General features: G+C 34.9%; 3 protein-coding genes and 1 non-coding gene across 7 annotated transcripts; 3 read left to right on the top strand and 1 right to left on the bottom strand.

The window, feature by feature from the left end:
* The first annotated feature begins 22143 nt into the window (after positions 1–22143).
* Positions 22144–23923, top strand: LOC133834710 (large ribosomal subunit protein eL36y-like). Of its 2 annotated transcripts, none has more exons than XM_062264410.1 (4): positions 22144–22283; positions 22937–23041; positions 23193–23392; positions 23653–23923. In XM_062264410.1, exons 2-4 carry the CDS (start codon positions 22940–22942, stop codon positions 23681–23683), a joined length of 333 nt encoding a protein of 110 aa, XP_062120394.1. In that variant the 5' UTR covers positions 22144–22283; positions 22937–22939; the 3' UTR covers positions 23684–23923. The 2 variants fall into 2 exon arrangements, with proteins under 2 accessions (XP_062120394.1, XP_062120393.1); XM_062264409.1 differs by having other exon boundaries at positions 22166–22276.
* Positions 23924–24240: 317 nt separating this feature from the next.
* Positions 24241–26688, top strand: LOC133834709 (uncharacterized protein At3g49055-like). 2 transcript variants are annotated; one of them, XM_062264408.1, is made up of 5 exons: positions 24241–25414; positions 25571–25647; positions 25785–25896; positions 26006–26162; positions 26249–26688. In XM_062264408.1, exons 1-5 carry the CDS (start codon positions 24455–24457, stop codon positions 26386–26388), a joined length of 1446 nt encoding a protein of 481 aa, XP_062120392.1. In that variant the 5' UTR covers positions 24241–24454; the 3' UTR covers positions 26389–26688. The 2 variants fall into 2 exon arrangements, with proteins under 2 accessions (XP_062120392.1, XP_062120391.1); XM_062264407.1 differs by having other exon boundaries at positions 24339–25414; positions 26006–26122.
* A 107-nt stretch (positions 26689–26795) lies between these two features.
* Positions 26796–31030, bottom strand: LOC133834708 (kinesin-like protein KIN-10C). Of its 2 annotated transcripts, XM_062264405.1 has the most exons (18): positions 30645–31030; positions 30261–30426; positions 29961–30161; positions 29675–29861; positions 29360–29565; positions 28992–29239; positions 28849–28891; positions 28711–28764; positions 28584–28631; positions 28444–28500; positions 28280–28330; positions 28101–28194; positions 27733–28013; positions 27595–27641; positions 27447–27468; positions 27272–27340; positions 27133–27171; positions 26796–27015 (listed from the first exon to the last, which is right to left on the bottom strand). In XM_062264405.1, the coding sequence occupies exons 1-18, from the start codon at positions 30806–30808 to the stop codon at positions 26971–26973; spliced, it is 2022 nt and encodes a 673-aa protein (XP_062120389.1). In that variant the 5' UTR covers positions 30809–31030; the 3' UTR covers positions 26796–26970. The 2 variants fall into 2 exon arrangements, with proteins under 2 accessions (XP_062120389.1, XP_062120390.1); XM_062264406.1 differs by lacking the exon at positions 28584–28631.
* An 8871-nt stretch (positions 31031–39901) lies between these two features.
* On the top strand, positions 39902–40008 carry LOC133780902 (small nucleolar RNA R71). Its single transcript, XR_009869709.1, has one exon. It is a non-coding gene; the product is annotated as a small nucleolar RNA R71 (small nucleolar RNA).
* The last annotated feature ends 32081 nt before the right edge of the window (positions 40009–72089 follow it).

The raw sequence follows: 72089 nt of genomic DNA on the forward strand, positions 1-72089 counted from the left end.
GGGCCGCGACCCAAAAAAGGCCAAGTTACGGCCCGCATAAGGAAAAAACTCAGCTTTTAATTTTTTACTATAAATTCGTGTTTAGGGTTAAATTAAGTCATGAGATCAATTTTTAATTACGTTTTTAGAGACTAATTGTGGTTCTTAGGTTAAAAATTCTGCAGTTTCATATTTTTATTTCTTCTTCAAGTTTATGAATCTTATGTTTTTGAATAATTATTTTGTTGATTTAGTCATGTTTGATATGAACTAAATAATTTTTATCTAGGGTTTAATGTAGTCACTTGAATTTCTATCTAATTGAATTAGAATGTTCTTTTGATTTTTCTTCTCTATTCTAATCTATATAATGTGTGTTTAATGCTAGTAAATACTTTATCACTATTTTGCTTGATTTAATGATTTTGATTCAAAATTCAAAAGAAGATAATTGAATATGCTATCATTATATACACATAGGTTGCATATTGGACGAAAGTACATGTATGACTTGTGTAGTAATTAGGTTTCCATGTTTAATGCATTCTATATGTTTAAGTTTATCACAGAGATGTAGAAAACCTGCATATAGACTGAGATCTTATATCTTGAAAAAGAATAGGAATCGATTTATGTATTTGACCCCGTTATGACTAAACTGCTAGCTTGCTCCGTAGGATCGCCTTGTGCTGAATAACTCAAATATATTCACATAATAATGTGGTCTCAATCAATATACAGACAAATATACAAATATGCCAACAACAGGCCAAAATTACTAAAATGTCATTCTATTAAGAAACGAGCCCACATGCATGCAAATACAGTTATATAATAATATAACTCACATAATCATGCATACAACTACATAATAATGTAATTAATCAGTTATTGCTCTCCTGGCCCTCTAATCAAGGCACTAAGCCTCATTAGGGAATTTGAGACGTTACACCGAATCTCACCAAGATCATCACTCACTCAGAATCTATCTCTTGTACAAACAAACATACACATACATATATTTATACTAGATAAACGCAATATACAAGGCATGTTTGCTTGGTTTTATTTAGAAAATGTATTAATTTATTTAATTATATTTTAAATAAATAAACAATGTCATATATTATAAAGGAATAACATAAATATATTAAAAAAAATTAAGCCAAAACATATTGTCTATAGTTTTAAAAAATGATAATTTTTAATTTATTTTTAAAAAATTTGTTAACCAAGAATCCAGTAGATAAACATTTTTTACATATAAAGATATGGTGCAATCTAATTTTAAAGTTAATTATTTGATGTTGTTTATTAGTTTAAAATTTAGTGTTCATAATAATTTAAATTTTGGTATTTTTTATGCTTTGATTTATATATTATATATGGTGATTCTAGTTTTAAAATTAGATACTTTTTTTTATTTTTTATTTTTTGAAAAAATATTCAGTTGAATAAAATATTCAAAAATTCTAAATTAAAACTATGAATATAAAAAATTTATTTGATCAAATTTTAATTATTTAATTTAAAAAAAAATTAAAGCCCACAAAAAACTATATATAAGTATATATTATTTAATTAATGGATAAAGCACTTAAAATAAGTAATTTCTCATAAAAAAAATTAAATGACAAAAATAAGAAATATGTGTATTTATGTCTTATGTCACTATTACATATATGTTTGGATAACAAAAAATACATTAAATGAGAAAATAAATAATTAAAAAAGAAAGAAAATAATAAATTTAATCACATAAATATTTTTTCTTTTATAGTTTTGAAAATATAATTGATATAGTAATTTAAATACTTTAATATGAAGTTTTAAAATATGTGATGAGAAATAATTATAGCTCATTTATCACCTTTTATTTTTATTTTTAATTGGTTTACCTAATTTAGATTATTTTATTAGTTGTTAAAATTTATTTACCTTATTTAGATGACTTTGAAACTAACAGTGTTAGAAAACAATAAAAAAATGTTAAATCTAACGGAAACCAACAATTTTCGTTAAACTCACATTTATAATATATTAAGATATACTCTCTACTAATAGTAAAATAAGACATATATATATATATTTTTCTTATTTTGTCATTTAGATTTTTTAATGATAATTTACTTATTTTAATTGCTCTAGCCATGAATTAATTATTATACATTTATATATAACTTTTTGTTGGCTTTAAAAAAATTTTAATTAAAAAAAATAAAATTTGATCAAATAAACTTTTTAAATTCATAGTTTTAATCTAGAATTTTTCTAATATTTTATTAGAATGAAATTCATAAGTATTTTTTCTAAATAAAAATTATAAAAAAAATATATAATTTTAAAACTAAAATACATCATATTCGTAAATATAAAAAGTGTGTATATAACAGATCCTTGGTTTAACAATTTTTTATTTAAAAAAATGATCTTATTTTTTATTTTTCTAAAACTATAGACAATATCTTGATTTAATTTTTATATATATCTCTTTTATATAATAAGTGTGTAGATAACAGAAATTCTTGCTTTTAATGGTTTTTTTATTTTTTTAATGTTAATTTAAAAAGAATATTCTTATATTTAACAGAATATTCTTATATTTAACGGTAGTTTCTAAACACTTAAACTTAAATAAAATAAAATAAAAAATTAAAATATGATATTGTTGAGATATTTTATAATGATAATTATTTAAAAATAATAAATAAGTAAACAAATTAAAATAGGATATTTTTCAGATATTTTACAATTATTTTATTTTAAAATAATAAATAATTAAACAAAATATGATATTTTTGAGATATTTTACAATGATAATTATTTAAAAATAATAAAATCATACGTTTTATAGTTTAATTGAACTTAAACTCATTTATTAGAACAATATCATATTAAACATATAAAATAATCTACTGTGATTTAGCAACAAAATATTTTTTTATAAAAAACTAGCAAGAAACTTAAATTTAAAATCCACATATAATATTTAATATTATATTAAACATATAATATATAATCTCTTGTTGTCACTCCCAAATTCAAAAACTATAACAAACATCTTAAACAAAAATAAATAAATTATTTAATTAAAATAGGATATTTATTTCAAAATTTATATGACATTAATATAAATTTAATAAGAATAATTAATAAATTCTACAAATAAAACTAAGCAAACGTGCATACGCTGCTTGTATCTAGTATATATATATATTTGTCATTATTTTATAATGTATGACATTGTTTATTTAATAAAAAATTATATGTCAATTAAAAAAATATAAATTAATGCATTTTCTATAAATAAAACTAAGTAAATGTGCATTACACATTGCTCTTACCTAGTATATATATATATATGTGTGTGTGTGTGTGTGTGTGCGCGCGTGTTTGTTAGAAAAAAAAAAAAAAATACAAAGGCACAACATAGGCACGAGAAGTCAATAATGAAATATTTCTTCTCAAGATATAAGATAAAATAAACCAAAGAGAGAAAACACTTACTTGAGGTCAAGATGCATACATATCAGCGAAAAATCGCATTCCTTACAAGAGAAACAAAGAGGAAGTCTCAAATTTGTTACTATGGCTCCGCGAATGGGGGTAAAGGAATCATCGACCGATTGAGTCCCGAGAGAGCGACGGATAGACGAGTTGCTAGAGAGACACAAAGACATGGAAGAGGGAAGGGAACATATGAGAAGACGAGAGGGAAGGGATATGGAGTGGGGGGTGATGCGGCTGAGCGAGAGAATCACATATTTAGGTTTAGGTTTAAAGGTTAATATTTTTATATATAATTTATTTTTTAATTTAAATAACTTTATTTCAAATTTTATCAGGTTTTCGGGTTTAAACCTGAAATCTGAAAATACAAATATTAAAACCCAAACCCGATTTTTATTGAGTCGGATTTGGATTTGGCCTATCAGATGCGGGTTTTCTAAATTTTTAGATTTTTCGGGTTTGGATCGGGCGGGCTTGACGGGTTTTCAGGCTAAATGTTCACCCCTAGCCACTAACTCTTCTTTAGTTGAATTAACCCTTGCCTCATTTTTGTGGTTCCTTTTGAACCTACAATCCCTTGCAAAATGGTCACTCTTGCCACACACAAAGCAAGATCCTTTGGAACTCTTGAATTGACATTCATTCTTCTTAGCCCCCAAGAGTTTGTAACCCTATAGAGTCCAAGAACTTTACTTAGCTAGTTAGATAGTAGTATTATAGTATTTATAGTATTATCTTTGTAACTGTGGATTTTTGGTTCAGACCGGGTATTATTTGGACACTCATAGTAGTACTTATAGATTTTCTAAGTTTAACCTATAGTTTAAGAATATTAATGTTAACCTAAGGTTTGATTATATGACTGATATTAAGGATAATATTTATTATACTATAAGGTTTAGATAAGGACCAATAGGATTTTAAGCACATGTTATGTATGGATGATTAAGGATTAAGTATTTTGAGGATTAAATTTAATAAGGGTTAAAGTTTGAATGCTATAAGGTCAGTCAGCAGCTTTGAATACGTTGAGGGCTTAGTCAAGGCTGTTTACTCCATTCAAACTTAGCTAAAAATGTGTAATTTCGTGTTTAATTAATCAGCGTGTGCCGATATATCGCAGCTATAGGGGGCGATATATCGCAGCACGTAGATACGAAAAACACGAGACGATGCATGACAGCCTCGGGCATACTGGCCCAGGAGATATATCGCCTACAGGGGGCGATATATCGCCTCCTTCAGCATATTTCAAAAGTTTTTGAATTCTTTTTCCTTTCAGCCATTCAACCTCTTGATAAGTCCAGCATCTTTTTGAACGAGTCTTCAGCCTCTGCTGAACGATTATTCAAATTATTTTCACCTAAAAAGCTATTATTTTTATTCAAGTAAAACTTAGATCTTTTCATTCCTAAACTCTATAAATAGGACCTAGTACCCAGCCATTATTCATCTTTTGCTCTAAGTTCAGAGGCTGCAAGTGCTAAGTGAGTGTGAGAGTGTAAACACCCGGGTTGGGGAATCATAAGCTTGATCACCATAAGCTTATCAAACACTTTGGGAAGTAAGGTTCTATAGCATTTCGGTTCGAGGTTTAGATTGGTCTACAAGTCCTCAAGGTATTTCCACACTCTAGTTCATTGGTTTTATGTTATTTTCTTTCTCATAGTCTTCTATTCAGTCTTCTAACCTCATTCTTATTTTGGTTAGGAAATCTAAGAACTTGCACATAAGTTTTTGGTAGGTATGTTTCTCAAAGGTTTACTCATTCCATTCCTTCCATTCTTTTCATTACTTTTTCTTTAATCAACTCACCCTGTTATATATGGTTTTAGGAGTGTTCCAAAAGTCCCAACGCTGTCCTCTTATCCCGGTAACTTTGGTAAGGAAAATAGGATAGAAATGCATATGTTATATGTTATATATGTTATCTTATGTTTCTTATGTTATGATAAGTGTTATGATATGTACGTTTGTAGGCTTGGGCATATGACCCATATGACTAACAAGACCCCAAATAGATTATGGGCATATGACCTACTTAGCTAGTAGGACCCCACTAATCTCATGGGCATATGACTTGTTTAGTCTATGGGACCCCAAGTAATAATGGCCATTATAGTATGTGTATGATAAAGTGTTATGTTAAGTTTTTATGTTTCTTATGAAATTATGTATATGAACTATGTGTTAGATTTTTCCTTGCTGGGCATTAGGCTCATTCCTTTTTGTTTTATGTGCAGGAAAATAGCTTTAGTGGCGGTAAGGTTCGTGGATGCTTGGGATTGTGTATCGGTGGTGAATGGATTCAAGGAGTCGAGAGTTCAATTTTTGAGGATGTAGTCTTTTTTTTTTTTTTTATGATCTTTACATGTATTTTCCGCACTTCTTATGTAATTCCTTTCATTTTTAAATCATGTTTTGTTTTTAAAGACAATGGGATCCCATATCCTACTTATTTTATGAGAGTAACTTTTATTTCTACAAGTTTCTAATAAATTTATGGTATTTTTGCAAATGTAAGTTTTATTAAGGATTTGTATGTATAGTTTCGTTAATGGTCCAAAAGTCTAGAGTAGTGGGTCATTACAAACCCTTACCTTTATTCTTCTCAATTCCTTGGCCTTTGTTGTTGTTGGGAAGATTAGTCACCACATTAGCTTTAGAAGTCTCTCCATTAGACTCTTCCACGTTCTTATCTCTTGAATGAGATTCCTCATAAATCCTCAAGTGTTTGAGAATTTCCTCCAAGGAAATCTCCTCATTCTTATGGAGGATTTTTCTATCTATAGCCCCTCCAATATGGAGGCAACTTGGATATTATGACACCAACAATGAATTGCTCCAGCAATACAATATTTAGGGTAGATAGCTTATTTGCAATAATTTATGATTCATGAATTTCTGGTAAAAGGTGCTTCACATCATAAAACTTAAATTCCATATATTGAGTAATAAAGAGCTTCTTTGTTCTTTCTTCTATCACTTTGTACTTATTCTCTAATGCTTCCCAAATCTCTTTAGCGGTCTTTGTGTTGGTGTAGAGATCATACAACTGATTTGATAGAGCATTAAGAATGTGACATCTACATATGAGTTCAACTTCTTCACGTTTCTTGCTTTCTTTGATGACTTCTTGAGTGTCATCCTCCTTAGCAGGTTATATGGCCTTTAGAGCCTTGTCCAAGATGTAGAACACCTTGAGAGTGTTTAGAAAAAACCTAATATTGGCTTGCCAACAAACAAAGTTAGTTCCGTCAAATCTATCCAATCTAACGAAGTCTTGTGTCATGAATTTCAAAGCCGAAATCAAAGATGATTCTTCTATGATGATGTATCTCAGATAATAGAGAATTTGAATGTTGCGAGAGAGTGAGATTACACCATTACAATAGCAGGAATCTACACACAATTATCTTTGATAGAGACCAATAAAAGATTGAGATAGAGAATGCAAACTTGGATCTTCTTGAAAGCTTCAAACCCTTGTTAGAACACCATTTGAAATTTCTTCTTCTTTGACATGAATCAAAATCAAGACTTATACATGAGGAGTATCGTTGTCCAAATTCTCTATTTCCTAGCCCTTAATGGATACTTGAGGCTTTTCTAGTAGGATATGTGAATTGGGATTGAACAAGTTTTTAAATTCACAATGACAAACACTTTTTTTTTATGAATTTCTTGGAGAAAACTTGTGATCTTAAGAGCTAGAAAGATAGAGGTTAGAGAGAGATTTAAGAGTGTGATCAAGATATCAAAAATCTAAGAGAACCTTTTTAATTTTTATAGTGTAGGAACCATCATCATGTTTAACCAATAAGATTACATCTTTTAAACATACAATTTTAAGCTTAACATACATGTCTGTACAGACACGTCATGCGACGCATCACCTGCCTATAGGTGATGCATCGCCTACCAAGTGATGCGTTGCCTATCCGTTGCCTGCTAGACATCACCAAAACCCTATGGTTTTAAGCGATGCAACACCTTCTAGGTGGCGACGCAACGCCACCTAGGCAGGTCAAAACTCTCAAAATTGACCTTAAACACCTTTAAATGTTCCCAAACTTTTTAGGCATCCTTAGATAGCTCAATGTATCACTTTAGACCCAAAAAAACACAATTTATAAATGCCTGCAATGGAAACTCAAATTTTACATCTTCACTATGTGAAACCATTTAGTGTTTTATACCTAGCTTGTGTAAAAACACTTAATTTTGTATTTTAATCAATCCTAAATGTATAAGCAAAAATAATAAAATATCTAAATACATGTAGAAAACAACTATTAAGCTAAAATTTCATTCAAATAGATGCTTATCTAAATATTTGGATGATTTTAGAAGGAAAATAATTTATGTGTATATATAAACAAAAACAAAGACGAAATTAGACAATAAAAAAATTTAGAGTTACCTTGCTGAAACATAAAGAATTCTCTTAACACTAGGACAATGGTATTAGAAGGAGTGATTATAGAATCCAGCTAGTGTAACATTGATCTTTCAATGTAGCATCCAAAGATAGTTAATGTAGCATTCCATTGAAAACAATGGGTGGATCATTCCATGGCAAACAAGGCATTTCTTGCGACTATGGTGAATAAGAATGTACTTAGAAGGATGAAGGATCTTACTGCTGGGAATTATTTATATAGGATCTTATTTATTTTTATGTAAATCATATATTAAACAAATTAATATAAGAGAAACTAGAATATGTTTCTATAATTGAATTAAACAGATATAATGATAAGAACACTTACATTATATGCAGCGGAATTAATAAGTCATTCATTTAGTTTTTCTAACCCTTGTATCCTTTTTCTCGCAGGGTATTACCAAGAAACTGAATCGATCTTCAAATTTCTTCACAGTCTTCCATAGTATCCTTAGAATCACCTAGACTAGAGTGAGCAATTCTCAACACATGAGATAGATACACAGAGAAGAAGAGAAGGAAATATAGAGGCATAGAAAATGACATTTGTTGTAGAGAGAGTCTAAAACCCTAAAGTATCAAAACTAGATGTTGTGTTCACTCGTTTTCAACTCTCGCTTAGCATTCTTTTTATAGGCTCAATCAAGTCACTTATTTAATTAAAAAATCAATAAAATAATAGGTAAATTCAGCCATTAGGTCAAAATTCTCATGGGGTATAGACCCATGAAATTTCTCATTTAATTATATGCCTACTGGACTTAAATTTAAGGCCTACATTATTTTCTATTGATTAATTAATTAAATAATTATTTAAATCCTTTATCAAATTAATTATTTCTAATTTGAACCTTGATTTAAATTTATTTATTAATATAGACACCATTTTGTCTTAATTAATACATTTGCCCTAAAATCTCGTTTCTTCTCTAAATTGCATAACTCTGTGAAATTATCCAAAAATGACCTGGTCAACTTTGATAATTTTAATTGATAATTAATTCAATTAATTGAGAATATCTAGATGATTTTATCCAAGGCACTGTGGGGACCATGTGCTTATAAAATCAAGCTATAATAATTTATCATAAATTTAACAAATAAATTTACTAACTTATTAATTCCTCGTGACTCCACTAAAGACTCAGAATTGCACTCTTGAATTCATAGAACGCTCTATAAGCAATATAGATACATTATTAGTTATCCATTGTTACAACCATAATTATCACTCAATCCTCTATAGACGGTCTACAATGAAATGAGACTAAAATACTGTTTTACCCCTCATTGTATTTTTTCCTGAAAACACTTAGTTCCTTGTAAATGATATTTCAGTAAACTAATATTAATTACTGAAATGAGATCTCTATCATTTAGCACCTCGAACTAAGCTAAAAGGAAACCATCGTTTTACTTCTTCATCAAGAGCTATAAATGTTCAGATCTATGATTAACAATCTCACTCAATTATATTACTGAGTTCCCAAGATGTAATTATGGGGTAGTCCGTAGGGTAAGCTGGTAACAAACAAGTCAAAGAACTCAAATAATATAACCAGTTAGAATACTAACCACTCAGAATTAAGATTGAATTGACATATGATTAACTATATAATATGACTAGAATATATCATAACTGTAACGACCCAAATTTCCTAATAAGGGTTAGGACCTTGATTAGGAGGTCGGGAGGGCCATAATTGATTTACTGTGCTATTATATGATTATATGCATGATTATGTGGGTCATATTATTATATGATGATAAAGGCATGCATGGGGCTATATACTCTGCTATGAGGGTATTTTGGTAATTTGGCTCATTGAGAGCGTAATTGTGTACCTATGTGTATATTGGTAGGATAATGTTGAGACCACATTATTATGTGGAAATATATATATATATGTGTGTGTGATCTGTGACTCGAGACGATCCTAGTGAGCAGATTAGCGAAAAAAGTCATGGCGGGGATTTATACCCGGCTCGGGGTGAGCCTAGGGGTATAAATGGGAATTTAGTGAGTATATTGGGGTCTATTTTGATATCGAGGAATATAATTGGAGATTAGTTAGGTATCGGGAATTAAGCGGGTAAATATTAGAGACACTCGAGGAGTTAGCGGGAATTGGGTAAAATGACTAAAATGCCCCTAAGTGGATTAGAGGGTTTAGACTTAATAGGGAGGGAATTACGGTCATTTGGCTTGCAAGGGATAGATATGCTGAGGCTTTATGTTAGTGGGAATTGTAGAAAGTAATAGAAGTCTGGAAAGAAAGAAAAGAAAGAAAAGAGAAAAGGAAGGGAAAACAGAGTTGTATTCTCTTGGGTCGGTTTGTGGTTCTCTCACCACTTTCCTGGGGTTTTCTTGGAGCAAAGCTCAGAGGAGAGCTGGTTTGGGCTAAGCATCAAGAATCCTAAGCTAGGATTGGAGAATTGGCAGAGGTTTAGCAGGAACACCCTAACACTTGAGGTAAGGTTCTATAGTTTCTTCAGTTTCTGGTTTTGGTTTTTTGAACTATGGTGCATAAGCTGAGTTTGGTGGGAACTTTAGGGAATTCAGGTCAAAGGGTGAGGAAGAGCAAGCTAGGGAGGTGTAGAGGCTGTCTTGAAATCGAAACTCCATTAAAGGTATGAATTCTAAGCCTCCAACTCTGATGTTTTGACTGGTTTTGCTGAGTTTTTGAGCTTAGGGACAGCTATGGTGAATTCTGGGATTAGAGATGCATGTGATTGGGTTTTGAGTTTTTGGGGTGCTTGGGATGAGTGGAGTATGTTTATAAGGTTCTTTTTTAAGTTGGCAAAGGTTTGGAGAAGTTTTGGTTGAGTTTGGTTCGAGGAAATCGCAGGAAGAGAAATTTGGAATTGGCCCGTCTGTGACTAGCGCTACAGCGCTAGCCTTTGGGCGCTGTAGCGCTAACCAAGCTTTCTGGGGGAATTTGGTTCTACTTGTAGCGCTGTAGCACCCTCCTAAGAGCGCTGTAGTGCTGCCCTGTTTTCAGAAAGGGATTTTAGGGTTATTTGCAAGGGTTTTTGACCAAGGGTTTGGGGTTTGGTTCCATCACCTTGTTTGGTGGAACTATAACTTCCCGGGGGCTCGGGATTGGTCCCGAGGCTAGGTTTTGGACTTGAGGTTTGGTGATGACTTTGACCTATGATTGTGTTTAGGTGTGCGCTAAGGCTCGAGAGGGATCGTGCTCAAGGAGTCAAGTGATCAAAGCTAGCGAATTGAAAGGTAAGAAAGCTGCACCTGAGTATGTGGTTAGGTTGGGACTAAGTGTTCCCTATGTATGTATGCATTGTTATGTGAATGTGAATAACCATGTGGACACGATGGGACTAAGAGCTCCCTATATTTGTATATCATGTCATGAGATGGTATTATTATGCCATGGGACATGCGATAACCGGCCTAAGGGTGTCTGAATCAATATTTGCGCACAGGGCGTGGCTCAGCCACTGGTAGTTGAGGCAGCTTATTTATCACTGAGCTTGGTTAAGCTGGCCGGAGTCAGTGAGCATTCCACTGGGGGCGGCCCAAGTGAGCCGAAGACAGTGTGTTAAATGGAGGGTGCGACTAAGGGCGCTGACCCTGAATATTATTTGATGAATGTGATAAATTGTTGATTATGATCGTGAATATTGTGTTATGAACATGATTTGGTGGCTGTCTGGATGACAAACTGTAATGCCCCAAATTTCCTAATAGGGTTTAGGACCTTGACTAGGAGGCCGGGAGGGCCATAATTGATTTATTATAGTATTTAATGATTATATGCATGTTTACGTGAATTATATTATTATATGATGGTGGATGCATGCATATGGGAGAATTTATTATTGTCAGGGTATTTTGGTAATTTGGCCACTGTGGGCGTAATTGTATATTTTGGGTGCATGATTGTGATTAATTAATATAGCCACATTATAAGGTGGATTGGTTCGAGCTTATCGACATGAGACGATCATGGGGTGTAAGTGTTCGGTCTAGTCATAACGGGTTTAAGCTCGGGGCTCGGGGTGAGTCTTGGGGTGATACTAATTGTTTACCGAGTTTTTCGGAAACGAATACAAACAGAATAATAAAAAGATAAGAACTGTAAAAGTGCTGAAATGTAACTAAACAAACAGTGTTTTTACGTGGTTCAGGCGTTAACGAGCCCTAGTCCACGAGTCGATGTTATTATACTTGGAAAGGATTACAGTAAGATGGCTGGTGTACAAGAACTTCACACACTCACAGTGTTTCTCTCGGGTTCTCTTGAAGAAGATGAAGCTAGAGAGATTTTTGTAGAGTTTTTGCTATGTGATCTGTTGGCCGTCCCTCTTCTTGTAAAATGAAGGGGTCTTTATAGCTAGGGTTTCAGATTAGGGTTTTTCTCTACGTACATGAGTCTTAATTACACCAGCCATAAATAGGGGATACAATTACTGTAGTAGCATGGCTACAAGACTCTATATGGGTATATTTACGTGAAAGTATGGGGAACACACAAAGTCAGCCGTCCTTTCCAAGTTGTCAGCGGAACAGTAGGCGAAAAGGTACCCTTAAGCGTGCTGGGATGTGTGTGGCTTTGACCTGACGGGCGTGTCAGGCAGGATCCTGTGTCAGGTGGATATCATTCCAAATACGCCTCCTCCATGACTCGACTGCTTGGTTTTGTTCCGTGCGAGGCACGGAACTGTTTCCGCGGAGACCACTCGAAGAGCTTCTCCTGGAAGGGGCTTCCCCGAAGGATACCCCCTCGGGAGTCCGGGAGAGTTGACGAGTTTTCCGTGTCGTGTTTGCCTGGAAGAGTAACCCGGACACTAAACGGGAGAGGCGAAGCCTTTTTGTCCATCCGCGAGCTCTGGTCACCTACCGTGAAAGACATCGATAATTCTGCTTCCCCGAGGACATCAATCTAAACGCCATCCGGAAATCTGGATAACACTAATGATTATAGCGTTACCGGGGATTTTAGGGTAACGGGATATGAATTATTGGTTTGAGGATATTGAGAATAGCGGGAATTGGAGAGCGTTAATTATAATTAACGAGATAGGCGGGAAATGACGATTTTACCCTTGGAAGCCTTTAAAGGGGTTTATTTGTCTTAGGGGCATTATGGTCTTTTGACCCTAAGGATATATATGACATGAAGGCTGTAGAAAATACAGAGTTAAAACAGAGCCATCCTCATCCTCTCTTCCTCTCTCTCCCGTACAAACTCTCCTCCATCTCTCTTCCAAATTTTGAGAGCCACTTTGGGGCTTTGAGCTAGGAAATCAAAGGTGGCAGCTAGGGGACTTGTTTCAACCATTAAAGGGGATTCAAAACAGGTTCCAAGGTGAGTTTTAGACTTTGATTTCAGGTGTTGCTCTGTTTTCGTTTTAGTTTTCAGCTCATGATTTTTGATGTAGAAAGTGGGAATCAAAGGGGGTTTTTGTGTTGGTTTGATTGGGGTTTGATGAGGGTGAGCTATGGGTGTTATTTGGGAGTTTAATTGTATGATTGGAGGAGGTTTGGAGTTGATTTGAGAGGCTGGTTTGAGAGGGAAAATGTAGGGTTGAATTTCTGGTGCGTGTGGCCGTGTTGCTGGTCTGGGCTGGGCGCTGCGGCGCAGCAGGGGTGCGCCGCGGCCCTTGGCATCTGGCAGAGGGAGAGCCCTCTCTGTTTGAGGGCGCGCCGCGGCGCAGTAGGGGAGGGCCGCGGCCCTTAAGGTCAATTTTTCCAAAAACATGTTTTTAGCTTGGGGATTCAAGCTTTAGGCCTCGGGGTTGTACCTAGTACCCGGTTAAGTGGGGGATTGATGTCCCGGAGGCTAGATATTGGTTTGGGAACCTGTGTTGATCATTTTTATTGATGATACCTTATATTTGGTTATGACTAGGTGACCGCTAAAGGATTAAAAGTTGATCGTTCTTAAGGGTCGTTCTTTTAATCGTTCTAGCTCGACATTGAGGTAAGAAAACTGCACCCTGTGTATATGTGACATGCGTGGTTATTATTGATGCATGTCAGTTGATTATTATGTATGACATGCATGGCTATTATGTCGCATGTCGGTTGATTATTGAGTATGACATGCGTGGTTATTATTGATGCATGTCGGTTGATTATTATAGATGACATGCATGGCTATTCTTGATGCATGTTGATTGACTATTAAACGTGACATGCATGACTGTTATTGGTGCATGTTGGATTGCTGGATATATTGCATATGATGTATGAGAAACATGTGATTGGGACATGCTTTATATACTGAGTATGATATCGTTCAGAGCTTGAGTCTCTGTGTTGATGCATGGCCTAATAGTACTAATACCTGTTTAGTAAGCATGCTAAATACCTCGTTTGTGGATATGGAATATGTGATACGTGATTGGTGGCATGTCTTACTAGTGAAAGACACTGACTAGTCAGGGACCGACTCTAAAGTCGAGAATCACTCATTGAATGGCTCTATGGCATTAATGCTAGACCGACCCTAAAGTCGAAGAACTTATAAGCGCTTGCCTGGTCTACGACCAGATGACTATAGCCAAGGTATATGACCCCGGTGACCGTTTGTCACATGGCTAAGGGACGTTGTCCATAGTTTCGACTCTAGAGTCGTGAGGAAGGTTATGTTCGTGACTAATCACCTTGCACCTGTCCTAATCAAATTTAAGGAAGAATCACTTATCGGTTAAGCCCTGGTGACCCTATCGTCACATGGCTAGAGAGAGCGATGCTCATTATTGTGACTTTTGGCTATTGTCACCTATTTGCTTGGACTGATAGTCCTGAATGGTTATTATGATCGTTGTTGATATTATATCATGCTTTACTGTGTTTTCTTGCTGGGCTTCGGCTCACGGGTGCTACGTGGTGCAGGTAAAGGCAAGAGGAAGCTGGGCCATCCTTGAGTTGGAGAGCTTGGGTGATGACGTGTACATATGCAGCTGCTCGTCCGCCACGGCCGAGGTTTAAAGTGGAACAAGGGTTGAACCCTGTTTTTCCGCTTAGAACAGCCTGTTGTAAATATTTTCTGTAATAAACTCTGAAATTATATTTTCGGGATCCCAGTGTATATATTAAACGTTCTAGTGAAACGTTACGTCTTAACCAAAATGTTTAATCCCTAAACCGCTAATCATACTTAGTTCACGATTTTGGCCAAATGACTCGATTAGCGAGTTTAGCACTGTTTACAAGGCACACCGTAACGGTCCCTGGAGTTGGGGTGTTACACAAACTGTTAATCTATCGTGTGTTGTCACTGATTGGATAAATGCCATGAAATGCTGAATTCCTGGTTGTGCATTGTGGAATATTTGATAAATGATGTTGAACTTGCTATGTTATCATGCTTTCTTGCTGGGCCTCGGCTCACGGGTGCTACATGGTGCAGGTAAAGGCAAGGGTAGGCTGAGTCAACCATGAGTTGGAGAGCTCTAGGGGCGAGATGTCCATTGTCAGCTGCTCGGTCGCCACGGTTGAGGAATTGTACAGGGACGGAAACCTAAAATGTATATTTTTCCATTAGAGTGGCTTGAATTATTTGTAACTCTTGGAATTGGTTGTAACTAAGACGTCTAAACCCTGTTTTGAGTTTCCATGTATTAAACTGTCATTTTTAATGAAAATAGCCTGTTTGTGACCAAAATCTTTTATTCCTAATCCGTTGATGACATTGAATTCACACTTTGTTTAAATGACTTGATTGGCAAGTCTTGCACTATTTTAAATACACAGTGTAACGGTCTTGGTTATCCAGGGCGTTACAATAACGGTATGTCTTCTTATCTTATCTACTGTCAATATCGGTCTAGTCCGATGTAACAAATATATCTGATCTTATCTACTTTGCTAATGTTCTGGAAAGAACATAACACTGTAATGTGTAAGTAGATCTTATCATAGATTGGCAAGTCAGTGTAAATCTTGTGCACTGACTAATCTTAGGACAACTTATTTTTTAACATATAATCATATTTATATTTCACTGTGATTACGTCACTATAAATATGATTAGCTATATGCTCGGGATTTAATAGAAGTTTATATTAAACAAATAATCATGAAAATAAAACATATGAGCAAAGTGATTGACTAAGACAAAAATAATTTCTATTCTTTTATTGATAATAAAATGAAATTACAATGAAATTGGGTTTTAATTAGGGCATAAAACCTCAACACTTACAAGCTCTGCTCAAATATGATTTTGTAACATTCTTATTGCAATCCATTTGAGGAAATAGAGCAAAAAAAAAAATCAAGTCAGACTCTAAATAACCTCACAGAATTGATCCAATCGATTGAGCTGAGTAAGTTGTATATTTATTTATATATAGATATATTATATGTAATGGACTAATTTTTATAACTATAAATATTAATTAATATTCATATAAATAGCTTAAAACATGCTTTGGACATCATTCATTTTATAATAGACTTTATTGAAAACGTGCATAGTATTCAGATTTGAGTTTAAAACTAAAATAATAATTTGCATGAATTATAAAATTGTCTTACAACCGAAAAACATAACTTAAAACATAAACATCAATCCTTAAAATATATATGGCGTTCCTTGATTGCTTCTCGTCCATGAGTCGCTCACATGATACACACACTTTTCTAGAAAATATCTCAGTTCACTATGCCACCAAAACACATTCATTTTTTGCCTGCATAGGAAAAAGTAAGGGTGATCTAAATGCTCAACAAGGAAGCAGACAACAACATAGCAACATTTCACAATCTCAGAACACATTAAAATCATAAACCATAGCATGAAACTTTCACCATCATATCCATAAACATACAACCACACATCAACTGCCAAATATCTTATCTTCTCAAATACTTGTGCCTGAAAACATTAGCATACGACATTCAACATAAACTCGGGAAAACAAAGCCCAACTTCCCTACCTTGGTGTGAGTGACCATGAGAGAAAAATGGAGCGAGAACTTTACGTCCAAAACCTTATAAACACCAAATAACCTCTATGAATATCCATCAAATAGTTAAACTCGACTCTTAAAATAACATCCAAAACCCTAGATCAAAAGTAGAAACATCTCTCAAAATACCATTTTTTGTATTCTAGCATAAATATAAAAATAATAAACAAAAAAACCCCCAAATAGTTACCTTTCTTATGGTGGCCGAAACCTCAATAAGGCCTCCTCTCTTGGTGTATTTCAAAAACCTTAACCACCAATGTTACCTCTTGAAACCCATAAAGATGAAAAGAATGAAAACCACTAATGGAGAAAGTTTACCTCTAAACCTTGCTTCTCCTTTCTCCTTTCCCATTTCTCTTTCTTTCTTTTTTTCTCTCTTTCCTTCTCAAATTTTTGCTCCTCTCCTATCCTCTCTATGTGTATTTCAGCCTAGGCCTTACACACTCTATTTATAGGCTCCAAAATTCTCCAACAAAATCTCCCTCAACTTCCATATAAAACCTAATTGATTCAAATATTTCCATTCACATGTAAATCAAACATAATCAAATCATATCTTCCTATGATCTTTTCCTAAATCCTGTATCTAGAAAAAATTCCTACTAAGTTCATTCCACCAAACCCTATCATCTATAGATTTTGAAATTTCCTATCCATCTCCTTTGTTTTTCAAAAATCATGTATAAAAGCTAAATTATGTCTAGGTTCATGTAACGCCCTGGTTACCCCAGAACAGTTACGGTGATCGGTGAACCGGAAATTTGACCCGCTACCCGAGTCATTTGGTTAAAAACGTGTTCTAAGTGCTATTAATAGGTTAAGGTGGAAAAACAATAAAGAGGAAATGATATATTTTATTAAGTATATAAATTTCTCATGAGCTATTCAAAACATTTACAAGTTGTTCATTATACAAAATGGCCACTACTATTTTAAAATATACAACCCCGCCGGCCTAAGCGGCAAAAATAGGGTAAACCCCCTAGTTCCTCTGAGAACTCCTTGGCAGTGATGGTCAAGCGGCCGCATATGTACACATCACCACCTAAGCTCTCCATTCAAGGCTGGATGAGCTTTTCTTTCCCTTTACCTGCACCACATAGCACCCATGAGCCAAGGCCCATCAAGAAAACACAATAAAGCATGATATAATATCAACAATGATCATAATAATCATTCAAGACTATCAATCCAAAACAGATAGGTGACAGTCGCAAGAGTCACTAATTTGGGGACAACTCCCTTCAGCCTTGTGACGATAGGGTCACCGGGGCTCAACAGGTAAGTAAACCTTTCGTTAGCTTAACCAGGATAGGTGCATGGTGACTGGTCACCAACATAACCTTCCTCATGACCATAGAGTCATAACCCTGGAACCTCGTTCCCTAGCCATGTGACAAGCAGTCACCTGGGCCTTATGCCCTGGCTCTCAGTAACTAGTCTTAGACTAGCCAAGCGCTTATAAGTTCATCGACCTTAGGGTCGGTCCAGTGTTAATGCCTTAGAGCCATTCAACACTGATATCGATTAGATCTAATCTTCATTCGGCCCTGCGTTCAGGACGCTTATGCCGTTTCTGACTCTTAGGTCAGTGTCCCTGACTAGTCAGTGCCATGTACAGATAATCAATATTCACTAGCATTTAATATGCAATCCATGTCCACATTTATCAATCAACATGCCTTAGTACAATCACGCATGTCACATATACACAGGGTTCAATTTTCTTACCTCAGGTTCGAGCGAGAAATACAATAAGGACGACCCTGAGAACGATCGATCTTTTGGTTCCTTAGCGGTTACCTAATCACAACCAATTATAACCTCCATTAATGAAAATCAACATAGATAGGGTCTTAACCTAAGCACCACTCTCGGGACCTCGAAACATGCCCACACGGTGAGTAGATTCGATCCCGAGCCTTAAGGATTGAAACCCCAAGTCAAAAACCCTTAAAAACACTCAAAACGAGACTTTGAAGGAACAGGGTAGCGCTACAGCGCTAATCCCTAGCGCCCCAACGCTATTGTCAGAACCTCCAACACGCCCAAATGCCCCCTGAGTAGCACTGTAGCGCCCTAGGGTGGGCGCTATAGCGCTACCTCCAGACCAGGAACCCCCTGAAATGACCTTCTTCATCTCCTTCGATTCCAACCTGATTCCAAAGCTTCCAAATCCTATTTTTGATGCCAAATGAACCCAAAAACCATTCCAACATACCCTAAACATTACAACCATAGGAACCTTAGCCAAAACTCCCAACAAAACCAAGATCTCAACCTAGAAATCACAACTGTAAACACAGAACTAAAACAGGGCAAACCAGGGAATTCTATGGTTAGAAACTTACCCAAAGCTCAGCTTATGATGCTCTTCAATGGAGGAACACACTCCCAAACTCCCAAGGCTTGCTTCCCAAGCTTGAATCCTCAAGAATGGTTCAAAAATCACAAAGAAAACTGAAGGAGAAAGAAGATACGGGAGAAGCTTCAAGTTACTCTGTTCTGCTCTCTTCTTTCACAGCCAAAATGGTTATATCTATCCTAGGGGTGAAATGACCATTATACCCCTAGGTCAATTTAAAGTTTCTAAAGGCTCCCAAGGGCAAAATTGGTATTTTCCACCTATCTCGTTAATCATAATTAACGCTCTCCAATTTCTGCTAATCTCAAACACCAATAATTCATATCCCGTTACCCATTAATTTCCGGTAACGCTCTAATCATTAAAATCACCCCGAGACTCGCCCCGAGCCCCGAACTTAAACCTGTTGTGACTAGACCGCTAATCAATAATCCAAGATCGTCTCATGCCGAATAGCTCGAACAAACCCACATTATAATGTGGTCTCAACATATATCCCCGACATGCATACAAATATACAATTATACCCTCAACGGGTCAAATTACCATCACACCCCGTAATTAAAATGCGGACCCACATGCATGCATTTAACATCATATTATAATATAATTCGCATATACATGTATATTATCATTTAATGGCATAATTAAACAAGTATGACCCTCCCGGCCTACTAACAATCTTGGTAATTCCATTTACCATTTTGATGACAAATAAAATATTTAAATTACTTTCTTAAAATGATTAACAAATCCCTTTAGAATCATAGACAATATTACCACATATCCTTACAAAAAATATTTATATTTTCCAAATGTAGTAACTTTTAAGATCCTTCCTCTTGATCTAAATCAAGACCATCACCATCATCTTTTCCTCTATGCCACACCCCCAAGGCTCTTTATCACACACACACACCACACACACATATTCACACAAAAAAGAAAAAAAATTACAACATTAAAATAAAATAGGAAAAATAAATAAACTAACAAATAAATAAATAAGTAAACAAATAAATAATTAAATATATAAAATGGATAAATAATAAATAAAACTAAATTAATAAAACAAACAAGAAATTCCAAGCTATGTGTACCAGATACTACATTATATATAATATATACTAATTTTCTTTTAAACCCATACAAAAATGAAAACCTTTTTTTTTAATATTGCCAAAATTTTGTAAATTGTTTGGGTTTGTCATCTTTAGATTGTTACCTAATAAAAACGAGAATCAAGTTCTAATACCAATTATTAGCCCAAGAGGGATGAATTAATTATGGACAATTTCCGGAAACTTTAAAACTTAACTTTTTTACTTTATGCAACATGACAATTCTAGCATCCAAGTAGGTAAACAATAATGAAATACTAATAAGAACACAAATATAAATGAGTTTAGGAATAAAGCAAGAAAACTCTCAATTTTACAAGCTTCAATGAAACTAGTCACCTACATTCTTGGTCTTCAAAGGCAACCAACATTGAGTTTATTATCGGATCAACATTGTGGACTTAATCAATCCCTTCTACTATTGAGGAACTTTTCACCAAGTTGTATCCTAAACCTTTCATATTAAACTTTCCCATAAGGCTCTATCTTACCACCTTACTCATAATGTTGTTCCTAAGGTATCAATCTTACCTAAATTGAGTTGTAACCAGTGCCAATCTCACCTCAATATAGGATGGAAGAGTATAAGAACACGTTGGCAAACTCGCTCTAAAGATATAAATACAATTTCAGATCCTAGAGAGATATGCACATAGTCAAATGAATAAATCAAAATTTGGCTCAAGTATGTGAAAAGTATTTTTGAAATATTTGAAATATATGTAGGCTTTAACACTTAAGAGAGGATGAATGAAATCTTGTCTATACAATGCTTAGAAAATGGCCTATGTATAGAGAAATCCCAAAACTAGCCCTTTAAGACTGTTATAAGGCTCTTTGGTTTGCATTGGGCGAGGCATTGATCAACTGATGTACTAGCCGTTGACTGCCATTGGAGACACACTCACTGGGGAAATTGGACGCCATGTTGGTCGACCAGCATGTGTAATTTTTGCACATTTTAGCCACTTGCATTTTTACTTCAAAAAATGTGTTTCTAACTTTATTTTTATGTTTTGAAAAATACATTTTGATTCCTAGTCTATTGCAAAACATATAACATTGTTTTTCTTTGAAAAATAATTTTGTTTATATTTTTTTAAATAATTTTTAATAAAAAAATTATTGGAACAATAAATGATTAAATCATGAATGATACATGCAAATCAATTTACAAAACTAAAATGAATATTTAAACCTTAATTATACTAGCCTTAAATTCTTTGATGTTCCCTTCAAGATTTAGTCTTCAAATCATTTCTTCATTTTTATGCAAACTTGAATCTATCTTGTTCTTGTTATGCTTGACTGTTTCTTGAGCTTTAAGATATACTTTTTACCTACTAGTAAACTTAACATAAATCAATGCTTATTAACTTCAAAATAAGAGTAACTAAGATTAAGACTCGAATAGCCAACATGTTCTTAATTAAAATTGTAGCAATAACACCATTCGGCTAAAAAGTTACAAATACATTATTTTTGTAAAAAAGTTAAAAGAATTATTTCACATAATTTCCATCCAAAAAATCAAATTCAAGTGTCATCTCGCAATTTTCATCCCCAACATTGAATTAAAAAACAAAATTAAAGAAAATAATAGAAAAACCTAATAATTTTCATATGTATCATGTAATTCACCACAATATATTTCTAATGCAAGGACTAACTATGATTTCTTTTGGCTGGGCTGGGCTGTGTTTTATTTACAAAAATACCGTTGACATTGACAGAATTTGTATAGCAGCCCAATACTACAACGACCCACTCAAAAACCAACTAGGGCTTCTAATATATATATAAATATATATATGTATTTATTCGTTAGGGTTTTACTCGGCCGTCTGTGTTCTTCGCCATTATTTCCTTCGCCTTTGCCACTGGTTTCTGGTTGCAGAAGCAAAATTGTAAGAGGTATTGGCAATTGGTTATTTGTCTTATTTCAATATTCAGATATCAATTAGAATTTGTTAATTGGGTTTCGATCGTCAATTTTTTGGGCTTTTGATATAATTGAAATGCTTACCTTTGAGGATTGTGATGGTGTTCATGGTTTTTGAGGTGGTTTCTATTCTTAATTCCAATGTTCATTTCCCACATTTTTGTTTCTGAAACTTGAGATGTGTCTTCTTTTGAACATCTAAAGGACCCCTTTATGGTGTTCATGGTTTTTAAGGTGGTATCTATTCTTAATTACAATACCCATTTCCCACATATTTGTTTCTGAAACTTGATATGTGTCTTTTTTTCTAATATTTAAAGCATTCCTTTATGGTTTCTGCTGTAATTTTTAGAGTCTCCTGGATTAGTTAGGTAGGCGTTGCTTTTATTGTCGTAATAGTCTTGCATTGTCGCTTATCTTTTGAAAATACGCTTCCTTGTATTATATTATGAATTCAAATATTGCATATGATCAGTTTCAGGTCGCAGAAGTAAAATCGTAATAGGTACTTTCGATTTTGCTTCTGCAAACAGAACCTTATTGTTTAGCAAATTTTTGTTCAATGATAAGCTGAAATGAATTGATGGGAGTTGTTAGTAATTATAGCTTGATTGTATTGATCAAGGTAATGGCTCCTAAGCAGCCCAATACGGGCCTCTTTGTGGGTTTGAACAGAGGACATGTTGTGACCAAGAAGGAATTAGCTCCAAGGCCCTCTGACCGCAAAGGGGTAAGTCTATTATGTGTTATGCACAGTATGCTTATGTCTAGATTGTTAATGTTTTGAGGCCTTAACGTGTGAATCTTGATTTTACATTTCATATGATGCCAGTAAAATTATGTCAAGAGTATTTTTCAATTGGTTTTGTTTTCTGGTGTAGAAAACCAGTAAGAGGGTACATTTCGTCAGAAACTTGATTAGGGAAGTCGCTGGATTTGCACCATATGAGAAGAGGATTACTGAGCTTCTGAAAGTTGGAAAGGACAAGCGTGCTCTGAAAGTGGCTAAGAGGAAGCTTGGAACCCACAAGAGGGCGAAGAAGAAGCGTGAGGAGATGTCCAATGTTCTCCGCAAGATGAGGTAATTCCGAATGAACTTGATTAGTAGAATAATTGTGATTCTTCAATTGAGTAAGTTTATGATCTTCAAATAATCATTACACTAATAATATAATTCTGTTGTGGTTTTTCATCAAGTCATGTCAAGGGTTGTTAATGTTTTTTTTTGTGTTGGCTTCCCAAAACTTGAATTTGTAACATGATTCAATTGTGCATTATGTAGAGTACGGATTGATTGTGGTTTTAATTCCTGTCATATTTTCTCTTGCGATTTGCTTGCAGAGCTGGTGGAGGTGCTGAGAAGAAGAAATGAGAATTATTTTTCTGGTTGTATTTGTGTTAGCCTTAGAATCCAAGTTCCTTTGAGATTTTGATCTGAGACGAGACTTCATTTCAAATATTTGTTTGTTAAAGCGACATTAACTCTGGAAATTATGAAATGTGGCCTTTATTTTTGGTTTTATGATAGCGCTTTTTTTTTTGACAATTATGTGTGGCCAAGTTTGGTCTTTACATGTTCTAGTTTTGAATTTAGACAATGTCTTTACAATTATCAATTGTGTCTCTAGTTAATGAATCTTGCGACGTTAGTTCAACTACTATAATATTCAAAAGTTCAAAATGTGTCAGGCGGGATGTTACTCAAATTCGCGTTGTGGGTTAAAAGTTTATCTACAATATTCAAATGAGCCAGTTTTAAACTATCATTGAGTAATTTTTAGAGCTTGTACGATGATATATAGTGTGGATAAAGTTTACCAAATCTTCGTATTATTGGACTAGAGAAACAGTTCCAATCAACATTGTAAAGCATGTTTGAAGCCGTTACATCACATTCATTTAAATCAAAACTATAATAGATATTTGGACAATATAAATGTAACCACAAATCTGCGATTTTTTTAATTAAGGATTTTCTAATGCTTGAAACCAAGCCAGGAGGCTGAAAGTCCAAGTTAAAATAGCACATATAATTATTATGTTTTGAAAAAATTGAAAATATTATTTTACTTACCTACCTGATTATCCTTCCTACCATTGCTTTTAGTTGACTGGTAGTTTTGAAACTCTCAATACCCTTACCATGAACTTCCCCACACATCTAATGGTCTCAGTCATGGAGAATCCCAAACTAACATTCCCAGAAGCCCAGGAAGAGGATGATGACCAAAATTCACGCACTTCCACAGAAATCTGTACTCATCTTCATGCCGAGACTGAATCTCTTCACCTATCTAAGTCGTTGGCCAAGGAAGAAAGTCTGACTCTTCTCCAGAATGAAAGAAATGTGGCAGTCACTCGCTATTCAAATTCAATCAAACTCATTGCTGAACTTTCCAGCGAAAGGGGTTCTCTCCAGAAGAGAATTCAAGAGTTCGAAGCTTCCACAAGAGAGAAGGAAGCTGATTTTGCAATAAGAATGGAAGAAGAAGTGAGTGAAAGAAAAAAACTTGAAAAGGAAGTTGAAATTTTCAGGGAGAGAATTGAAGACATGGAAATGAAGAGAGAGCAAAGCAATGAGATTTTGTCTAAATGCTTGGAGTCTCTTCCATCAGCAAATGTGAGCTTGGAAAGGATCATAAAAAATGTGGCTGTAGAAAAAACTGATGATGATGATGATGATGGCAAGTTCATTAAAGGCATAGAAAAGAGTGATTCAATGCGTTTGGAATGGGAATTGACTGAAGAGCTATTGGTAGTTACAAGACTTGCTTCTGAGGCTGAAGAGAAGGTGAATGAGTACAAAGAATTGAGGAAGAAGGAGAAGAGGGAGTTGGAGAATAGTGTGGTGAGTTTGACAGAGGAGAATAGAGATATCAACAGTTTGCTGAGAGCAGCCTTGTTGGAGAAGGAAGCTGTGGAGAAGAGGTTGAAGGTGAATAGCGAGCAGAAGAGAGTTGCCCTTTTGCAGATTGCGGAGCGAGGTTTGCAGAGAGTTGGTTTTGGGTTTATGATGGGAAGTGGTAACACTGAGCAATCACTAGAGAGTTTTTCAGGAACCAAGTCAGATAGCAGTGAGTGTGAAGAGGAGGTAGTAAGCCTGGTATGTATGTACTAAGATTACCTTACTTTAGTTGATTAAGAATGGCCAACACCAGTTTCATTATTAGCCTGAAACTGGAACTAGATGATTGGCCTTTGAGAATTGGACAAATGTTAAAACTATCTAATTACTGTCATTTTGAAATTTTCTTATTAGGCATCAACTGTGGAGAGGATAATGAAGAATTTACGGCTTGAGATAACTAAGTTGAGGCGTTCTTTGGAAGAATCCAGGTATACCCTTTACCATTCAATTACTAAAGAGAAAACCACAACATTTTTAAAAACAATTCTATCTGTTCACATCTTTCTATGCCCCTTGGAGTTTCTTTTTGGTGTTTTCTATTACTTAACATCAGCACTATGCCCAGGTCAGACACCGAGCGATTGCAGAGTCTTACAGAGAAACAAGCTCAAACTATTGAAGAAAACAAGTTATACATCAAGGAGTTAGAGGAAAGAGAGAGGGTGTTGACTCAAAATGTAGTTTCTTGATTGGTTAAAATTTGTTATGGGTTTTTGCTCTACAATCATAAAACATGCACTTTTCTATACTAACTTGTTTCTCATTTTCTATGGCTGGAATAAAAAGGTTGAGGAATTCCTGTTGGAAATTAAGGAAACAGAAGCAGAGGTAGCTAGATGGAGAGAAGCTTGTGAATTAGAAGTTGAAGCTGGGAAAGCTGAGATTCAAGAACGCGACAAAGTGGTAAAATTTCATTCCTTTCAGTTTGATGCTTTCTTTCCAGGTATATAGTATTTTCAGAATTTATCTTTTCAAGTTCATCAGTCATAGAGAATCACTGAGATTAATTGTCTTAAACTATGGCATTAGATTGGCATTCTGAAACAAGAATTAGAAAAAACAAAGGGTGCTTTGGACATATCAAGTGGCAAACTAAAGCTGAAAGAAGAACTTGCTGCTGCAGCCATGGCTGCACAGGCTGCAGCAGAGAAGTCCTTACAGCTAGCTGACAGCAGGGCTGCAGGGTTCCGTGAGAGGATAGAGGACTTATCCAGGCAATTAGAAGAAGCAGAAACTCGAGAGCGACATAATCGTAGGGTGAGACATATATGTTGGCCATGGCGAGTCCTCAAAACCAATGCAACTAACAATGTAAATAATAGAGTGCGAGATGTTCGACGCATGATACCAGAAATGCAAGCATTTCTTCATTAAAATGTTAAATTCATATTGAATTTATTTCATATCGAGATCTTCATATGTTTAGCTACCTTCTCTTCTTTTATTTATTTGTTCATTATTCATTTTTACCATTCTCTCATTCTCCTGTTAGTAACACAATTGCTTTAATAGTAATTACCTCTACTAGAAAAAGGGAATCAATACAAAAATTTACTGCATGATAAACTCTTGGGCGAACTGAACATATAATGCATTAGATACATAAAAAATGTATAATTAGTTCAAACCAATTTTGCAAACACAGATTATACAATAAGTACATAGAGCAAAATACATATACATTTATGTTGATCTAATAAACTGATCAAAAGGCAAAATACATACTTTTCTTACATTCTCTTTTCAACTGATTAATCAAAAAGCTTTCCAAGTTCTTCTTTCATAATGACCTTGATCTACATTAAAACAAAAACAAACGTCAACTTAATACAAATACATATTTAAATAAATTCTAACAATTTTAAAGCAATTATAACAATCTAAACAAAATTTTACGAGTACATAAAAAGAACCTGCTTAGCTGAAAGTCCAATATCTTTCAAGTCATCAAGCTGAAACAAAATATTAGCATATTAGTTACCGCATCGAATTCTTTTATTTGTATTATATATACACGTGTGTACATTATAATTGCACAATTGAAGGGCTTACACTCTTGAACGGCTCTGGAGACTCTTCACGAAGTTCAAGAATATATGTTGATCGTTTCTCTCCAATCCCCTAAAAAAATATATACATTTATGTAAATTATTATTAGAATGAACAAAAAAATAATAAATATATATATAAATATATAAATAAAAGAGCACACAGCAATAACCGTTACCTTAAATCTTTTCAATTCCTCCCTGTTGATAAGAAAAAGCACAAGGAAAAAAAAAACATATTAGTTATAACATTATTGTATTACTATTGTTGGTAATTATCGATTAAAATTATATATGTGTAGTTAGAAATTTAGTTCGAATGCTTACTTGTCAGCTGTATTTAAAATTCTTAAACATTCTTGAACAACAGAATTCTGCATAACAAAACAACATTAAACTAAAGGAGATATACTTTAACAAAATAACTAAATTCTGCCTAAAAAAATACAAAGTAGATCAGATTACCTTCACTTCAGAATTGTGCACGCTAAGTGTTTGCCACGGGCTATTGAAGTTTTTGACATCCTTTGTACTCTGTTCAATAAGTGGAGTTTTTGGCTCCGCAACCTCAGATGGGACTAGAGCACAAGATATAGTATCGTTTGTTTCTATTGTCTTCGCAGAAAATGGAGTTCCAGAACATAATGCCTTTAGATTATTTGATAGTTCCCGTAATCTTGCACTTATAGGTGGTGATTTATCCTGATCAACCATTGAAATATTATTTTCTCTTTCAACGTCTTGATCTGCAACAATGAATGAAATAACTGAAATCACATAAATTAACATATTAATAGGAACTCTCAACTAAGATTCACATCATATAATCAAACCTTCTTTGACAAGTGATAAAGATAGTGTGTTTGTGCTGCCCTGAACATAGTGACTAACGTCTTCTGGTTGACCCTCACCATGCTCAGCAACCCCCTAGATAAGCAAGCCACAAGGTCATTTGTCTTCTGCCATGAACACTATGACTTTCATTCCTTTTGTTCAGCAGTTTTTTTCTTACCTTTTCTAATGCAGTCAATTGCACAAGTTGAAATTCGGTTGATTGATTAGCCTGCATAAAAAACCAGTTCAACTGAGTAAAAGAACTTCCAAGTATAGTCTATCATTTACACCTAAGAAAACAATTTTTCGAAAGTGTTATATTTGTTGCAAAATATCCATTACCTTTTCCCCCATAGAAGTAGGTTCTATACACTCAAGAGCAGCTGGAAATGAATTATCCTGCAACAAATATTATCTCAGTGACACCTTTTAAATTAAGGTACCATAATATAAAGAACATTTAGAAGTATATATCCAATTACATTTCCTAAATACAGGCTCATATCCTCGACATTTGCAACAGGCTTGCCCTGAGAAAAGAGACAGCAGTGTTGCTGGATTATGCTATTGGAATTAAATTAAACCCAAAAAATAAAAATGTGACTTCACCTCTTCCTCTTCTTTGGTCTCAATACTTGTAACACTATCCAACACTGAATTTTCCTGCATTAATATTTCACTAAGTCAGGAAATAAAAACAAACTTTGCCACTTTTTATTAGAACTTGAATAACAAAAAATTTAATACCTTATCAGACAGAGTCAATTGAATTGCTTCGTCAAAAAGTTTCCTTCAAACAAAAGATTAACTTTTCTAAATATGGATATCAATCTTATAAAAAAAGAAGGAAAAAAAAATTTATTTGAAACTGAAATAAATTTTTGACATACCTTCCCTTCACAGCAACGGACTTACCACCATTTGCTTTCTTTTCAGAGAGTGGCACTCTGGAGCTAGGTTGTTTCTTTGTTGTAGCATAAACAGTCTTAGGTATCTGGCTTTTCTTCGATGAAAACATTACTGATTTTGTTAAGCTATGAACTTTCTTGGTTGAGTCTACAACAGCTCTATTGATCTTTTGACAAGAGCGAGAAGCCAACTTCACCATGGATATGGAATCTTGGCAAAATGTGGGGTTCTACATATATATTTTCAAAACAAAAGAAAAAATATAAATAATGTGAATATTGCACATGCTTATTTAAACAGCTTTATATCACAATAATTTTTAATTATTTATTTTAAAAGAAAGACTCACCAAACAAGTGATCATCAAAACTTTGTTAACCCCTCCTAGAGAATCTTGCAGTATTCGTGTTAGCTTGCTTTCACGATAAGGTACATGACTTTCATTGGCACTCAATGCATGTAGAACATTTGAAAAAGCATATATAGATTGGTTAATCTTACTCTGCTCAACAAGATTAAGGCCATCATTGCCCTTTTTTCGAACATCCTCATAAGCTGAAAAAACAAATTCAACCAAGACAAACTTTAGTTTATCCAATAAAGCATCAGAAAAAATATTCCAAAAAAATGCAAGAAACTGTGTGATGTGGTTTAAAGACACTACCAGCTAACTCAACAAAATTCATCTTGCACGTTTGAAGAGTATCTAGATTGTCATGGGGAGATGATACATGCACTATCAAACCCTTGTGGCCTCTACGAGGAAGTTCAGATGCCATCTTTTGTGTTGGTTTACGCGAACTGAAACCAACATATAATTTTTGAAAATCTGAAATTGATTTCAAGGGTATCTGAAAATTGGATAACATAAAACGCCAAAAAGAAAAATGTAAGAAGGATGGTACTATCATATTTTATAACCCAACAAAAAATTACACCAAATAACTTACCCTAGAAAGGCCCTTGAGTTGAATTTTTCCTTGCTTATCTTCCAATACAAAAACTGCTGACTGCTTTGAATCCAAAAGATCACAAACACGATCCTGTTGAACCTCATAGAATGATAAAGCTACTGAATTACCATTTAACTCTGCCATTGAAAGAAATTCGTTCACAGCAAGTGCTGCCAATCCAGGCTTATCACAAGAACCCTTCAAAATGCAATGGTGTTGTCAGTAAAAGTACATTTGACTCCAAAGGAAAACAATAGTAATTTGTAAATAAAATTAGTCATAGTCACATGAACCCACCTGAATCACAGAAGTCTTTCCTGTGTTTTTTGCTCCATAGGCAATCACAGTAGCATTGCAACCACTAAAAACTCCTGAAATTAGAGGTTTTACTTCCCGTGAAAAAATTAGCTCGTTATCTTCATTTTGCTCATAACAATAGTCCAATTCGTAGGAATCTTTACGGCTGCAGTGGCCAAAAAACAACAATTTTTTGTTAAATAAAATATAAACTAACCATATTTTGAAAGCTCTATATCTATCGATGGGAAAAAAAGAAGCAGCAAAATTCTAAAACTAATTCCTATTCAATTTTTTCTAATTTTCTCGGAAACCAAACAAAACGATAAGTTTCTCATTGTAATTATGAATTTACAACAAATCAAAAGCAAAATTCAAGAGTACCTTGCTAATTGATCTCCGAAATAAATGGTGACAGTGTCCGAAGCCTCTCCGTTGGGCTTTTTCACCGAGATCCAAGAAATGCCGCTAGATAATTCAGCTTCCTGATCTGTTAAGCCCCTGAGTTTGGCTACAACTCGAACCTTTTTTGATGGGTTAAAACCCATAGTAGTGTTGATGGAGGGTTCGATGAGATTGGAGGAAGAAAATAAAGCCAGGAGAAGCTTAGAGCTCAGATGTTTGAGTTGTTGAAGCCAAGAAGTTTCAAATTTCAGTTATAAAGATTTCAATGGAGAGAATTCTTGCAGAGTACGATTGATAATTCCATAGAGATTGAGAAGTTTCGACTCTAATTTTTGAGAGGGTAAGTAGCCGTTAGGGCTTTGAGAGGGATTTTCAAATTTTTCTTTCCTTACCTGACGCTCCATGAAAGGGAAGTAAATGTTAATGGGCCAGGCCCAGCCCAAAATCGTCCCAATAAACTCATCCAATGTTGTCCTAATTCACAGGCTCTCTATGAACCACATGGCAGAACAGAATTAATAAACAAATCAACTGCAATAATAGAATTAATAAACATAAATAAAAATAAAATAACGTAAATTATTATCATATGATATTTATATTTTTTTTCATAAGAAATTAGGAGAATTTTTTTATTTAATTTTTTTCTTTTATGTGAGCTTTATTACATGGGAAATTTTACTTTCTTCTTTGCCTAACGGTGTATCCTAATTAATTAAAAAAAATCAGCTACTATTCACTTTTCCATTTGATGCTATTGATTTTCCAGCTTCCCAAAATACTCATTCCATTATCTTTGTATCACATCTCTTTTCTTTCTCTCTCTTCTCTCTCTCTCTCACGAAACTTAGGGTCTCCCTCACCCAAACCCACGGTTTGCACTAGAATACCACAATCACAGTCACATTTTGTTGTAAAATCGTTAAAAGTCATCTCCATTATGGCTATAAATATCCCAATATCACATGTAACATCCATTTTTTGGATTTTGGAGGAGAAAACTATGGGTAAGAAGATTGTTCATTTTTTTGTGTTGGGTATTCTTTATTTACTTTTTTTTTGTTGCTATTTCGAACAAATCTAAGTATAGGTTGGTGTGTTTTTTTGGTTTGTTTGAGAGATTGCTTGATCTGAGATTTTCTGGGTTTTTTCTGCGTTTCTGCAACTTTTTTGCTCGATAGGGGCTCGATAAGATGTAAATGACAAATTATGTTATGGAGCTCGATAGGTGCTTAATTGTGGCTCGATAAGTATACTTATGTTATCTCGATAGTAGCTCGATATATATTTATTTGCTCGATAGGGTTCGATTAGAACATAGAATTTTTGGTTTAGTAGTTTCTCGATAGCTACTTGATGATTGCTCGATAGGAGCTCGATGAAAATACTTGGTCAGGGGTCGGGGTGGGTGAATTTTTCTTGTTGTATTTCTTGCTCGATGTGGGCTCGATATAAGCTTGATAACTTTTCGATATAGGCTCGATAGGATTCTTTGTTAAACCTGAAAAAAAAAATTACAATTTTTTTGACAATTCCTTATTTTTTTTCATCACAGGTTCCATTGTTTACGTTTTTGTATCTTACAATGGTGTTTGAGAAATGGATGGGAGGAAGTGGATTTTCAAGGATGCTCAATGTACAGTGATACTGATGGAGAATGATGTAACGTACTTGCAACTTCTTGACATATTCACAAGGTACTTCATGTTGATAAAGAGTTGTATGAGTTGAAATTGGAGGTACCTTACACATGCGCCGACCAACCAATTACACTTGTTCATGTTGAAAGTGATCTTGATGTCGTGCACTCTTAAGAATAACATCGCAAGAAAAGATTACCTTGTGTGTCCCTCATGTTAAGAAGATTGTCATTGCAGATCCATCTACCACTCCCAGTCCCACTGTTAACAAAATTCATAGTGAGGTAGGCATTTTTGTTCCAAAAAGAGATCATATGGGTATTGTTGATGTTGATATCCCAACTGGTAGGGCTGTTCATCAAACCGCCCAAACCGCCCGCACCGCACCACACCGCAAAAAAAATGTGGTTTGAAATTCTTCGCGGTGCGGTCGCGGTTTGAATTTTCACTAAACCGCGCGGTGCGGTGCGGTTTGCGGTTTTGAATTATTAAAATGCGGTTCAAACCGCACCGCACCGCATATTATAAAAATACTATTTTTTTATATTTATTTAAGTCTAATATGTTAAAGCCCAACCCAAAGCCCACTAATTCTATTGCTGAAAGTATTTTAGTTGTATCTTTCATATTGATGTTGGAATTTAATTAGTCTCAAGTTTGTTCTATGTTGTTTTAGGTGTGTTGCTGAAACTTTATTAAGATTATTGACTTATAGTTGTTGTTGTTGTAACTTTATTAGTCTCAAGTTTGTTGTATTTTCTTAGGTGTTTTGTTGAGCCATTATTAAGATTATTGTATTGTTGAAAGTTTTCTTATTTTTTATTTTCAAGCTTTAGGTGTTGCTGAAATATTAATATGATTATTTATGATAGTTTAATTATTTGGCGGTAGTCCAAACCACCCAAACCGCACCATTTTTTTGCGGTGCGGTTTCTGCGATTTTTTAGTTTCGCGGTGCGGGTGCGGTTTGGAAAATTAGAAAAACCGCATGCGCGGGTTGGTTTGAAAAAATGGTCAAAAACCGCACCACCCGCACCGCGTATAGCCCTACCAACTGGAGGTCCTATTGGTTTCCTGAAGGACAACCTGTATGAGTATGATCCCTATGTGAACGACAATCCAATTGCTGAATTTGATGAAGACAATGATGAGGGATCAAGGGACGATTCAGAGGCAGATTATAGTGCAGAAGTGTCGATTGATGGGTTTGATGATTTACAAGTCAAACAGGTACAAAAATAGTCAGTACCTCATATTGTACGGGCACACCTACCAAGTCAAGGACACCAAACACCTGGCACAAGCTCTAGTCGTCCTACTGAAACAGAAGATAACAGTACAGGGAAAGTTCCAATATTTTCAACAGAAGATCACACAAGATTGAGTGCTCCCATGTTTACGAAATAAGATATTATGGCCTCTGGTCGATCATAGACCTCATCATCCGGTGCACCACTGGGAGAAATACATCTTGGGAAGACTTTTGACGACAAGATGAATTTGAAAACCAAATCGGCTCTCTTCACAATGAAGAATAATTTTGAGTTTGTGGTGAATAAGTCTGGTACTGATGTGTGGTATATCACTTACAAAGATCCTTATTGTGGTTGGAAATTAATGGGACAAAAAACTAGCGCGGTCTTCCATGTTTGAGATCATTGTTTACAATAGTGTACATACGTGCTCACTAGAAGTATGATAGAAAGACCACCATTAAGCAACACCTTAGATCGTTGGGAACCTTATCAAGAACAAATATGCTACTGATGACACTAGCTACATGGAAAACAACATAAAGGAGGATATGAATAAATCTTTTGGGATCGATATGAGTTATATGAAGGCATGGATATGTCAAGAGAAGGCGCTCATGTATGTTAGGGGGATACCTAAAGACTCCTACTCCAAGCTACCTTCTTACTTGCACATGTTGCAGCAAAAGAATTCAGGTACAATAACCGATTTTTCACAAATGATGATCGCTTTCTCTATTGCTTCTTCTCACTTGGATTTTGTACAAGAGGATTTAGATCATGTCGTCCTGTGATATGTGTGGATGACACTTTCTTGAAGATGAGGTATGGTGCCACCCCCAAACTTAAAGTTTTGCTAGTCCTCAAGCAAAAGAAAAAATAAAACACACATTTTTTTATTGGTGATATAAAAATGATTTTCTCAAAAATTGCACAATGAAAATAATTCTAAAAAATTATTATGAATAAAAGCTAAGCTTATGTAACTAATTAAATTGTCAATTTTGCTTTTAGAAAATAGGTTTTCATTTAAAATTATTTTCCACTTAAACTTATAGGAAATAAGAATGTTTTTGTTATGAAAAATGTAATTTTTGTTACAAGCAAAATTGACTCTATAATTAAAAACAAAGCTTAAAAATTATTCATATTTTTAAGAGAATTAAATTCAAACTCAATCAGGATTTTTATCATTGAAAATGAAAAATATCACCAAAATTTTTATTTTATTTTTTTTTTATAAAAATGAACAAATTAAAAAAAATTACAAAACAACAACATAAATTTTTTTTTTTTTTTCAAACAAACATGACTAACATAAATAAAACACAAAACATTAAAATTAATACAAAGTAAACATAAATAACATAAATAAAACACAAAACAAACACAATAAAACTTGATACCCCCAAACTTAATTTAAGCATTATCCTCAATGTGTCAAAATAGAAATATAAATTAAAATTGACAAGAGTGCAAAGTTTAGAATGGTCGTACCTCGATATTGTGCATTGCGAAGAGAGAACAAGATACAACCAACAAAAATTAAATCACACATAAAACAACAATACAAATAAAACACAAGTTATCAAGATCACACAGGAATCAAAGAGCATGGTAAACAGGGTCCTCAAGGAGTATCTCATCCACTTCATCAGTTTTTAATTCTAAAAATGGTTTTAATTTTTGTCCATTAACTTTAAATATATCACCATTTTTAGGATTTTCAATTTCAATAGCTCCATGTGGAAAAACAATACGAACTATGTAAGGACCGGACCACCTAGAGCGTAACTTTCCCGGGAATAAATGCAAACGAGAGTTGTATAAAAGGACTTTCTGACCTGGATAAAAATCTTTTCTCAAAATATTTTTATCATGGTAAAATTTCATGCGATCCTTATACTTTTTTGAATAGTCATATGCATCATTCCTAATTTCGTCTAGTTCATTTATTTGAAGTTTTCGTTTCTCACCTGCCTTGTCTAAAGAAAAGTTTAACTGCTTAATTGCCCAAAAGGCTCTATGTTCTAACTCAACAGGTAAATGGCACGCCTTCCCATACACAAGTCTGTAGGGTGACATGCCAATGGGCGTTTTGTACGCGGTACGATACGCCCATAATGCATCAGTGAGTCTTAAGGACCAATCTTTCCTAGTTGAATTCACAGTTTTTTCTAAAATGTGCTTAACTTCCCTATTAGACACTTCAACTTGACCACTAGTTTGTGGGTGATATGGTGTTGAGACTTTATGCGTAATGCCATATTGTTTCATCAAATGTTCAAATGGCCTATTACAAAAGTGTGTACCGTTATCACTAATTATAGCACGTGGTGAACCAAAACGGGAAAATATATTTTCTTTTAAAAACCGAAGCACAACTTTGTGGTCATTAGTGTGGCATGCAATAGCTTCAACCCATTTAGACACATAATCAACTCCAACAAGAATATAAAGATTACCAAAAGAGTTAGGAAATGGTCCCATAAAATCAATGCCCCAAACATCAAATATGTCAATAATAAGAATAGGATTTAAAGGCATCATATTTCTTTTAGTTAAACTTCCTAACTTTTGGCAACGTTCACAAGCTTTACAATAAACATATGTATCATGAAAGATAGTTGGCCAATAAAAACCACATTGTAAAACTTTAGCAGCTGTTTTCTTACCACTAAAATGTCCTCCACATGCTTGATCATGACAAAAAGATATGATTTTAGATTGATCACAATTTGGAATGCATCTTCTAATTATTTGATCAGGGCAGTATTTAAACAAGTAAGGATCATCCCAAATAAAAATTTTCACCTCAGAATAAAATTTTGATTTATCATGCTTAGACCAATGAGATGGTATTTCTTTAGTGACCAAATAATTAACAATATCAGCATACCAAGGCAAGGAAGAAACATGCATCAATTGTTCATCAGGAAAAGTTTCAGTAATAGGAGTGGAATCATGTATAGTTTCAACAACTAGTCTAGATAAATGATCAGCAACAATATTTTCAGATCCTTTTTTATCACGTATTTCTAAGTCAAATTCTTGTAAAAGCAGGATCCAACGGATCAAACGAGACTTAGCATCTTTTTTTGACAAGAGATATTTTAATGCAGCATGATCAGAATAAACAATAATTTTAGATCCTAACAAATAAGATCTAAATTTCTCCAATGCAAAAACAACAGCAAGCAATTTTTTTTCGGTTGTGGAATAATTTAATTGAGCATCATTTAAAGTTTTGCTAGCATAGTAAATTACATGAGGTATTTTTTCAAGTCCTTGTCCTAAGACAGCACCTATAGCATAATCAGAAGCATCACACATTATTTCAAAAGGTATTTTCCAATCAGGAGGTCGAATAATGGGTGCAGTAGTTAACAGATTTTTTAATTTTTCAAAGGCAACATGACAATTATTATCAAAGACAAAAGCATTTTCTTTTCCAAGTAAATGGCATAAAGGCCGAGAAATTTTGCTAAAGTCTTTTATAAATCTTCTATAAAAACCGGCATGGCCTAAAAATGATCTAATTTCTTTCACAGTTTTAGGTGGGGGAAGTTTTGAAATAAGATCAACTTTAGCTTTATCAACTTCTATTCCATCAGATGAGATTACATGACCTAAAACAATTCCTTTTTTAACCATAAAATGACATTTTTCCCAGTTAAGCACAAGGTTTTTCTCTTTGCAACGAATTAAAACAAGTGAAAGATGATGCAGACATTCATCAAAGGAAGAACCAAACACAGAAAAATCATCCATAAATACTTCAAGAAATCTTTCAACCATGTCAGAAAAAATCGAAATCATACACCTTTGAAAAGTCGCAGGTGCATTACATAATCCAAAAGGCATGCGACGATAGGCAAAAGTCCCAAAAGGGCATGTAAATGTAGTCTTTTCTTGATCTTCTGGGGCAATGGGGATTTGGTTATATCCCGAATACCCATCAAGAAAGCAATAATATGCATGGCCAGCTAATCGTTCAAGCATTTGATCAATGAAAGGTAATGGAAAATGGTCTTTTCTAGTAACATTATTCAGCTTTCTATAGTCTATGCACACTCTCCACCCCGTTTGTACTCTAGTAGGGATTAATTCATTTTTCTCATTTTCAACAACCGTGATCCCAGACTTCTTAGGCACAACTTGAACAGGACTAACCCATTGACTATCAGAAATAGGATAAATGATACCTACATCTAACAATTTTATGACCTCTTCTCTAACTACTTCTTTCATATTTGGATTTAATCTTCTTTGACATTCCCGAGAGGTTTTAGCATTCTCTTCTAGATGGATTCTATGCATACATATGGATGGGCTAATTCCTTTAATGTCTCCAATGGTCCAACCTATGGCTTCTTTATGTTTTCTAAGGACATCTAACAATTTATCTTCTTGTTCTTTATCTAAAGCAGATGCTATGATAACAGGTAAGGTTTCAGATTCTCCTAGAAAAGCATATTTTAAATTTTCTGGTAAAGGTTTAAGGTCTAACTTTGGAGACTCATAAATTGATTGAACATGATCTAAGGGTGAAAAAGGTTCAACTTTGGTTTCATTTAAGGGTATAGGCTCTAGCAAAGCATTCACATCATCATTAAAGTCATCAACATGCAAGTTCATACCAAAGTATTTTTCACAAAAATCAAGTAAGTCATTTCCATCATCTTCACAAATACTATCTATCATGTTAACTTCATGTACTTCTTCACACTCAACAGATTTAACCACATTAAATACATTCAATTCAACAGTCATATTTCCAAAAGATAATTTCAAAACACCATTACGACAATTTATGATTGCATTAGATGTAGCTAAGAATGGTCTACCTAAAATGATAGGAATTTGAGCATGCATATTTTCCACAGGTTGAGTATCAAGAACAATGAAGTCAACAGGAAAATAAAATTTATCAACTTTTATTAAAACATCCTCTATAATGCCTCTAGGAATTTTCACAGAACGATCGGCTAATTGAAGAGTTATAGAGGTAGGTTTTAGCTCACCAAGACCAAGTTGCTTATAAACAGAATAAGGCAATAAATTCACACTAGCACCCAAATCAAGTAAAGCTTTGTTAATAAAATGATCACCAATAATGCATGAAATTGTGGGACACCCAGGATCTTTATATTTAACAAGACTCTTATATTGAATAATGGAACTAGCTTGTTCAGTTAAAAATGCCTTTTTAGGAACATTAGTGTTTCTTTTAACAGTACAAAGATCCTTTAAAAATTTGGAGTAGGCAGGAATTTGTTTAATGGCATCTAAGAAAGGGATATTGATACTAACTTGTTTAAAAACTTCTAAGATGTCATTATATTGGCCGCCTTTTTTAATTGGAAGTAATCTTTGTGGGAATGGGGCTTTTGGAATGAAAGGATGGATTGGAATTTCTTTGTTTGATGAGTCATTGAGATTAGAACTAGAAGGCTGACTCTTTTCTTTTTCTTTTTCATTTTCAACCTCGGGTATGTAATCGGGTTTGACAATTTTCTTTCCAGACCTAAGAGTTGAAATTGATTTGACTTCTCCATTATGACTAGACTTTCCTATCTCATATTGACCTTTTGGATTAGGGATAGGTTGACTAGGGAATGTTCCTTTCTCTCTATCAGCTAAAGCAGTGGCGAGTTGTCCTACTTGTGTCTCGAGTTTGGTAATAGATTGAGATTGATTTTGTAGGATTTGTTGGGTGGATTGCATAAATTGTTGTAAAGTATCTTCTAAGGAAGGTTTTCTTTGTTGTGGATATGGTTGATTTTGTGGGGCATGAGCTTGGTTTTGTGTGTTGTATTGGTGCCCTTGATTCATTTGGGGTTGGTTTTGTCTCCATGAAAAGTTCGGATGGTTTCTCCAATTTGGATTGTAGGTGGACGAAAATGGGCTATCATTTGGTTTCCCATAAGAATGAAGAGCATTGGCCTCCTCAGAAAAGGCTTCTTGGTAGGAAGGGCATGATTGGGTATTATGGCAAGGACTAGAACATATAGAACAAACATCTTTTCTAGGTTGAATTGGAGAGTTTATAGTTTGGCTTATGGCTAAAGCTTCTACTTTTCTCGCTAATTTGTCTAAGGATGTTCTTAAGTCTAATTCTTCTTTTACTTCATACATTCCTCCTCTTTTTGGTGAATTAGTTGACCTAGACCTAGGATCAAAATAATTCCATTGTTGTGAATTGACAGATAAATCTTCAAGGGCGTCCCACGCCTCTTGTCCTTGAAATTTTAAAAAATTTCCAGTATGCATAGATTGAATCATTTGACGATTAGAGGGAGTCAAACCATCATAAAAATATTTTACAAGTCTCCATTTTTCAAAACCATGATGAGGACATTTTAATAATAAATCTTTAAATCTTTCCCAACATTCATAAAACTCTTCATTATCTTTTTGAAAAAACTCGGAGATTTCTCTCCTTAGACTATCAGTTTTAGACATAGGAAAAAATTTCAGTAAGAATTTATTATAAAGTTGATCCCATGTAGTTATAGACCCCGTGGGAAGGGAATTTAACCAGGCTTTTGATTTGTCTTTTAATGAAAAAGGGAACAATCTTAGTTTGACCGACTCATCAGAAAAATTTTGAAATTTAAATGTTGAGCAAATTTCTAAGAAATCTTTGACATGCATGTAAGGATCCTCTCTATCTAACCCATAAAAAGATGGCAATAATTGAATGATTGCGGGTTTAAGCTCAAAATGAGTAGCAGAAGTAGTAGGTAAAACAATGCATGAAGGAGCATTAGATGAAATAGGTGCAAAATATTCAAGCAAAGTTTTTTCAGGCACAACAGTTTCATCAACAATATTAGCAATAGGTTCCATGATGCTCAAATTTTTACTAACACTTTCAATTTCAAATAGAGATAAACGTCTTTTTACTAATCGTTTTTTCGAATTACGTTCCCAATGATGCATAAAATTTTCACAAACAAGGCAACAATGATAATCTCAAACAAGCAATTTTCTGATGTGGAAGATCAGTTAAAACCGCAACCACAGAGCATACTTAGAATTTTTAGAGATTTCACAACAATAATTCTTATGGTTTACTTGTCCCCAGGCCTATTTGATTCCACTTACTCGCGCACTACTAACAACTCCCCGAGGTTAATTAGTAGAGGCGGATGGGAATTTTGGTCAAATTTCCTTTAAGCAAGAATTGCTTATGGTGAAAGGACAAGATTTAGGTTTCTCTTTTTTTTTTTTTTTTCAAGTATTTTTCACAATATTACACTAAAATATTAAAGAAGACAAAGAAAAATAAGGCAAAAATTAACTAAGACTAAAATTTAGGCAAGAGTAGGGAGGCATAGCATGCCATCAACCATAACAAAATTAAGGTAAAAACTAGGAGGCACAAGTGCCATCAACTTAAACATAAGATAGAGGACTAGGAGGCAAAAATTGCCATCAACTAGCTAGGAGGCAAAATTGCCATCAACTAGTAATTTGCGGAATTTAAATAAAATAAAAATACAACAAAATAAATAAAGAAAATTACACAAAGGTTAGGAGGCACAAGTGCCGTCAACTAACAAAGATATAAAAGAAATAAAATTACAACAAAATTAGGAGGCACAAGTGCCATCGACTATAAAAATTTAAAAGGATAGATAGGAGGCACAAGTGCCGTCACTAAAAAAAAACAATAAATATAGAAATATAAGTATATTTTTTATGGGTGGTTGAACCGTCCCAACTTTCTTTTTATCTTTTTTTTTAGTTTTTTTTTTTATAGATATATATTTTTTTAGGTTTTTTTATTTTATTTTTAAGTGCAAGAATTAAAATAACTAGTAGAAGAATTTACTAACCTTGAGATAATTTTTGTTTCTTTTCTCTTGCAACTCCCCGGCAACGGCGCCAAAAACTTGATGTACTCAAAACGGGTATGTTTAAAAATTTATATATCGCAAGCGCACGAATCATCCATATTGAATAGTGATCGTAAGCAAGGATGTCGAACCCAAAGGAGTTGTCTAAAATCGAAAATGAAACTATTTTAAATCAAAAGTAATAAATTCTAACCTAGTTCCAAAGATTGATAAGTTTTAATATTATGAACATAAAATAAAAGATTGAAAAATAAAGCTATTTAAGATAATGAAAATAAACCAATAATGAGTTGAAAATAAGTGTTAAAAGAAAAGATTATTAAGATACTAGAATCCACAAAATGTAAGTTTAATAATATTTATTAGTATATTGATTCCCAAGTGTTAGTGATAGTTAAAATAATTTAAACTATCCTTTTCCAAAAAGATTTATAATTTTAAACACAAATTTCTTATAAAAAGATAGGATTTTTCTTCACTTTTCAAAATTATAATTTCAAAGCATTTAGTGTAAATCAATCTAATGAAATAACAAATAAATCAATGAACATTATTTATAAGGCAAAACATAATATTTTTGTTCTAAGCATGGATGTGTACAATTTAATGACACATCTTACACAAAGAATATTATGTTTATGCACTAATGAAGTACAAAGTGTAAATATGTTCTAACAATCTAAAATACAAGATATTTAAGATGAAAGAAATATATGAAGAAGAAAAATCCATAGACTTTGTTGCATTACAAGGGAAATCAACATACAACATAAATATTACTTAGTTACAAGTTGCTTCATCATGATCTTAATAATCTTATGAAAAAGATTAGAAGCACATAACTAGAGTAGAAATTACAAAATAAAAGACATACATACTTGCAAAATGCTCTTGAAAAACCCAAATGGAAGAGAGAATGGTAGAGAGAAAATGAGAGAAAAAGATGGTAACCAAAAACATTAAGCACCCCAAAATGGTCTTCAAAACCCTTATTTATAGCCAAAATGAGATTATTAAAATAATCAATTTAAATTAAGTAAATTGATTAAATTAATAATAATATGGTAAATAGGGGTAAATTATAGGAGTGATGATGATTTTGGGGTAAAAAGTGTGTAGAAAAAATGGGTAAAAGGTTGGCATTTTTGTCATAGGGGACAAAATGCAATTTTATGGGCTCAAGAGGTGCTGTACGGCAGGGACATTGGAGGCTGTTGGGGACAGATGGCTGGGAACCGTGGGCCTAGCGTCTGGGCTTTTGGAGGCAGGCCGTGGGCTTGGACTGCTGAAAAAAGGCAGCTGGGAGCAGCTAGGCGGGCCGGGCCTGGTTGGGCTGCTGAAGGAGGAAGGCCCACGTTGGGCTGAGATGCTGGCAGATGCATATATGCATATATGCATATGCTTTGGTGATTGATGAAGGCTGAAGCCGTACGCCTGGAGAGGAGATAGAAGAGGCAGCTTGGAGGAGAGGCTTGAAGGCTGAAGAAGGCCACGCCTGGGCCTTGTTGCTGGGCCGGCTGAATGGAGTATATGGCCTTGTGCCAATATCTTTGCCTTCTTTTCATAAATGCCACTTCCATCATTGATTTCCTTTAAATAAAAATGCAAAAAATGCAAATTAATTTCTATAAAATAGTATAAATTAACTTCAAATAAATATTTTCAACATACAAATACATCTCATTAATTTAAAGAAAATATTAATTTAAACTTAATTTGTTTTGACACTTAAGTTGAATAAATATGCATTTATTTTTACCACTAAACACACAACAATAATTTAAATAATTAAATTACAACATATTACAATATAATAACTATAAAAACATAAAAAAAAATCTAGAAAACTACAAAAAGACTAATAAATTAAAAATTACATAAAAACTTAATAAGTTAATTAAAAACTCAAGAACTAAGCAATAATTAGCATATAAAATATGGTAAAATAACTCTATTTTGTAGAGTTATCATGGCCACATGCTATGTGATGTTGCATTGGATGCGAATAGTCACTTGTATCTAATTGCGTTCGGGTTGGTGGATAGTGAGAATCACAAAACTTGAAAGTATTTCATGATGAAATTGAAAGAAGCCATTAGTGATGTCGATAATCTGGATTTTGTATCAGACATGCATGCTAGCATTCATGCTCTTGAGGTCGTCTTCCCTAATGCCTACCACAGTATATGCTACCATCGTATAAGTATGAATGTAATCGCTAAGTTCAAGACTAATCACTGTCACAAGGAAAAGTGGACTGCGACCTATGCATTTCGAAAGACACAATTTCACAAGTACTTTGAAAATATAAAGCAAATGGATCTTGCCATAGGTGAATATCTCAAGGTTATTGGTTTCGATAAGTGGACTCGTACTTACTTTCATGGGAATCGATACAATATAATGACAAGCAACTATGCCAAAAGCTTCAACAACAACACCAGGGATGCAAGAACCTTTCCAGTCACTACTTTTGTGGAATTCATTCATTTCACACTTCAGTCATGGTTTGCTGAGTGGCATGATGAGGCTGAGAAGAGCACAGCCAAATTGTCACCACTAATGGAGAATGATTTGTCAGGAATTGCAGACAAAGCAAGGTTCTTGAATGTCCACGCTCTTGGATAGGTCGAATTTCATGTGGTGGACCCAGATGGTGATGGAGACGTGAATTTGATGACCAAATCATGCTCATGTGGCATGTTTCAGATTATAGGGATACCTTGTGTTCATGCAGTGGCTGCAGCCCTCGCCCGCGGTGCCAACATTTACTCACTGTGTTCCCTATTCTACACTATTGAGTCATGGAGGGAGTCGTATAAAAAAAAATTCACCCATGTGGCAACAAGGACGAGTGGAAAGTTCCTAAAAACATAAAGAATATGCAAGTTGGGGTACCTGTTGAGAAACAACCAGTTGGTTGGCCAAAGAAGAAAAAATTAGGAAGACCGAAGACAAAACGTTATCCATCGAATGCCGAAATTCTATTGAAAGAGCATAAGTGTAGTAGGTATGATGGTTTTGATCACATTAGGGCTTCATGTAAAGCTAGACAATAAACTCTTTGTATCAATCTGGACGCCTTTGTATTTTATTAACTTTGTTTTATTGGGTTTCCCTTGTTTTTTTATTCATCTCGGTTTCCAGGTTGTTTTTTGCTTGATGCATGCTTGATGTAGCTCGATGCATGCTCGACTACAGCTCGATACTTGCCCTATTAAATTTTAAAAGTTAATTCTGGATATGCTCGATTACGACTCGATGCATGCTCGATAATTTCCCTATTAAATTGATTTAAAAGTTGATTATGGATATGCTCGATTACAGCTCGATGCATGCTTGATTACAGCTTGATGCATGATCGATAATAACTTCATAATAAACATATAGCTCAATATAGCTTGATAATGCTCGATGCAAGATCGATTGTTCTTACAAAATGACAAAAAAATAAAAAGAAACAAAACATGTAATTTTTTTCCCTTAAAGAACCTGTACATATACAATTATCATAAAAAAATTAAGAGCCTATGTAACGACCCAAATTCACTAATAAGGCTTAAGGGCCTTGATTAGTGTGCCTGGAGGGCATAATAGGAATTTTATGTGACTTTAATTATTAAGATGCATGATTATGATTTAAAGCATGTTATATGACTATTTGAATATTTGAGATGCATGACTATGTGTATTAGTATGCATGTAGGCCTTGATTAGGTTAGAAGGGCATAATCGTAATTCTGGCCATTATGGGCATAACTGGTTTGATATATGTGATAATTGTCGAGACCACATTACTATGTGGATATATCTGTGATCTGTGACTCGAGACGATCCTAGTGAGCAAAGTAGCGAAAAAGTCATGGTGGGGATTTATACCCAGCTTAGGGTGAGCTTAGAGGTATAAATGGGAATTTAGTGAAAGTACTGGAGTCTATCTTGATATTGAGGAATATTATTGGTGGTTAGTTAGGTATCAGGAATTAAGCAGGAAATATTAGAGACACTCGAGGAGTTAGCGGGAATTGGGTAAAATGACTAAAATGCCCCTAAGTGGATTAAAGGGTTTAGACTTAATAGGGAGGGCATAATAGTCATTTGGCTTACAGGAGTTAAGTATTACCAAGGCTTTATGTTAGTGGGAATTGTAGAGAAGGGTAGAAGTCTGAAAAAGAAGGAAAAGGAAGGAAAAAGAAAGAGAGAAAAACAGAGAGAGTTCTCTAGGTCGGTTTATATTTCCTTCATCTGTTTCTTGAGGATTTCTGGAGTAAAGCTCAGAGGAGAGCTGTGATAAACTAAGCATCAAGGATCCTAATCTAGGATTGAGAAATTGGCAGAGGTTTAGCAAGGATTCATCAGCACCTGAGGTAAGACTTTAGAGTTCTTCAGTTTCTGTTTCTAGTTTTTGAGCTATGGTGTTTAAGATGAATTGGATGGAACTTTAGGGAATTCAGGCCTAAGGCTGAGGAGGAGCAAGCCAAGGAAGTCTAGAGGCAACTTGAGGTCGAAATTCCACCAGAGGTATAAACCCTTAACTCTAACTCTGATGTTCAACTGGTTTCTGCTGAGTTTTAGTATCTAGAAGTGGCCATGGTGGATTTTGAGTTTGGGGATGCATATGCTTGAGTTCTAGGTATTTGGGGTGCTTGGGATGAGTGGAGTATGGTCATAAGGTTGTTTTTGAGGTTAGGGAAGAGTTGGAAGAGTTTTGGTTGAGGATGGTTCGAGGAAATCGCAGAAGGGAAAAACTGGTGTTGGCCAGTCTGTGACTAGCGCTACAACGCTAGCCTTTGGGCGCTGTAGCGCTAGGCTAAGTTTGCTGATGGGTTTTTGCTTCTGTTTGTAGCGCTGTAGCGCCCTCCCATGAGCGATGTAGCGCTACCCTGTCTTCTGAAGGGGATTTTAGGGTTGTTTGCAAGGGCTTTTGACCTAGGGTTTGGGGTTTGTTTCCACCACCTTGTTTGGTGGAACTAGGACTTCCCGGGGGCTCGGGATTAGCCCCAAGGCTAGGTTTTGGACTTGAGGATTGATGATGATCTTGGCCTATGATTGTGTTTAGGTGAGCGCTAGGGCTCGAGGGGGATCGTGCTCAAGGAGTCGAGGGATCAAAGCTAGTGAATTGAAAGGTAAGAAAACTGCACCCGGTTATATGTTTGTGATGGGACTAAGTGCTCCCGATATTTGTATCGTGCCAATGATGGTATTATGCCATGGGACATGTAAAAGCGGTCTAAAAGCGCCGTACACTATATTTGCGCACAGGGCGCGGCTTGGCCACTGGTAACCAAGGACAGCTTAATATTCACTGAACTCGGTTTAAGCGAGCCGGAGTCAGTGGGATAACGGAGGGAGCAGCCTGAGGGCGCTAGCCCTAGTTATCATTTGTGAACTGTAAATGATATGAGTTGATATGTTTAGTATGTGGAATACTTGATTATACTGAATGGTTATATGGTTGAGATTATGTGATGTGATGTGAGATATTGATTTGTCTGTTGATTGCTTATGCTCTGTTGTTGTGTTTTCTTGCTGGGCCTTGGCTCACGGGTGCTACGTGGTGCAGGTAAAGGCAAGGGAAAACTGGACCAATCCTGAGGTGGAGAGCTGCGGGGTTGAATGTACATAGCCAGCTGTTCGATCGCCATGGTCGAGGAGTGGATCAGGACAGGGATTGCCTAACTGCCTGTTTTGCCTTAATATGGCTTGCTATTGTATCTAAACCTTATAACTTTTGTAAACGATCTTTAAACTTGTATCTTTTTGGGATCCCGTGTAAAGGATGATGTTCTTATGTTAAATGTGGCTTTTAAGACCAAAATGCTTTAACCCTAGTTCCTTTATAGTTTCAGTAACACGTTTTAAATTAAATGACTTGATTAGCAAGTCTAGCACTTTATAAACACACAGTGTAACGGTCTTGGCTTTCCAGGGCGTTACAGCCTAGCATACTCTTATAAAATATGTCCAATCAAAAAAATAAAAATATATTCTAGTATCGGATGGTTTCATATGGAGGCTCGTTAAGGTCGCACATTCTGATACCATAAGTCCGTCGTCCACTTGTTCCTGAACAACTCAATATTTTCATTGCAAATTGTGTCTAATCGAAGCCCGACCATGAGATGCTCGACATGCTTGATAGCATACACACCACAATCTCCACTATAAAAAACATAGAAACATTAAATGTACAATATTATAAATTTGCTTAGAAACTGAAATTTTATAATGTTGTTTACCTTCTCTTAGACTGAGGGAGCTCGTGTCGCTATATGCGCTGCCATTGGAACTCAGGTGGCCTCTTTCTTGTTGCAGGAATCTTCAACATCAAGTTTTCTTTGAACATTTTACTCATCAACAACAGAGAAGGAAAGAGGATGCACCATGGCCTCATAATTTCCTCCACGACTTTCTCACTAATCACTGACACATCTGAATCATATTGGTGAATATCCAACTAGAAATAGACGCCTCAATGGCAAGCCAACGAGACTGCTCATAGTTCTGACACCAATATACATCCTCAACTCCTACCCAAGACGCAAGAAACTATTTTGGGAGGTTGGTCAATAGCGATAAAATGTCATCATCCCAGAGGAACTTCTCCTTGGTTTTCTTGTATTGTTCATGTCTGGCAAGTATAACTTGTGAAAACATGATGTTCATCACAGTAACATTCTGGCGATATGTCTTGGGGTATAACTGGCGACGCCTATGAAGCATGTGCTATGCTGCATCAATACGATATAAAGAAAAGACAGAAGAAAATCGTTAAATCAACAAAAGTTATGCAAAAATTATGATAAATGGCTTAAATGTAATTATCGAACATGCATCGAGCTCCAGTTGAGCCCATATCAAGCTTCTATCGAGCCAGTTCAAGATCAAAATCTTCCAGATGCTAATTATTCTTATCGAGCTCCCATCGAGCTTATATCAAGCCAATTCAAGATCAAAATCTTCCAAATGCTAACTGTTCATATCGAGCTTCTAGTGAGCTCCCATCAAGCTCATATCGAGCCAATTCAAGATCAAAATCTTCCAAATGCTAACTGTTCATATCGAGCGCCTATCGAGCTCCCATCGAGCTCATATTGAGCCAGTTCAAGATCAAAATCTTCCAAAATGCTAACTATTCATATGGAGCTCATATCAAGCCAGTTCAAGATCAAAATCTTCCAAAATGCTAACTGCTCATATCGAGCTCCTATCGAGCTCTCATCGAGGTAATAATTGTTAGGAACGGTTCCTAGTGCACAGCGGAAGTTGCAGTAATGGTATACAATAAAAAATTTCATATAAACAACTTTATATGAGGATCCTTTAATATGCAATATGTTAATCAATATATATATAATATGTATATGAAAAATAATACGAAATGATTTACCTTATGTAGCCTATCAAGAATCTTTGAATATTTTCGTATGTATTTCGATATTCCTATCATTGCTTGAGTACTCACACCTAGATCTTCCAAGACGTTCTCTACACCTCAAGATGTAGGTGAGCACATAGAGAACAGGGATCAATTTTGTGAATCAAAAGTATTCTCAACTCATGAGACTTTTGATTATAGGCTTTAGAGAAAATGTAACGCCCTACTTCCTTGGAGTCGTTACTAAGTGAGTTTTAAACGTGCAATTAACTCGCTAATCGAGGTTTTAGGTTAAAAGTGTGGCTAAACTGTAATAAAAGTCATATAATTTGAAAATGTAACCATTCAATGAAACTATAAAGCATTTTACATTTGGGATCCCAAAATACTGTTTAGAAATATTTACAATTCAAAAATATGATTAAAGTCGACTAAGCGACAAAATTTGGATTAATACATAGCATCTCCCAAAAATACCCCTGGCTGTGGCAGCCAGGCAGGCCAAACATGTACACATCGCTTCATGCTCTCTGTACTCATGGTTGATCGACCTTTCCCTTACCCTTACCTGCACCATAGAGCACCCGTGAGCCAAAGCCCAGCAAGAAAACTCCACACAAGCAATCAACATATGCATAACTATCAATCAACATATAACAAAGCAGCCAACAGGCTATACACATAATGACCATGCCGTCCCAGGCACTTTACCAGGCTCTGGGTTCGCGGTCTACACCGTGAGGATGTCTCAAGCATCAGAGAAGGGTCTCACCCTAACGACTTGCACTCCGCGTGCTTAACGCTGCTCCCAGCCCCTTGCCGTACTCGGCCTTGTCGTTCTCGGCCTTCGCCGTTCCCGGTCCTTGCCGTTCTCGGCCCTCACCATTCCAGGCTCTCACCGTTCATTCACAAATATGCAACACATAGCATAAATTTAACAAATACTTAAACAAATACAAACTTAGTCAATAGGGCTACGCCCTGCAACACAATCACATAGGGTCGTGCCCTGCAATACAAACTATAAAGCCACGCTCTGCTCTACGGGTACAATAGTTTTCTTACCTGTGTCCCAAGTTTCCCGAGCACCGATATCCTGAGCACAGTCCCCTAGTCCGAGCCTCGCTGAAAACCTAGTCACAACGTATCAACAACATCCACCCATCAAGATCTAATCCATTAAATAACTTTGGGTTATAATTCTAGTTTCCGGGACCTTGAATTCTACCAATCCGGGTGATAAAATCCATCCTAAGCCTTAACAATTGGGCTCCCAAGCCAAAATCCTACAAAACAGCCAATACATTGAATTAGGGTCGTGGCGCGCCCCAAAACAGAGGCACAATGCCTCCCTGCTGGGAGATGCAGGTCGCGGCATGCCCTTCCTAGGGCCGCGGCGCGCCTCAAGAATAGAGGCCTCCCCAGGCCTCCACACACATGCGGGCCGCGGCATGCCAAGCCTTGGGCCGCGGCTCGACCCCCAAACCCAGAAAACCTCCATGCATTCCACGAGCTAACCTCCCTGAATTTCACCATTTCCAAGCCTAAATTCCAGAATTTTGCCTAGGACTCAATTCCAACCACAAAACCAGTTTGTTCACCCAAAAACTCCAACAACAAATCTCCAAAAACACTTCAATTCCATCACTTAAGTTCTAACTCCCAAACTCTAAAAAAATCAGAGAAAACCAAGCAGAAATTAAGCTTAGATCCGTACCTCAGAATTAGTTTTGGCCTATGCTTGACTCTAATTGCCCCAACTTCACTTCTCCCCAAGATCAGCTAACATAAAGCTTGAATTCCTATGCTTAATTTTCCTTCTAAGATCTTCAACTACCAAAGAGAGAGATGGAGAGAGAGAACCGGTTTTGCAAGAGGAAATGGCTAAGAAACTTCTATCTTTTTACTTTTGTTCCAGTGGTTTCTCAAGGTTCTAAGTGTATATCCATTAGCCAAAAAGACCAAATTTCCCCTAAGCCTATCCTCAACCCTTTAATGTCATCAAGGGCATTTCAGTCATTTGTTGCATCCCGCTAATCCCTCGAGTGTTCCTATGAATCCCTGTTTAACCCTGACATGATCAAATGGTTACTAAATTACTACCCGTTACTCCATAAATTCCAAACACACATTATATTCCCAAAATACCCTTAGGCTCCTCTCGAGCCGGGTATTTGACCCCGTTGTGACTTTCTATCTAAACCGCTCCCCAGGACTGTCTCGGATCGTGCATCACAAATATATCACCACTCGCACGTGGTAAGGATCACAATATACACAAATATTGCATTTATGCCCTCAACAAGCTAAAATTACAAACATGCTCCTAATAACCAAATGAGGCCCACATGCATATTTAATTCACCTAAACATGCATTTCTAATCACATACTCATCAAATTCACATATTAACATAATAAATCACTTATTGCCCTCCAGGCACGCTAATCAAGGCCCTAAGCCTTATTATCAAATTTGGGACGCTACAGAAAATGTTTTTGCTTTGTGAAAAAAATGATAGTTTTTCTTCTCTGTAAAAAACTTGTTATCACTTGTTGTTTCTATTTTCTATCATATATAATATATAGACATTATTACCATAATAAAAATAATAAAGAAAAATCAATCATCTTTTTATAATAATAATGATAAAAGACAAAGTCTAACATTCCATTTTAAAACCCATTTTAAAATATTTTATTAATTAATTAAAAATAAAAATAAAAAATCAACTTGTGATAACATCAGAAGTACCACACGCATAGAGCAGTCCAAGCCCTATGCATGTGGCATATCCCTGAAAAATGAGATTTTAAAATTTTCATATGTTTTTATTTTAATTAATTAATAATTAGATATCCAAATGATGTATCATCTTTTTAAGGAAAAGATAACAACTTAAATTTCAAAATTCAAAATTTATAATTTAAATTTCCATTATCATCATCTTATTAATTGAATGAATATAATGATCAAAACCAATTTTGACTATCTATATTTATTTATTCACACTTAAATAAAATAATTGATTAAAATCCATTTATTCTATTTCTACACAATTTCGAAAATTGCACAAATACAATAATAAAATTTGCAACTTCAATTATCAACATAATTGCACATTTATCCTTAATAATAAATCTCTCAAATAACTCATTCACAGTTTAACCCTTGTATCAACTCTTACCTTGATTAGTGTTGATAGAGTCGCCCCGGGGACCTATGGACCAATAATTCCAAGCTCCAATAAATAAAATATTATTAACCAAAACTCTTTAATTCAAAAATCATATTTATTAATCTCATGATTATTCCACTATAAATATGGGACTGAACTCTTGAGAATTAAAGACATATATTTACTGAGTACTTTATTGTAACCATAAAGTGTCCATTGATATAATCATTACATACAAATTAATTCTCTATTGATGATTCATAATTAAGTGGGAATAAAATTACTATTTTACCCTTTTAATTATATCTTGATTCCTAATGTACCATTGACTTTACTAGTGAAGGTTAATTCATAATCTGATTATGAATTTGACGTCAATAACTTTTTCAGTTCCAAAAGCCAACCCAATAAGGAATCATCATTTAATCTATAAGAATGTATTGATTCCATATCTGTTAAGCGATATCCCCAGCTATATACATCATTGAGTCCCCAAAACAATAGTTCTTAGCCTGATCGTTCTGACACACTATAGCGCATGATTCAAATGATTAAGTGACATATATAGGAGTTCAAAGTAACTTCAGGATTAAGATCGGTTTGTATATGATCATTAGTTGATGTGTTTTATAATACTATGAAATAGTATTTGAACAAGTATTATTAAATCACATCTGGTCCAGTTCTACACACTCTCAGCATGCAAAGCACCTCCACTAAAATGTCTTACTACACTAGTAACCCGGATCTAGGTCACATGTATTCATAATACTAGTGGACCATACAAGCAGTAATTAATCTAAAGATTTCATAACTTTATTTTACTGCGAACTATTTAAGTTCATTATCTCAATCTCGATCCTCTCATAAAAATATGAGATTGAGACCACATAGATGAACTTGAGAATTTTCTGATATTTACTTAATATTATTAGCAATAATATAGTACATAAGCTACAAATATACAATAATTCAATTCATTCATTTATTTCATCAAAACCATTGTCTACTACAATTTCTTTAAGGGTACAATTCCCAACAATCTCCCACTTGCCTTAAAGCAAATTAGGAATTTCCCTTAACCCCATGCTTCTTACATGACCCTGAAAATATTTAATAGATAATGTCTTTGTGAATGGATCTGCAAGATTATCTCCAGAGGCAATCTTTAAGATAGCAACATCTCCTCAATTGACTATCTCTCGGATCAAGTGATATTTCTTCTCGATGTGATTTCCCCTCTTGTGACTTTTGGGTTCCTTTGAATTAGCTACTGCCCCACTGTTATCACAATACAAAACAAGTGGTTGATCCATGTCTAGAACAACTTCCAGATTAATACAGAACTTCTTGAGCCACACAACCTCTTTAGCTGCTTCACAAGTTGCTATGTATACGACTTTCATGGTGGAGTCTGTAATATTGGATTGTTTAATACTTCTCTAAACTGCAACACCTCCTCCAAGTATGAAAATGGATCCAGATTTCGACTTTCGACTATCTTTGTCTGATTAAAAATCAGAATCAATATATCCAGTGGGGTTCAGGTCTCCACCCGAATACACAAGCATGTAATCTCTAGTATGTCTAAGATACTTGAGAATATTCTTTATTGGTGTCCAATGAATCAATCTAGGATTGGATTGATAATGGTTGACTATCCCTACTGCCTAACAGATGTCAGGTCTGGTGCATAACATTGAATACATTAGACTGCCTACTGCAGAAGCATAGGGATACGGTCTCATGTCCTCTTTTCCTGAGGTGTTTATGGACATTGTTCTTTCGACAATTTAACTCCTGACCGGGTAGGCATAGTGCCCTTCTTGGAGTTTTGCATGCCAAAGCGTTCTAGCACTTTATCAATATAAGTTGCTTGAGACAGTGCCAAAGTTTTGTTCTTTCGATCTCTACAAATCTGAATCCCAAAACATATTTGGCTTTTCCCAAATATTTCATTTGGAATTGCTCAGCTAACCATTTCTTTACTTTTGACAATTTCTATGTCATTCCCAATGAATAGAATATCATCAATGTAAAGAACAAGGAATACCACAATCTTATCTTTGATTTGTTTCTGAACACAAGGTTCGTCAACGTTTTGTTCAAAACCAAACGTTTTGATTGTTTCATCAAATCTAAGATTCCAAGATCTCGAAGCTTGTTTAAGTCCATAAATAGACTTAAGAATCTTGCAAACTTTTTGCTCTTGGCCTTTTACTTCAAACTCTTCTGGTTGAGACATGTAAATTATTTCATCAAGATAGCCATTCAGAAAAGTTGTTTTAACGTCCATTTGCCAAATCTCATAATCCATGCATGCAATTATGGACAAAAGTATTCGGATAGATTTAAGCATGGCCATAGGTGAAAAAGTTTATTCATAATCAACTCTTTCTCTCTGTGTGTAGCCATTTGCTACTAGCCTTGCTTTGAAAGTCTCTACTTTCCCATCTGCTCCTCTCTTCTTCTTGAATATCCATTTGCAACCAATAGGTTTAACATTCACGGTGGATCTTCAAGAGTCTAGACAGAATTGGAATATATCGATTCCATTTCAAGGTCCACGGCGTTTAGCCATTTTTCTTTGTCAGAATCTTCCATTGCATCATTATAAGTCAATGGATAATCTTTGTTTGTGTCAGACACAAGCATTTGAACTTTATGTTCATAGCGCATTGGTTGTTTACAAACTCTCCCACTACGACGAAGCTCTCTATTGTTCTGACTAGAACTAGCGATATCCTCTGGCCATTTTTCTCTTGCCATTGCTAGTGATTGGTCTTGTTTATTTGAGACCATTTCCTCAAGTACGACTTTACTTTGAGGTTTGTAGTTATTTATATAGTCATGCTCCAGAAAAGTTGCATTCGTAGATACAAATGTTTTGTTATCTTTAGGACTATAAAATATACCATCTTTTGCTTCTTTAGAATATCCTACAAACATGCACACTTCAGTGCGTGATTCCAACTTACCAATCTTTCTTTTAAGCACATGTGCAGGACAACCCCATATACGAAAATGGTATAAACTAGGTTTAGTACCATTCCATAATTCCAATGGTGTTTTATGAATAGACTTAGATGGAACAACATTGAGTATGTATAGAGCACATTTTATTGCATAACCCCAGAATGACAAAGGTAATGATGAGAAACTAATCATCGATCTAACCATATCCAATAAGGTTCTGTTCCGTCTTTTTGAAACACCATTTTGTTGCTGCGTTCCAGGTGCAGTGAGTAGGGATTGATTTCCATGCTCACACAAATGGTCCTCAAATTCATAATCTAAGTACTCTCCACCTCAATTTGATCAAAATAATTTTAGTGATTTACCTAATTGCTTTTAAGCTTCTACTCGAAATTCCCTAAATTTATCATAGGTTTCAAATTTCCTTTGCATTAGGTATAGGTAACCATATCTTGAATAATCGTCAATGAAAGTGGTGAAATATTCATAACTTCCTCTATCTTGGACATTTAGTGGACCACAAACGTCTGTATGTACAAGTTGAAGTGGTTCTGTGGCTCTTGAACCTTTAGTAGAGAAATGTCTTTTGGTCATTTTACCTTCTAGGAAGGATTCACAGTCTGGGAGAGAACCAATAGATAGTTCCCTTAAAGGACCATCCTTTAGTCTGTTAATTCTGTCTAGACCAATATGTCTCAATCTCAAATGCCACAGATATATTTCACTATCGGAATCTGTCTTTTGTCTTTTAATAAATCTAGGATTTGCAGTTTTAAATAATTCATAATTATAAACATGCTTGACATTGGACTCTAACTTGTAAAGTCCACCTTCAGACTTTGCAGAACAAATGTCAAAACCATATCTAGGAATAACAATCGAATTATTATTAAAAGAAACATTAAAACCTTGTTCATGCAATTTTAATAAGGAAATTAAATTTATAGTAAATCCATGAATAAAATAAACATTGTCCAACACAGTAAATTTATTATTATCAAAATCTAGGTGAGCTTTTCCAACTTCAGCAGCTGAGATCTCCTGTCCACTTCCAACTCTCATGGTCACCTCTCCATGAGCCAATTTCCTTGAAGCACTAAGAATCTGCGAAGGAAAACAAACATGGTTAGTGACTCCAGAATCAAATATCCAAGATGAAATTACCTTCCACTAAACAAGATTCTGAAATAAGTAAATCAAATTTACCCTTATTTCTGTCTTTCAATTCTGCCAGGTGCTTAGGACAATTCCTTTTCCAATGACTGTCAACTCCACAATGAAAGCATGCTCCTTTTGGTGCCTTCTTTTTGGAGTTCTTTGCAGAATTATTCTTCTTGGAAGACTTGTTGGTCTTCTCTGGTTGTTTGTCCTGTTTCTTGTCCTTTCCTTGGCCACCCTTCCTTTTCTTTGAATTACCATTTGAAGTGGAAGACATGGTTTCAACAACATTTGCCTCCTCAACCTTAGTGGAACTTTTGTTTAGAAACTCAAAAGTTTGCAACTCATTCAGCAGTTGGGTCATATTGTACTCCAACTTGTTCATAACATAGTTGGTAGTGAATGTCGCAAAAGCTGGTGTGAGAGATTCAAGTATCACACTTACTTGAGTTCTCTCATCAATGGTCACACCATGGATTTCTGCATCGTGCAATATGTTGATCATATCTATGACATGTTCTATGACAGAAACATTTTCTTCATTTTCATATTCATGAAGCTTCTAGTAGCATCATGTCTGCACTTATCAGATTGCTGGCCAAACATGCCTTGTAGAGATTCCCAAATCTCATAGGTTGTTTCAACAGTTTCAAACTTCTTTCTGAGCACATCACTCATACTAGCAAGCATATAAGATTTGGCCTTATTGTTAGATAATATCCAATTGTCATACTTCTCTCTATTAGTTTTGGCAGTAGTGAGGGCAGGAACCTCAGGACATTCCTCATTAAGGGCAAACATGTGATTTTCACATATCAAAACAATGGTCATGTTTGATTTCCATTTCATGTAGTTATCACCAGTCAATTTCTCATTAGCAAGTAAAGTAGTTATAGGGTTTGATTGGATATATTGTTGAAAAATAAATAAATAAAATATAATGAATTAATGCTATAATAAATATCAGTTTATATTTGGAATAGTAAATATGATGCAACACATAAAATAACACACAAAAAATTAATTACTAGTCCACGATAGATTAATTTGAAAAATTAATGGACCGTCTTAGGGTAGGTCAGACTAATCACAAATTAACCTTGAGACAAGATCCCAACTCCATAAGTGAAAACTTAAAAACTTCTTTTTCTCTTTTGACTTATGAATTACCGTTAGTTTGGTCAAGATGCACTAGTCGCGCTCGAAAGCCTAGATACACCTTAGGAGTGTAACCCATTATTTTTCGATCAATGACTTAACTCAAGAGTGTGCCTTAGGGTCAGTCAAACTTGAAATACATCACTATTCTTATTCTCATATGAGAAGTCAACCTTGAGATAAAATAAACATATTCGGAAGCCTTTCCTTAGGGAGGCCGCAAACGGAGGCGACATGAGGCCCTTCCTATGCCTCTCGGTGTTCAACCAATAATGGAGACCATGAGATTTATTGTCATAATTCCCTCTCCCACTCACTATTTAAAAATTATGTTTTTCTCAAAATCAATATTTTTCAATTAAGTTGTAAAACTAATCAAATTAATTTTACCAAATGATATTCTAATAAATATTAATCCAATTATGCAAAATAAATAATCGTCCCTAGATTTTATTTTGCCTTTTTAAATAGAATACCATTTTATTTAATAAAATAATTTTATTAAATAAGAAAATAAACAACTTTAAATTCTATTTAAAAACATATAATCAATCCTAAACATGTTTCTAAAAAAATGCATGCTTAATATGTACTATGTGGGTAATATGTATGACATGTTATTATGCATGATAAAGTATTAAACAATTTAATCATGTTCAAGCAAATAAATAAATAAATGTGGGTTGGGTGCTTTGGGTATTTCTAGAAAATTACAACACATGTAAAAAATACACAAAAATAATTAAACTAAGGCCTAATAAAGAGCAACTCCTTGATCTTGGACCTTCTCTTTTGGTCTTTTGGGCCATTGCTATTTTAATTAACCATTATGAGTTAAATAACCTTTTAATTATTAAAAAAAAATTAAAATAATTAAACTTTGAGTTTTAATACCCAACAAGTTATTGAGGCCCAATTGGAATTTGACCTCACCACAATTAACTAAAAATTTATAATTAATACGCTTCTAATTATATTGGGCTTAAACATGCCCAAATGGATAATTACACATCCATTAGGGTTTGCAAGACACAAACCCTAATGGGTGTGTCAATGGTGGTCGGCGGCTGGCAGGGGTGCAACTGGAGGTGCGCTGGGCCGCAGGGGTGCAGGCGCGGGTGCTGGGCGTTCAAAGGTGTGCAGGCGCGAGTGTGCTGGGCTGTAGGGTGCTGGGCGCGCAGGCTGCGAGTGCACAGTGGCGCTGAGGCCGAGAGTTGTGCATGACTGCAGGGGTAGCGACTCGAGCCTCGAGGTTTGTGCTCTGGTTTAGACCATTACATAATTTTTCCAGAATTTAAAAAACTTACAAAATTTCTATGCCCCAAAATGGCTTACAATTTTTGTATATCTAGAAAAAATTAAGAACTTTTCCTAACCCAAAAACACCACGAAAACCAACTCTTAAGAACATAAGCGATTCATACATAAACATCCATCCATTCATATATTACACATAATATAAAAATGCATATGATACCCACACAGTAAATAACATATGCAGGGATTAAAGATGACTCTGGTACCAATTGTTAGGAACGGTTCCTAGTGCGTAGCGGAAGTTGCGGTAATGGTATACAACAAAAATTTTCATATAAACAACTTTATATGAGGATCCTTTAATATGAAATATGTTAATCAATATATATAAATATGTATATGAAAAATAATACGAAACGATTTTCCTCTTGTAGCCTGTTAAGAATCCTTGAATCTATTTGTATGTATTCCGATCTTCCTATCCTTGCTTGAGTACTCACACCTAGATCTTCCAAGACGTTCTCTACACCTCAAGATGTGGGTGGACACATAAAGAACAATGATCAATTTTGTGAATAAAAAGTATTCTCAACTCATGAGACTTTTGATTATAGGCTAGAGAGAAAAAAGATTTTGCATTGTGAAAAAAAATGATAGTTTTTCTTCTCTGTAGGAAACTTGTTATCACTTGTTGTTTCTATTTTCTATCATATAGAATATATAGACATTATTACCATAATAATAATAATAATAAAGAAAAATCAATTATCTTTTTATAATAATAATAATGATAAAAGAAAAAGTCTAACATTCCATTTTAAAATCCCTTTTAAAATATTTTATTAATTAATTAAAAATAAAAATAAAAAATGAACTTCTAATAATATCATAAGTGCCACACGCATAGAGCAGTCCAAGCCCTATGCGTGTGGCTTATCCCTGAAAAATGGGATTTTGATTTTTTCATGTGTTTTTATTTTAATTAATTAATAATTAGATATCCAAATAATGTATCATCTTTTTAAGGAAAAGATAACAACTTAAATTTCAAAATTCAAAATTCAAAATTTGAATTTCCATTATCATCATCTTATTAATTAAATAAATATAATAATCAAAACCAATTTTGACTATCCATATTTATTTATTCACACTTAAATAAAATAATTGATTAAAATCAATTTATTCTATTTCTACACAATTTTGAAAATTGCACAAATGCAATAATAAATTGTGCAACTTCAATTATCACATAATTTTACATTTATCCCGAATAATAAATATTATCTCAAATAGCTCATTCACAGTTTAACCCTTGTATCAACTCTTACATTGATTAGTGTTGATAGAGCCGCCCTGAGGACCTATGGACCAATAATTCCAAGCTCCAATAAATAAAAGATTATTAACCAAAACCCTTTGAATCAGTAATCATATTTATTAATCTCATGATTATTCCACTATAAATATGAGACTGAACTCTTGAGAATTAAAGACATATATTTACTGAGTATTTTATTGTAACCATAAAGTGTCAATTGATATAATCATTACATACAAATTAATCCTCTATTGATGATTCATAATTAAGTGGAAATAAAATTACCATTTTACCCTTTTAATTATATCTTGATTCCTAATGTACCATTGACTTTACTAGTGAAGGTTGATTCATAATCTGATTATGAATTTGACGTCAATAACCTTTTTAGTTCCAAAAGTCAACCCAATAGGGAATCATCATTCAATCTATAAGAAGATATAGATTCCATATCTGTTAAGCCATGTACCCAGCCATATACATCATTGAGTCCCCAAAACAATAGTTCTTAGCCTGATCATTCTGACAAACCGTAACGCATGAATCAAAGGATCAAGTGACATATATAGGAGTTCATAGTAACTTCAAGATTAAGATCAGTTTGTATATGATCATCAATTGATGTATTTTATAATACTACGAAACAATATTTAAACAAGTATTATTAAATCACATTTGGTCCAATTCTACATACTCTCAGCATGCAAAGTACCTCCACTAAAGTGTCCTACTACACTAGTAACCCGGATCTAGGTCACATGTATTCATAATGTTAGTGGACCGTACTAGTAGTAATTAATTTAAAGATTCCATAACTTTATTTTAATGCGAACTATTTAAGTTCATTATCTCAATCTCGATCCTCTCATACCAATATGAGATTGAGACTACATAGATGAACTTGGGAATTTTCTGATATTTACTTAATATTATTAGCAATAATGTTGACTGCGTTTTTAGCCAACGACGTGAGAACGTCAAATATGACGAACCTTCAAGAGAATGTAAACGACAACAGACGGTATAAACAAGAAAAGTAAATAACACAGAATTTTTATAGTGGTTCAGCCCCGATTGTCGGTAATAGCCTAATCCACTTAGAGTTGTGATTTATAAATCTATACTCAAGATCAGATGGACTATGCCAACTGAGTTTCTTCAGTATAAATTGTGAAAATACAAGAATTCTCTCTAATTTCAGCACTTTCTCTCTCTAGAATAGACAGACCCAATTTTATCTCTCTAGAAAGAATAAGCAGAAGGGGGTTGCCTCAATGTTGTCCAAGGTGAGGTTCCCTCAATGTTGTCCAAGGTGAGGTTCCCTCAATGTTGTCCAAGGTGAGGTTGCCTCAATGTCGTTCAAGATGAGGTGCCAAGGAAGTTGCCTCGAACCACCTTGGTCCGAGGAGAAGCCAAGGAGATTGGTTCAAGGAGGAACATGGCATGCTAGAGGAGAGTACATGTTCGAGGAGAACCATGCACGTTCAACCCACCCAAAGCATGTCCTACCACCATGCATGTTTAACCAGCACTTGCATGGGTAGTGAGTAGGAGGTGGACCAACTAGCTAGAGGAGACTAAGTCAGACACAACTTCAACAACATGCGCGGGAATCTCTCATTCTTCCCACAAATGGGGAATTTGTTACATTTTGAATTTTGAATGTTTATTTGTAATATAAATGTAATAAATATAATAAAATATCCCTATTATAAGGGGATATCAGTTGAGGATCCCATCTCTATAAATAGAGAGCTTATGAGATGAGAGAGGGACCCCCTTCTGCTTATTCTTTCTAGAGAGATAAAATTGGGTCTGTCTATTCTAGAGAGAGAAAGTGCTGAAATTAGAGAGAATTCTTGTATTTTCACAATTTATACTGAAGAAACTCAGTTGGCATAGTCCATCTGATCTTGAGTATAGATTTATAAATCACAACTCTAAGTGGATTAGGCTATTACCGACAATCGGGGCTGAACCACTATAAAAATTCTGTGTTATTTACTTTTCTTGTTTATACCGTCTGTTGTCGTTTACATTCTCTTGAAGGTTCGTCATATTTGACGTTCTCACGTCGTTGGCTAAAAACGCAGTCAACAAATAATATAGTACATAAGCTACATATATACAATAATTCAATTCAATCATTTATTTCATTAAACCCATTGTCTACTACAATTGCTTTAAGGGCACAATTCCCAACAATAACTTATGGAGCCAGTTAAATACCATATCGAGCTAACTTATCGACCAAGCATCGAGATGTCATCAAGCCAGTCAAATATTCTATTGAGCCACTAAAATCCAGTATCATGAAACTATCGAGCATGCATTGTGCTCGTATCAAGCCAGTGCTACTATCGAGCTAGTTCAAACAACATTAAAAATTATTAAACAAGACAAAAATTAAAAAAAAGAAATTTAAATAACTTACCCCATCATTGAGCCATGACTGGGGTGTCTTCAACGTCAGAAACCATGCCGGACCATGAGTCCCTGTCTTGACATCCCTTGGCTTCTTGTTGGGGATGTCTCCAATCAGCCACTTGGAAAGTGTCCTATATTGTTTGGTAGTTGGCTTCTTCAAAGGGTCGAGGACTGATGGCTCCTCTGTAGCAGCATCACCACGAGATCTCTTTCTCATTGGATTAGTGTAGTCTTGAAACCAATTGAGGCAGTGTCTTTTCCTCTTAAATTCAACCCAGCCACCTCCTGAAGGTTGACAGTAGCTACGCCCGGAGTCACAGTATCTGGTGTGACAACAATGGTCGGAGGAGTGGATGACTCATCAAATTCAAAATCATTAGGCATATTTAGTGACTCTAAGTCTAAATCTGCTGCATCGCCCCTAAAACCTCTCGGTTGCTCCTATATAAATGTTAGGATTTGACTGACTGTGTCCACAATGACAAACTGGTTCTTCAGGATGATCTCCTGTCGACCTTCTCTCAGTATTAAATAATGAAAAATCAAAATACGCAGCTAAAAGTATAGGGAGGGATTTTCAAAAAAATTATTAATACCACTCAGGGTCATACATATATAGATATAATAAATAACACATATATAGATTAGAGATTACCTCTCGTAGCCTATCAAGTGTCATTCAGTCTTTTTGTAAAATCAACGTTCTCCCTATCCTTATGAAGGTTCACACCTTAGTCTTCCAAGACGTTCCTTTAACACACAAGGACGTGTGTGGGCACATTGGATTCACATGTTGATTTTAGGCTCCTAGATGTACTCAGCACATGAGTGTTGGAAATATTTCCCTTAAAGAAATTGTAGTTGAAAAATATTTTAAATGAAATAAATAATTGAATTGAATTATTATATATATAGACTATGTTCGATATTATGTTTATAATATTAAGTAAATATCAGAAAATTCAAAAGTTTATCTATGTGGTCTTAATCTCATATTGGTATGAGAGGATCGAGATTAAGATAATAAACTTAAAATAGTTCACAGTAAAATAAAGTTATGAAGTCTTTAGATAAATTACTGTTAGTACGGTTCGCTAGCATTATGAATACAAGTACCTATATACGAGTCACTAGTGTAGTCGGACACTTTAGTGAAGGTACATTATATATAGTGATATATAGAACTTAATTATATGTGATTTGTTAATACTGCCTTAAACACTGTTTCATATTATTAATCAAACACATCAAACAATGAGCATATACACGATAATCTTAATCTTGAGGTTGCTATGAACTCCTATATATGTCATCTGATCATTTGATTCATGCGTTAAGGTTTGTCAGAATGATCAGGCTAAGAACAATTGTTTTGGGGACTCAATGATATATATGGCTGGGGATGTAGTTTAACAAATATGGAATATATACCTTCTTATAGGTTGAATATGGGTTGACTTTTGGAACTGAAAAGGTTATGAGCACTCACGTCGCAAACTCGTTGTGACACAACCTTCACTAGTAAAGTCAATGGTACTCTAGGAACAAGATATAACTAAAATGGTAAAGCAGTAATTTTATTCCCTTTTAATTATGAACCATTAATAGAGGATTAACGTTGTGTGTAATGATTATATCAATTGACATTTTATTCTTTAATAAAGTACTTAGTAAATTTATGTTTTATAATTATCAAGAGTTCAATCTCATATTTATAGTATGTAATCATGAGATTAATAAATATGATTATTTAATCAAAGTGCTTTGATTAATAATCTACTATTTATTGGAGTTTGATATTATAGGTCCATAGGTTCCCAGGGTGGCTCTATCAACACCATATCAAGGTAAGAGTTGATACAAGGGTAAAACTGTAATTTGAAAATTTGAGAAGAATTTTATTCTTTCATTCTTCGGGTCAAGTATGCAATTAAATGATAATTGATGTTGAATAATTAATTTAGAATTAATTATTAATTTTCAAAAATATATTTATTAATTTAAATACATAATTTTCGAAATTCATATATATAAATAAATAAATAAAATTTTGAAATTAGTTATTTTATTTGAGTGGGAGAAAATAAAATTGGTAAGTCAAAAATAGTTTTTAATTTATTGAATTTTAAAAGATGATGATAATGATGATCATCAATTTGAATTTTGAGTTTAAAATTTAAATTTTGAAATATGGTCGTCATCTTTTCCTTAAAAAGAAAAATACATTATTTTGTGGAAGATTGATTTTAGTTAAATAAATAAAAGAAAAATGCAATATCTCTGAAAAGGGAAATAGTAGTTCACGCATGACACAGTCCAAGGACTGTGCCATGCGTGTACTACTACACTGATATTGTATCAGTGTTATTTTTATTTTATTTATTTAATTAATTAATAATTTGAAAATAGTTTTTTTTTTCAAATTTGGTAAGTTAGATATTTACCTAAGTCAATTCCTATCACTATTATGATATTATTATTATTATATTACTATTATTATTAGGAATAATAAGGTAATAGAATAATCTCTATATATATGATATAGAATAATAATAAGAAGACATAACAACATAAATACATTTTCATAATAGGTTTAAGAATTTTTGTCAGACAAAAAGTTTATCATCTTCTTCTTTATTCTAACCATTCTCAGACCATAATCCAAGTTCTCATGTGTTGAGAAATACTTGTGATTCCTAAATTACAAACTTATGTTCTCTATGTGCACACACACTTCTTGAGGTGTAGAGAACACTTCGGAAGATCGTGGTTTGAGTGCTCAAAGCATTGGATAAGAAGATCGATGAATATACGAAAAGACTCAAGGACACTTGATATGCTTCAAGAGGTAAATTTTATGTTCTTGAATATTAATGTGTTTATATGTTATATATAAATATATTGTATATTTATATATATGTTGCATGATTAATAATATTGTATGTTAATGTTTCTGTCTGGATATTTTCTTGTTCATATAAACTTCTTATATGAGTGATGAAATTTTTTATTGTTCTAAACAATGGGCTCACCACGCCAATTCTCATGCGTACTCTGAATGTTTTTCCAACAATTGGTACCAGAGTAGGTCATTAATATATGCATATTATTAATTTCTTTGTGGGATTATATTCATTTTTATATTAATTGTGATATATGTTTGAACGGATGGATGTTTATTTTCACGATGATAGATTCTTAAGGGTTGTTTATAATAGTGTTTTTGGGTTTAGGAATTGTTCATAAAATTTCTAGATGAAACATGTAAGCCAATTTTGGGGCATAGGAATTTTGTAATTTATTTTAAAATTTTGGGTAAAATTCTGTTGTGGCCCGAGCCTTGAGCCCCAAGCCCGAGCCCGAGTGTAATGTCCCAAATTTCCTAATAAGGTTTAGGACCTTGATTAGGAGGCCGGGAGGGCCATAATTGATTTATTATGCTATTTAATGTTAATATGAATGTTTATGTGAATTATATTATTATATGATGATAAATATGCATATGGGTTCACATTTTGTTATAAGGGCATTTTGCAAATTTGGCCCGTTGAGGGCGTGATTGTGTATTTTCATGCATGTGGGTGAAATATAAATAATACCACATTATATGTGGATTGGTTCGAGCCATTCGGCATGAGACGATCATGGAATGCAAGTTATCGGTCTAGTCATAACGGGGCTAGTTTTGGGGCTCAGGGTGAGTCTCGGAGTAATTTGGTGATTAGAACGTTGCCGGGAATTAAAGGGTAACGGGATATGAATTATTGGTTTTTGAGTATATTGAGAATAACGAGAATTTGAGGTTGATAATTATAATTAACGAAATAGGCGGGAAATGACGGTTTTACCCTTGGAAGTCTTTAGAGGGATTTAATTGACCTATGGGTATTATGGTCATTTGACCAAGGGATTATATCACACTAGAAGGCTGTGGAATTGTAAAAACAGAGCATCATCATCATCCTCATCTCTCTCTCCCGTACACCATTTCCATTTCTCCTCCTTCTTCCTTTCAATTTATGAACACCATTTTGAGGATCCAAGCTAGGAGAGCAAGGCTTAAGAGCTTAGGACCTTGGTTCAACCATTGAAGGCGATCTAAATCAAGCTTGAGGTAAGGAATTCAGCCATGAAAATCTTTGGTTTATACCCTGTTTTTCTATTAGTTTCAGTTGAGGATTTTGAGGTGTAAAGTTGTGAGAATTCATGGAAGTTTTGAGTTTGGTTGCTTAGGTTTTGATGAGGGTGTGATATGTGTGAAGTTTAGGGGTTGAGTGGCATGTTTGGGTGATGTTTGGGGCTGGTTTGAAGGGTTGTTTCTCAGGAGAAGTCGCAAGGAAGTAAACCAGAAAGATTCTGGTCTGTGATTGGCGCAGCAGCGCTAGGCAGGGCAGAGAGCTGGGCCTCTCTGACTTGAAATAGTGCCTCAGCGCCATTTAAAAGGGCTGCAACGCTGGTCCATTTTCCAGCAAGCCTATTTTAGGGCTCGGGGATGGGTTCCTTTACCCCGTTTGGGTAGATTACGATTCCTGAGAGTGCGAGATTGATCCCAGAAGCGTGGTTTTAAATTATAAACCTTTTTATGATTTACTTTATTAATGAATTCCAATTGGTTATGACTAGGTGACTGCTAAGGGACTAAAAGGTCGATCATTCTCAAGGGTCGTTCGTATATTATTTCTCGCTCGAACCCGAGGTAAGAAAACTGCACCCCATATGTGACATGCATGGTTATTCTTGATGCATGTTGGATGTTTAAATGTGAACATTGATAGCATATTGAATGCTTAGCAATCTTACTCACTTGTATATGGTTATTATTGAGGCATGTTGGATGTTTAAGTGTGATGCATGTGATGCACAATAAACATATGTGTTGGACCCAAAACGGGTATGTTTTAAATATTTATAACTCGCAAGCGCACGAATCGTATATGGAATATAGTGTTTGTATAAGCACGAGATCGAACCCAAAGGAGTTGTCTAAAATCGAAAAGGAAACTATTTTAAACCAAAATTAACAAATTCTAACCTAGCTCCAAAGATTGAAGAGATTTTTGAATAATGAAAATAAAATAAAAGACAATAATATAGAAATTAAAGACAATATATATTACTAAATTAATAATTGTAAACAAGATGGTAAAATAAGATTATTAAGGATTAGAATCCACAAAATATAAGTTCAATAATATTTATAAGTATATTGATTCCCAAGTTTTAGTAATAGTTAAAATAAATCAAACTATCATTTTCCAAATAGATTTATTATTTTAAGCACAAATTACTTCTAAAAAGATAAGATTTTCTTCACTTTTCAAAATTATAATTTCAAAGCATTTAGTGTAAATCAATCTAATGAAATAACAAATAAATCAATGAACATTATTTATAAGTGTAATGACCCACTAATCTAGACTAATTGGACCATTATCGAAACTATACATAAAAACTTACATTTTACGAAAATACCATAATTTATTGAGTAACTTGAAAATAAGAGTTATTTACAAAGAAACGGAATACTAAGAAGGATTTTGGGATCCCATTGTCTTTAAAACAAAATAAGATTTAAAATAAAAGACATTACATAATAATGCGGAAAATACATGTAAAACCATAAAAAACATAAAAGGAGACTACATCCTCGAATCGATAACGCTCGGCCCCTTGACTCCATTCATCATCGATACACATCCTCCCAAGCATCACGAATCTTACCGCCTCTAAGCTTATTTTCCTGCACATAAACAGAAAGGAGTGAGCCTAATGCCCAGCAAGGAAAAACCTAACACATAGTCATATACACAATTGCATAAGAAAACATAAAGACTTAACATAATACATATAACATACACTTATTATAATGGCCATTATTACTTGGGGTCCCATAGACTAAACAAGCATATGCCCATGGGGTTAATGGGGTCCTACTAGCTAAGTAGGTCATATGCCCATAACCCATTTGGGGTCTTGTTAGTCATATGGGTCATATGCCCAAGCCTACATACACATATACATATCATAACACTTTTAATAACATAAACATATAGATAACATAAGCACATAACATATTAATTCTAGCCTATTTTCCTTACCAAAGTTACCGGGATAAAATGGACTGAGTTAGGACTTTTGGAACACTCCTAAAACCACAATGAACAAGGGTGAGTCTAAAGAAAGGAGATGAAATGAAAGAGAATAGGAAGACTAAACCATTAAACGAAAATATGCTTACCACCACTTAAGTGCTTAAGAACTTGGATTCCCTAACCAAAAATAAGAATAAGGTTAGGGGACTGAGTAGAAGGTTTTGAGAAAAGAAATAACATAGAATACAGAAAGGACTAGAGTTTTGGGTTTACCTCAAAGATTGCAAGATCAATCTAACATCCACCGAAATACTATAGCACTCACTTACTTCCCAAGTGTTTGATAAGCTTATGATGTTTAAGCTTATAGTTTTTCCCCAAACCAAGTGTTTACACTCTCTCACTCACTTAACACTAGCAGCCTCTGAACTTAGAGCAAATGGTGAATAATGGCTGGGTACTAGGTCCTATTTATAGAGTTTGGGAATGAAAATATCTTGATTTTACTTGAATAAAAATAATGGCTTTTTAGGTGAAAATCATTTGAATAATCGTTCAGCAGAGGCTGAAGACTCGTTCAGAAGATGCTGGACTGTTGAAGGAGTTTGAATGGCTGAAGGGAAAAGAATTCAAATGTATTTGAATTCATGCTGGTGGAGGCGATATATCGCCCCCTATAGGCGATATATCGCCTGGACCTTTGTTCCCGAGGCGACCGTGCATCGATTCGTGTTTTCCGTATCTACGTGCTGCGACATATCGCCCCCTATAGCTGCGATATATCGGCATACGCTGAATATTTAAACACGAATTTACACATTTTTAGCTGAGTTTGAATGGAGTAAACAGCCTTGACTAAGCCCTCAACGTGCTCAAAGCTGCTGACTGACCCTATACATTCAAACTTTTACCCTTATTTAATTTAATCCTCAAAAATACTAAATCCTTAATTACCATTCAAAACATGTGCTTAAAATCCTATTGGTTGATGTCTAAACCTTATAATATAATAATATATTCCTTAATATCAGACACATTAATCAAACCTTAGGTTATACTTAATATTCTTAAACTATAGGTTAAACTTAGAAAATCTATAAGTACTACTATGAGTGTCCAAATAACTCCCGGTCTGAACCAAAAATCCAAAGTAACAATGATAACACTAAACATACTATAATACTACTAAATAATTAGCTAAGTAAAGTTCTTGGACTCTACAATTCTCCCCTACTAAAAAGAATTTCGTCCTCGAAATTTACTTACCAAATAACTCCGGATACCGGCTCTGCATGTCCTCTTCCAACTCCCACGTTGCCTCGCGTTCAGAACTATTGCTCCATAGGACTTTAACTATAGGAAAGCTCTTGGACCGTAACTGCTTCATCCCCCTATCTAGGATGCTAACCGGTCGTTCCTCGTAACTTAAGTCTTTCTGGAGTGCTATGGTATCGTACTTGAGGACGTGAGATGGGTCTGACACATACTTGCGTAACATCGAGATGTGGAAGACGTTGTGACTATCGGCTAGTGCTGGCGGTAGGGCTAGTCTATACGCAACTGGTCCCACTTTGTCCAATATCTCAAAAGGACCTAAGAATCGGGGACTGAGCTTGCCTTTCTTCCCGAACCGCTTGACACCCTTCATAGGAGATATCTTCAGGAAGACTTGATCTCCAACTTGGAACTCCACATCGCGTCTCTTGGTATCTGCATAGCTTTTCTGTCGGCTTTGAGCAGCAAGCATACGCTGTCTAATAAGCGTTACTGCTTCTTGAGCTTGCCTAACAGCTTCGGGCCCTAGAAGCTGCCTTTCTCCTACCTCGTCCCAGTGCAACGGTGATCGGCACCTTCTTCCATATAGCAACTCATAAGGTGCCATCTCGATCGTCGACTGGTAGCTATTGTTGTACGAGAACTCGATCAGCGGTAAGTACTTGTTCCACGATCCTCCGAAGTCAAGTACACATGCGCGTAGCATATCCTCTAAAATCTGAATCGTACGCTCTGACTGCCCATCTGTCTGAGGATGGAAAGCTGTACTAAGACTTAACTTAGTACCCATGGCTTGCTGTAAGCTTCTCCAAAATCTTGACGTAAACACTGATCCTCTATCTGATACTATCGTCTTGGGGATTCCATGCAATCGTACAATCTCTTGTATGTAGATGTCTGCATATTGGTCTGCCGTATAAGAAGTCTTAACAGGCAGAAAATGAGCCGACTTGGTTAGTCTATCTATGACTATCCAAGCAGAATCATGCTGCTTATTTGTCTTTGGCAGACCCGTCACGAAGTCCATGGCTATATCGTCCCACTTCCACTCCGGTATGCTAAGCGGTTGCAATAATCCTGCAGGCCGCTGATGCTCCGCCTTCACTTGCTGGCATACCAGACACTTAGATACATATTCCGCTATGTCCTTCTTCATCCCTGGCCACCAATAGACTGCCTTGATGTCATGAGTCATCTTGGTAGACCCTGGATGAACCGAGTATGGGGTGTTGTGCGCTTCTTCTAGGATCGTCTTCTTAATACTTTGATCGTCTGGCACACATACCCGATCCTTATATCTCAATAAACCTTGACTGGATATTGAGAAATCTGTAGTCTTGCCTTCTCTGACTGCATCCATGTGCGTTGCTAGTGAATCATCATGTCTCTGACCATTCCGTATGTCTTCTAGCATATTCGATTGGATAGACAAGTTAGCCAACTTGTCTACAACCACTTCTATTCCGGCACTGATAAGCTCCTGCTGTAGTGGCTTTTCTATTCCGGATAAGGCTGCTAAGTTCCCATAACTTTTTCGGCTAAGTGCATCGGCAACTACGTTTGCCTTCCCCGGGTGGTATAGGATTTCGCAGTCGTAATCCTTTACTAATTCCAACCACCGGCGCTGCCACATGTTAAGCTCCTTCTGAGTAAAGAAGTATTTTAAACTTTTGTGGTCCGTATAAATCTCGCACCGTTCTCCGTAAAGATAATGGCGCCAGATTTTTAACGCAAAGACCACCGCTGCCAACTCCATATCGTGAGTTGGATAGCGTTGTTCATACTCCTTTAACTGACGTGACGCGTAGGCTATCACCTTGTCATTTTGCATCAGTACGCATCCCAATCCTAACTTTGATGCATCACAGTAGACAACGAACTTGTCGTTGGGTGTTGGGACACTAAGTACTGGTGTTGAGCAAAGCTTATCCTTAAGCAACTGGAAGCTTTCCTCACACTTATCATTCCAGTTAAACTTTTGTTGCTTCCGGGTCAGGTTGGTGAGTGGAGTGGCTATTTTAGAAAAGCCCTCTACAAACTTTCTATAGTAACCTGCTAGCCCTAAGAAGCTTCTTACTTCCGACGCGTTCTTTGGTCTAGGCCAATCTTTCACGGCCTCTACCTTCGATGGATCTACTGCAACTCCGTCTTTCGATATGATGTGCCCGAGGAACGCCACTTGTGAGAGCCAAAACTCGCATTTCTTGAACTTCGCGTAGAGTTGGTGCTCCTTCAATCGCGTCAAAATTATCCTCAAGTGTTCCTCGTGCTCCACTTCATCCTTGGAGTAAATTAAAATGTCGTCGATGAACACAACGACGAATTTATCCAAGTAGTCCTTGAAGACCCTATTCATTAAGTCCATAAACGCGGCTGGCGCGTTAGTAAGACCAAAAGACATAACCAAGAACTCGTAATGTCCATAACGAGTCCTAAAGGCTGTCTTA

The sequence above is a fragment of the Humulus lupulus genome, chromosome 5 (genome assembly GCF_963169125.1).
Source record: "Humulus lupulus chromosome 5, drHumLupu1.1, whole genome shotgun sequence".
NCBI classification, from domain to species: Eukaryota; Viridiplantae; Streptophyta; class Magnoliopsida; order Rosales; family Cannabaceae; genus Humulus; species Humulus lupulus.

Bases quoted from the DNA above. Each gene is read 5' to 3' on its own strand.
- LOC133834710 (XM_062264409.1), top strand. From the start codon at position 22,181: ATGTATTTATTCGTTAGGGTTTTACTCGGCCGTCTGTGTTCTTCGCCA. The intron at 22,277-22,936 runs GTAAGAGGTATT...GTATTGATCAAG, and splicing joins CTGGTTGCAGAAGCAAAATT to GTAATGGCTCCTAAGCAGCC. The intron at 23,042-23,192 runs GTAAGTCTATTA...TTTCTGGTGTAG, and splicing joins GGCCCTCTGACCGCAAAGGG to AAAACCAGTAAGAGGGTACA.
- LOC133834709 (XM_062264407.1), top strand. From the start codon at position 24,455: ATGAACTTCCCCACACATCTAATGGTCTCAGTCATGGAGAATCCCAAA. The intron at 25,648-25,784 runs GTATACCCTTTA...CACTATGCCCAG, and splicing joins CGTTCTTTGGAAGAATCCAG to GTCAGACACCGAGCGATTGC. The intron at 25,897-26,005 runs GTAGTTTCTTGA...TGGAATAAAAAG, and splicing joins AGAGGGTGTTGACTCAAAAT to GTTGAGGAATTCCTGTTGGA.
- LOC133834708 (XM_062264405.1), bottom strand. From the start codon at position 30,808: ATGGGTTTTAACCCATCAAAAAAGGTTCGAGTTGTAGCCAAACTCAGG. The intron at 29,240-29,359 runs GTGAGTCTTTCT...ATATATATGTAG, and splicing joins TTTTGATGATCACTTGTTTG to AACCCCACATTTTGCCAAGA. The intron at 27,016-27,132 runs GTTCTTTTTATG...GTTTTAATGTAG, and splicing joins TTGGACTTTCAGCTAAGCAG to ATCAAGGTCATTATGAAAGA.